We start from the raw sequence: 60,948 nt of genomic DNA on the forward strand, positions 1-60,948 counted from the left end.
CTTTTTTTTTTTTTTAGCAAGTGCTCTTAACCACTGAGCACTTTTTTTTTTCTTTTTTCTTTTTTTCGGAGCTGGGGACCGAACCCAGGACCTTGCGCTTCCTAGGCAAGCGCTCTACCACTGAGCTAAATCCCCAACCCCACTGAGCACTTTTTTAAAAAGAATTATTTATTTACTTTATGCCTATGAGTACACTGTAGCTGTCTTCAGACTCACCAGAAGAGGGCATTGGATCCCATTACAGATGGTTGTGAGCCACCATGTGGTTGCTGGGATTTGAACTCAGGACCTCTGGAAAGGAAGAATCTTTTAGGTATCTTGGATAGGCTCTCCAGTTTGCCATCACCTTCAGTTACTGAAGCCTCTCCTGGGAGCTCAGAGAGCACTGAGAACCCATGGTGTTAACTGTTTACCGACTTAAGGAGACAAATGCGCTTGACTCTCCCGACTCACCGGTTACCAGAGGCCATGAACCAAAACTTTTAGCCATTTGTGGAAAAATAAGGAAAACAATGGTTGCTCCTAGCATCTCTAGATAAATTGACAAAGGAAGAGAATGAGCTCTGTGATAAAATGAACTGACTTCTAGGATCGCAGAATACATGAAGGATAACAATGAACTCAGGAATAAAACTGACCAGCTCCAGATGCATGCAAACTAGAGGTTCTCAACCTGTGGGCCACGACCGCCTGTGGGATGGTTACATCTATGACATTTACATTACAATTCATCACAATAGCAAAGTAACAGATAGGAAATAATTTTATGGTTGGGGTCACTGCAACGTGAAGAACTATATTAAAGGGTCACAGCATTAGAAGGGTTGAACCCCTGCCATAAACAGTCTAATGTTTCCAAGTGTGCCCTGGAAGAGAATCGCCTCTCCAGCGGCCACAGAGCTCAAGTTGTGGAAAGTCAGCACAACCAAAATCCGAGGGCCTTCTACCTAAGTGAGATCTTAGGAGTCCAGTGGGGTGGGGGCATGCAGAGGAATTTCTTCTAAAGATATAGAACCTGGCCCTCCCACCACCAAGAAAGGATTACATTTAGTGGGTCCATCTGGACTCTGCTGACAACACATCCCTCACTTGGGTATGCTACTTCAGCCCATACACCAATGACTCAGAAAGCCACTAGTGTTGTGTGGGGCCGGGGCTCTTCAATCGGTCCAGGCTGCTGTGTAGGACACTCTAGCACTTGGGGTGTATGATCTAACAGACGTGATGGTACTTGAGGTGTGGGTGGTGGATAGGTGATGTGCTGGGAACATCAACAGTCCCCTACATGGGAATCACAGAAGAGACCTTTGAGATTGAAGAGCGAGGCCCTACCGTCATCTGCAGACAGTTATTCTCCTGTTGAAAGACAGACTTGAGTCTGCCATTGGACTTTAGTGGAAACTGAACCTTTCACAATGGGCCACGTAGTTACCATGTGACCTGACTGCCCATCATGAGCTGGGTTTAATCTGACCCACCAAGCCACAAAGTAGGAAATGGGTAGAAACGTCCATTACCAAATGGAAGTGGTATTTCTTCTTTTCTTTTTTCTTTTTTCTTTTTTTTGGAGCTGGGGACCGAACCCAGGGCCTTGCGCTTGCTAGGCAAGTGCTCTACCACTGAGCTAAATCCCCAACCCCGGAAGTGGTATTTCTATTGCGCCTAGGCAGGTCCTGAAGACGCGAGCAAGTTACACGATGAAGTCTACTCTGAAGGTACATGATGGCTTCTACTCTGTTCCAGTGTTGGCTGCTGCTGAGCGCATTCCTACAGCCTCACAGGGTGAGGAAGAGAAACCAGGGCCTGGTGGCCCTGCATGTTATGCTGAACGTGCACAGATGCAGCATTGTAACCCCTTTCTGGGACAGCCCTGGGAGACACTGGTGAAGAGCAACCTTCACAGTGGGCAGGACCTCGGGCAGCACACACGGTCACGCATTTTGTTTGGAAGGAGAAATGGCCAGATGTAAGATTGTTCACTGACTCACGGGCTGTAGACAGCGGATTGGCTGCATGGTCAGGGACTTGGAAAGAGCATAACTGGAAAATTGTTGGGAAAAACATCCGGGGAAGAAGTATGTGACTAGATCTCTCCATATGGGCAGAGAATGTGAAGATATATGCTCACCAAAAGGTGACTTCAGCTGAGGAGGAGGTCAGCAAACAAGTAGATAGGATGACCCATTCTGTGACAGTCAGCCTCTTTCCCCAGTCATTCCTGTCCTAAACAGAGTAGCCATGGTGGCACAGACGGGAGTTGTGCATGGGCTGACAACATGGACTTCCACTCACTAGGACCTACCTGGCTACAGCTGCTGCTGAGTGAATGCCAGGTCTGCCAACAGCAGAGACCAGCACTGAGCCCCAGATATGGCACTGTTTCCTAGGTGACCAGCAAGCCACCTGGTGACAAGTTGACTGAATTCGACTTCTGTGCAAATGACAATGTTTGGTCCTTGTCCCGATAGAAAGATGGAACCGCCTTTTGGAGGCACAGTTACAGAGGCAATTAGGAGGCAGCAGACTGAAGCATTGGGGCAGGGTTTTGAATCAGCATACGTACGATTCAATATACTACCATATGGTTTCTCCCATATCAAGGACCCATAGGTCCAGGATCACAGGGTGGAAAAGGGAATAGTTCCACTCACTGTTACCCCTAGTGGCCAGCAGGAAAAGTTTTGCTTCTTGTTCCTGCAATCTTAAATTCTGGAACCTAGAAGTTTTGTTTGCAGAATGGGGAGTGCTCTCAGGAGCCATAACATTGCATTGATCCGGAAGCTCAGACACCACCACCCCCCTCCGCCGCTTTGCCCTTCTTATGCCCTTAAGCCAAGAGGTTAAGAAAGGAATAACAGTGCTAGGAGAAGTGATAGATCCAGATTATCACGGGGAAATTGGATTGCTTCTCTGCAGTTCAGGTAAGAAAGTTTATGTCTGGAATGCAGGAGATCCTTTGGGGCAGTGGTTTTTAATCTGTGAGTCGTGAACTCTTTGGGGGTTAGATGACCCTTTCACAGTGGTCACCTAGGACGATCAGAAAACAGGTATTTACATTACAACTCATAACACTAACAAAAGTATAGTTATGAAGTAGCGGTGGAACTAATTTTGTGCTTGGGTCTTACCACGACATGAGCTGTGTTAAAGGCCTTGTCAGTAGGATGGTTGAGAAGCACTGCTTTGGGGCGTCTCTTAGTCCAATCATGTCCTGTGATTAAAGTCAATTGGAAAACTCCAAGAAACTAATTGAGGCAGAATGACCAACAGCACAGATCTCACCAGGAAGGAAGGTACAGGTCACTCCTCCAGGAAAAGAGCCAAGACCTGCTGAGTGGCTTACAGAGCGTGAAGGAGATTCAGAATGTGCAGTTGAGGGAGGCAGCCATAAAGATGAGCTAAGGTCACGTGAAGGACCTGGTTGTCCTGGAACTCACTCTGTACCCCAGGCTGGTCTTGAACTCAGAGATTCACCTGCCTCTGCCTCTTGAGTGCTGGGGTTAAAGGCGTCCACCACTATGCTCAGCTTTCAGGTTTTTGTTTTTTTAACTTTTTATTGGTTCTTTGTGAATTTCACATCATGCACCCCGATCCCAGTCATCCCCCCTCCCCTCACATTTTTCTTCCACCCTTGCAAAATCCCCTGCCACAGAGAAAAGAATCTCATCATGGACGCTGTAGTGTGTCCCACAGCGTACCCTTTTGTCCACACTTCTTTGCTTGCAAATGTTCACTACAACAGCTCGCTGGTCTGGTGAGGCCTTCTGCTACTCTATCCATAGTGGAATCTCACTGGGACTCCCCTCGGTTATTCCGTTGTTGTCCTGTGTCATGGAGAGCTTGTAGCTGAGGATCTGTGGGACTGACTCCTTCATGATGTTGAGGTGGGTCAATTCGAATTCCTGGACCTGAGAGGTATCTGAGCTGCTTAGCACCCAGCTTTTTAATTCTCACACCCTTGGGGGGGCTCACCAGCAACTCCCCACCTCCCCAAAACATTCCAAACCCCTCCCCACCACAACCAGGGCCAGCTCCACCCTGCCGCCCTGGCAAGATGCAGGGCCCACTCTCACGAGTGCTGCGGCAGGTGGGGGGCATGGCCAGTTCTCCCACTGCCATAGGTGGCGAGGGACGAGGGAGGGCATCTCTCCCTAGTCCTTGGCCCTGCATAGCAGACAAGAGGCAGGGCCACTTCTCCTGTGCTCACCCTGCCCTCAGGCCAGCTCTGCTGCAACCGCTATGTCCAAGTCTAGCTCCACTATGCTGCCCAGGCGAGGTGCAGGGCCTGCTCTCCCAATTGCTACGGAAGGTGAGAGACAGGGCCAGCTCTTCTGCTTTCATGATCCTAGGGCCAGCTCTCCCTCCTGCCATAGATGGCAAGGATCGAATGGGGAGGCGATGTCTCCTTCATCCACGCTGCCACACAGCAGACAAGTTCACTCTCAGGTCCCTGATGCCTACACCCCTGCCACCAGCATCAGCTCCACTGCGCTGCTCAGGAGAGGTGCAGGGCTTCTCTCTCAGTGCTACACGAGCTTTGGATTCTTTATCTTCTAATTAACATCAATTAAGAGAACATCAATGATAATTATATTTATGTTTGAGATAGTAAAAGAATGTCCCTCAGGAGACATTGCCACCCATTCTAAATCTATAATGCATTTGCAGTTACATCATGTTAGGCACAGTTATGACCTGCAACCCCTGTGCACCTCCCCTGCAACATTTCATTCGGAAATTAACCACGACATAAGGAGATATGATTGTGTATCACGTTGGCAAAGGGTGCACTTGTGATGGATAGTCTATTCTTGATTGTTAGCATGTCTCCATCTGGAATTAGCTAAAACCCCAAAACGGAGGGACACACCTGTGAGGGAGTCTTGCTTACTTTGAAGTAGGCAGATCCACTTCTAATCCAGGTCTGGAGCAGTGAAGACCCACCTCTCACCTGGGCTATATAAAACACATGGGACAAGGAAGCTTCACTCTTGCTGGCTTGCCCTTGCCTTGCTAGCAAAGCCATTCCTTCCCTGGCATCAGTGCCTACTTCTCTGGGATTCCGGTGCACAGCGAAGACCACTGAGACCTCCAGCCTCATGGACTGAGCAACTGCTGGATTCTTGGACCTTCCATTCAGAGGCACCATTGTTGGTTTAGCTGGACCATAGCCTGTCAGCCTGTAACTCATTCTAATGAACACACACACACACACACACACACACACACACACACACACACACACACAAAGAAAGCAAGAGAAGAGAGAGAGAGAGAGAGAGAGAGAGAGAGAGAGAGAGAGAGAGAGAGAGAGAGATTCTGTAAGTTCTGTTCTCTAGAGAATCCTGAGTAATTCACATAGGGTTAGCCCTGTGATTTCTGTTCTTTAGTTGTGTGCAGTCCTGTCTTGTTTTAGTTTGTAATTCTCTAATGTTTATTTCTCCCTGCCTATCATCGGTGGTGGGGTGACCGTCCCTTGTCCTGCTTTAAGTCAGGTCTCTTGCTTAGGTTGTGAGACATCTTGTATATTTTGATCAATGATCAGCTTCTGTCTTTGCAAACATTTTAGATTCGAGTTTCTCTTCTTGTTCCTTGCTGATCTCTCTAATGTGTTAGTTGACCTGTTTGCTCATTTTTTATTCAGTTTTAATTTTTTTCTTAGAAGTACCCGAGTTTGAGGTTAGGGTCTCATGAGAGTACTGCACGAGCTGTAACCACTGAGCTATACCTCTAGTTATTTTGTTTAGTATTTTGGCACCGATATTCATGAAATAAACTGATCTTTTAAAAGTTTTGGTGGCTCAATAAAGTAAATTAAAATTGTGTCCTTTCAATACTCTTAAAAAATCCTACCTAAAACGGGTGTGATTTCTCTCTCCAAGTGTTAGAAAGAATCTACGTCATCTTAGTGTAGACTACGTCCCTGTTTGCTGCAGACAAAAGTTTAAAGTAAAGAATCCATTCATTTAACACACAGAGCTGCTCAACATTTACCGCCCCCACCCCCAACTGTCTTTTTTTTTTTTTTTTTTTTTTTTTTTCTTTTTTTTTTTCCTTTGAGCTGGGGACCCGAACCCAGGGCCTTGCGCTTGCTAGGCAAGCGCTCTACCACTGAGCTAAATCCCCAACCCCCCCACCCGACTGTCTTTTAAGTATCCGGTCTCTTGTGTCAAATACATTTTAGTTAAGCAGCAAAGGATGGGCACATTGTCACTTCAACACCCGCTGTTCCATGTCTAGCCCTGGATTAGTACTTTGGATTTTTTTTTCCTCAACAATTTGTCCCAGGATCAGTTGCTTCCTTGGGAGTCACAGAGCGCAGCGTTTGCTCACGCCTTTCCATTCTTCAGAGACACCATTTCTGCGTTTCCCTGCACCACCACCATGATTCATGTGGTTTTAAATGTCCAAAGCACCATCACTTTGATATTCAGTCTATTCTAGAGTCTCTGTATCTTTTACTCGTAACTGGCATTCAGAAACCCAGATCTGGTTGCTAGGCACAGTCCTCACTATGGGATGTCCTTGCATCTAGTCTTCCAGGGAACGGAGCTAGGGAAAATGTTAAGTCATTAACCTAAACCAGCATCTGTAATTACATCTCCCCACGTGCTCACTCTGCAGACTTCTATCCCCTCTCTCCCCAGAAGCTCTGGTTCCAGCTGATCAGCCGGCTCCTTCACCAGCCTGTGCTTTCTGTTTAATATGGCGAGTTAAGGAGGGCAGCTAACTCCGCCTGCCTCAGGCTGGCCCCCGAGTGCTTTGCCTCCGTAACTGTCAATCATAGCCACTCTGAAGGCAGCTATAGTGCCCCATTCTTAGGATGCAGGATAGAAGAGACTGTCACCACACACCAGTCAGCACAAACAGGTCCAGGGAGCTCTGACACTGGGTCTAATTTTCTTCCTCCCAAGTGAGATGCTGCATAGGCTTGAGGCAAGTGTCTCACCACTGCAGCCTGACAGACAGCCACACTTCAGATCTATGTGCGACTCACGCAGGCCAGCAGAGAGAACACACTGGGATAGCCTTCTCCAGATGCAGCAACCCTCAGGGGCCATCTCAGCTCCTTCTATATACACCCTCACACAGAAACCCCCTCTCATCGCACAGACACATACTCACACATGTGAACACAGTCACGCAGGTACACAGCCACAGAGACACACATTTACACTAGATGCATGCATGTTAATACACTAGCACACAGTGGCACATATACTGTCCTACCACACACAACATTCGTGTATGCACATACACACAGTACAATCATGCTCATATTCTCCCTCTCTGTCTCTGTCTCTATCTCTGCCCCTCTCTCTCTCTCTCTCTCTCTCTCTCTCTCTCTCTCTCTCTCTCTCTCACACACACACACACACACACACACATGACTACACATGACTACAGTAAATCCACACCTGTGGGCACCCTGTTAATTTGCTGAACAACTAGACAGACTCCAAATACTGGATATCAGAGAACACTTGATCAAAGGACTGAATGAATGATACTAGGTATCAGAGGACACTTGATCAAAGGACTGAATGAATGATACCAGGTATCAGAGGACACTTGATCAGAGGACTGAATGAATGATACCAGGTATCAGAGGACACTTGATCAGAGGACTGAATGAATGATACCAGGTATCAGAGGACACTTGGTCAGAGGACTGAATGAATGATACTAGGTATCAGAGGACACTTGGTCAGAGGACTGAATGAATGATACTAGGTATCAGAGGACACTTGGTCGGAGGACTGAATGAATGATACTAGGTATCAGAGGACACTTGATCAGAGGACTGAATGAATGATACCAGGTATCAGAGGACACTTGGTCAGAGGACTGAATGAATGATACCAGGTATCAGAGGACACTTGGTCAGAGGACTGAATGAATGATACCAGGTATCAGAGGACACTTGGTCAGAGGACTGAATGAATGATACCAGGTATCAGAGGACACTTGGTCAGAGGACTGAATTAATGATACCAGGTATCAGAGGACACTTGGTCAGAGGACTGAATGAATGATACCAGGTATCAGAGGACACTTGGTCAGAGGACTGAATGAATGATACTAGGTATCAGAGGACACTTGGTCAGAGGACTGAATGAATGATACTAGGTATCAGAGGACACTTGATCGGAGGACTGAATGAATGATACCAGGTATCAGAGGACACTTGGTCAGAGGACTGAATGAATGATACCAGGTATCAGAGGACACTTGGTCAGAGGACTGAATGAATGATACCAGGTATCAGAGGACACTTGGTCAGAGGACTGAATGAATGATACCAGGTATCAGAGGACACTTGGTCAGAGGACTGAATGAATGATACTAGGTATCAGAGGACACTTGGTCAGAGGACTGAATGAATGATACTAGGTATCAGAGGACACTTGATCAAAGAACTGAATGAATGATACTAGGTATCAGAGGACACTTGATCAAAGAACTGAATGAATGAGTGCAGGAATGGAAAGTGCCAGGGCTGTCACCTGCTCTGGCAGTTCCCTCTGTGGATCAGGGACTGTGTCTTTGTACACACATCCCTTGAAGAAGCTACTTGTATGCTGTCTGCTGTGGCCCTGACAGAAATGATGCGCTCAAGGCGAGAGTGTGCAAACACCTGCTGCCCTCCTCTTGAGCTCCTAAGAGGCTCCCTCAGCTGCTGGGACTTTAGAGGTGAACTTGGCAATGCCCATGATGTCAAGGCCAGGACAGCACCAGGAATCCATGAGGCGAGCAGCTCTCTCCAGAGGGCTTCACAGTACTTAATATGGAGCAGAGTGGGGTGCTTATTTGCAGGGAGGCACAAACTCAGGGCCACGGCCAGCACCACACCGTCCTCCCACTCAGATGGTGAAAACAGAAAGAACCTGAGTACTGTCCTCAGACGCCCTCATAGCTCACCTTCAACAGAAGCCAGGCAGTGCATCTGCACGGGGTAGGCCTTGTCTCCAGACTGATGCTTTCAGAGCCTTGTGGTCATTATGAACCTACACATCCTATAACCAAGAACTGGAGATGTCAAGAGCCTCAGGCGCTACCAGCTCTGCTCACCAAGCTGGGCAGAGGTGGGAACATAGCCGTTGCTCTGGTGGCTAAGATATGCTCCCTTGAGGTGTTTAGAGCACGAAGAAGCCCCAAAAGGAGCCCTGGGCTATTGCCCAGGACAAGACCTCAATACAGCCCTTTCGTGGTCTCTGCAGGAGGGTCCTGCTTGCTTCCTCTAGCTCGTGGATACAGTCTAAGCCCTTCGAGGCACATGAGTGGCCAGGCTCTTCTCCTGAGGACCCCCAACCTCCTGAACCCCACCCCCGAGAAATCCTATATAAGCCCCGTCTTCTGCCAGTTCTCTGCTGCTTTTCACCCAAGCAGAGGCAGCTGGCCTCCCGAGTTTTCCCCTCCCAATAAATGTCTTGAGTGGGGTTTGCTGTGCGCTGTGACTTTGTGGTGTTCCCTGACTGCCAGGATACTTTCCCCTCACAGCTGGGACACACACCTTTGCCAGGCTACTCGGTTCACATGGGGCAGAGCAGAAGCTCAGTGTTGTGACTGAGCCCCAGCCTTCAGGCCTAGACCCCACATTCTGGGTACATCCTGCAGGATGCTCTCAACACTCCCATAGCACACGTCCTCAGAGCTACTGCGGGTTTGCGCTGGTGGGCACGGCGTAATGACTTTCAATATTACGTCATTTGTCCCAAGGACTGCAGGTCTGGACTGAGCAACCTTAAGCCCAGCCCACCTTTAAATTTCAGCAGCAGCCACGTGCACACACACAGGGCTTTGTCCAACCCAGGCTGGCCAGGAACTCAGAGACTCGCCTGCCTCCGCCTCCCAAGTGCTGGGATTAAAGGTGTGCATCACCACGCCCAGCTAAATCTCAGGATCTAGGTGACAAGGCTGTGCTGGGCAGGCTGTGGCTTCCCTACAGCAGGGAGTCAGCTTGGTGGCCTCTGCACACTATGTTGCAGACCCCAATCACTGCATTGGCTGGTACTTCTTGACCTCCTCTTAGGCCCTGCCCTCCCCTTGCTCTGTCTTGGCAGAAGCCTGGAGCTTGGTGATGAGAGACTCTCCCCACCCCCCACCAAGCACTATTTTTGGAGACCTGGGCTTTATCCAAGTTTGAACCTAAATGATTTGCATGAGAAAGACATTCACCTTTTCAATAACGAGCTCAGGCTGCAGCTTCAACTTCGTGCCCAGCACAATTGCCTGGCAACACACAGAGAGTGATTACACGTGCTCAGGAGGGGGCACAGTGCCACAGAGAGGCTCCTGTCCTCTGTGTCATTGCTGGTCACTGCAGACATAGTCAGGGGTCTTCTTATGTCCAGCAATGTAGCTGCTGGGCTGAGACACTGGGAATCTATGTTTCACAGCAGGAAGTTCACTACAGGTCTCTGAAGGGAGAACTCACCTGTTTATTCTCGCTCCCCAGAATTCTACACGGGGAGTGCAAGGGTCAGGCAGTTGGGGTACGAGACACACAGTGACCTATGCACAGCTGCCCCATCTCTCCCAGGAGCATCTACAGGTCTAGAAGATCAGCATAGTCAGTCCTGGGGACGTGCAGCAGAGGACAAAGTGCACACATGCCTCGGAGGTCTGAGGGCAACGTATCAACTTCCTGGGGCTACAGTTAGTTCCTCAGAGCTCTATCTAAAGAGACCTCACTGTCATCCAGCTCCAAGGAGTTGGGAAGTGGAAGGAGAGTCAGATCTGTCTCCAGGCTGTCATGGTTATTTGAAATGACCAAACCAACTTCTTTGTAGGTAATGGGCATTCACAGCCTGGGAATCATCTGATGGGGAGTGGGCGGAGCTGAGACCTTCCCACCGCCGGTCGGAGCACATGCTGGCCCTGAGTACCAGCACGTACCGTAGCCTGGGATACTATTAATATTTCCATATATCGCGCTCCCATCAGGAGCAAAAACAAGCAGCATGCACAGCAGCAGAGCCGTCCGGCACCCCACCCCCGCCCCCCAAGGCTCAGAGCCCAAAATAGCGGCCTGGGAAAGGCTTGGCGGCATCTAGCCCAAGGGGTTCGGGCTGGGCTTCCCCTGGGCTGACCCAATGCCTTCATAGCTGGCTCTTATCCAGGGGGCTTGGCCTCACCAGGCCCCATGGGGCACAGGGCGTGGGATGATCTCAGGGCAGGGGGAAGGTATGCACGGTTTGAAGGGGAATACAGGATCTGAGGATGGTTTTAGGATCTGCAGGGGGCAGAGGAGGCCGGGTGTGATCACCAGGACATACCTACAACTTCACACAAGGGTCTTCTGGGTCCCAGGTCCTCCGGAAGCTGCAGGATATCAGGGAAAGGAAGGATACCCAGCACCCCGTACACATGTCATGTTAGGACCATGCCCTCTCAGAGTCCCCTAAGGCCCCTCTCCTGGCCCTGACCTGCCTCCATCAGGGACAGGGGAGCCAAAAACTGGGCTATTCTCTTCTGATTGTGGCTTCAGACTCTCTGCCCAGTGACTTGGGGAGAAGGAAGGCTGGATGGGGTGGTAAGTGACAATGGGTGAAGGGTCTGGGACTTCCCACAACTTCAACTTTACTGTTGGTGTCCTACTGATGTTCCAGATGGTCTGTCTTCCCCAAGCCCAGCCCGACTGGGAGGCTTGTCCCAGGGTGGGCTCTGCTTCTTAGGCGTGGAGGCTCAAGCCTCATCTGTTAGGTAGGTTGTGACATGGGCTACCCAGGAGCATCCTGGGAGCTAGAGATGCTCCTTTATCCTTTCTATATGGGGTAATTTAGAGCAGAGCACAATCAGGCTAGTTTATATCTGCCAGGCAGGAGCTCCCCGTGCACTAGGCTGCCCTCTAGTGGCCAGGTGGCCTGGTGCGTGGCCAGCACTCCTAGGTTCAAAGCCGCATTGTCCATCCAGTGTGGATCTGCAGAGGCAGCAGGACGGTTGGCAGGAGGCTGGTTTGTTTGTTTTATTTTTATGGCCTACCTGGGCAGGACAAGGGAGAGCCTTCCCAGTCCTATTTAGCTACCGCCAACTGCCCTTGCTGGTTGAGGGGACGCAACAGAACCCAGAGCCGCCTCCTGCAGGAAGCCCACTGCTTTGGCCCAGCTTGAGCTCCAGGGTCCTTTGTGGCCTATTATATGGTTGGACCAGCCGAGGAATCTTTCCTGCTGAACCTTCTCTGAGGCCATGACAGAACGGTGCTTGGGTGACCTGGCAAGCCCAGGCTCGCAATGAAGAGTCCCTGCCTGTCCGGCACAAGGTAAAAGCTGACGAGGAGGCCTGGATGCTGGTTCCACAGGAGAGAGAGGTCAGGACCAGCTGATGGAGGTACTAGGACCCTTTGCTGACCCTCCAGTACCCAGGTGGGGCACTCCGAGCTGTATAACCAGCCAGCTGGGTCAGAGTAGCCCTGAGGGAACTGTTTCCCCTGCTCTCCCACTCCCCTGAGCGGCAGGAGGGCTGGGCAGGTGCCCAGGCTGGCTTAGGACCAGACTGCATGGCTGGCCTAGGACCTCAGTGCCAGCCCAGCCTCCCACCTCTGGGCCGGCCTGAAGCCAAACACTTTTTTTTTTTTTTTTTTTTTTGCAAAGCTATCTTTTTACCTTGATAAGCTGTTTTAAAAATGTAAATAAAATAACTCAGCAGACAAAAGCAGGCATTGATTCTGGCCAGCGCCAGCCGCTGCCCTCGACATGAAATATCGAGGCACATTGAGTCGTGAGTCCTTGCTAATCCGGGCAGACAGGCTTGAATGGGGCCCCTTTGGACGGGCGCGGTGGTGGGCACTGGAGCATGCACCGCCTGCTGGGCGGCCCTGCTCCTGGACAATGGCTTTTCTTCTCAGAAAGGGCCTGTGCGGGACAAGAGCCCCCTTTGTGTAGGATGTCTGCCTTGGAGAGCAAGAGAGGCACATTCAGCAGCCCCAGACACTCTTTGTAAAGCTTCAGTGTAACAGAAGACACCCGAAACACTAGCTTGCCTTCTGCCTCCCAGCACTCTTTCTAGGCACAGCAGCCATTCAGCCTTAAGAATGGCTGGGGGGTGAGGGGGGGCAACACCCAACTCCACATTGTCCCTGGGTGTGTGGCCATCTTGGTTCCTCAGTTCCCCTCAATAGTTTTGAGGGGCAGGTGTGACAGGAAATGAAGCTATGTGAGTTGTGGTACTGCTGACACATGGCCTCCTCTCAGGGCCAACCAAGGCCTGAGAGGTTTAGGTGGCTCCTGGTGAGGAGCAGCTGTGGGAGTGGAGGCCCCCAGGCACTGTCCTGTTGCTGAAGTGTGCTCCTCTTTGGTTCTCAGTGGCAACACAGTGAAAGTCATGATGCCTTTCACCGAGTGGTGGCCTCATTGAGTTCAGCAGGCATGCACGGCCATGTTCCACTTGAGGTATCTTTAACCATAAGCTGGGTCTGTATATCTTAGGCTGCATGATAAAAGCCTCTCCTTCTCCAAGGCCTCATACAGACCTGGGCCTCCTGACTGAGTCTGGGACTCTGAATATGGAACTTTAGGACTGGATGTTCCTCTTATAACCTTCTGGGCTTACACCCACGATGTCAATGCTAATAAAGTTAACTCAGAACTCACAATGCCAACAGCACACAAGTTCTCCAGAGACTCCGACCTAGGATGTCAGGGCAGCACGTGCTGGGCAGTCTCAGCCCTTCAAGTGTTTCTCTCTGGGGTGCCTGCTGACCTACTCAGCAAACAGACAGATTAATCAGCTGACAACAGGACAAAGGACAGGAGGGTGGCCTGCCAGCCTAGGTATGTTTGCCACATGCTACACATAGTCTTGTTGGAGCTCTTTGGCAAGATTGGACCGCTGTGAGGGGCTGGTCGGCATTCTCAGAAGGGCTCCTCTGGGCCTGTGATGAGCAGGCTTCTGGATAGTAACATTGGGGTGGGATCTATACCTTGATACTTTCCCCAGATGAAGTAGTATGGGGGCTTCTGAGCCAGTCCCTCAGGCTCCAATTCTGGAAGGCCCACAGTCCCATATAGCCCTATGCCGAACTACAAACAGCTTCCTTCTGGCTTTTGCCTGCCCTATTGAACACATGCACCGCGAGGCAGAAAAAGGGTCCCAGCCTCCTTTTCTGAAGGCTATCAGACGCATGGAGAGTCCTCTAGGTGGACTTTGCCCTCATGGCACAGATGGTGGGTCTGAGCTGGGAAGGAGCTCCGGTGTGTCCCGACTTGGGGAGCTCTCTGAGACGACCTTGACTGCACCGCCCACAAATGTGCAGGAATACGCAATACCCAGGTTCCAGTGAGGCACTGTCCAGAACCCATGAGGATGAGGAGAGGGGGGCTCAGAGCTTGGGGCAGGCCTGGGCTGAGGGCTCAGATCCTCTGGCCTGGGCCAGTAGGTAGAAGGCGGGAAGGTGAGTGGGCTGAGTACAGGCTACACAGCCCTCAGGATGCTGAGAGTCAAGCTCACAGGCAGAGCCTGGACAGGGTGGCGAGTGGATGACTGCTTAACCTGACGAGGAGCTCAGCACACTCGGAAATGTCCGGGGCGTGGCTCACTTCCCCTCCTGTGCTGCCTGAGTGTGGCTGTGTCTGCAGCTCATGGGCCACAGAGCCCTCTAGGGAGCCTCTGGCCACCAGTGCCGGCTGTTCTCAGTCATGTCCAACCATCTGGCCAGAGGGTCATCCAGTGCAGCCGACCCTGCCAGGCTTCCTCCTGGAGCTGAAGAGTCACAAAACCTCATTGTCCCCTCCTCGGAGGCCCCTCACTCCCTCCCCCAGTTGCACAGAGGTTTTAAAAATTAATCCATTCAGAAGGTAAGTGTTGCTATTCAGCCACCACCCATGACTTTTCATGCCCCTGAGATTCCATTCTGCTCTGCTGAGCCCCACCGTCCCGGGGCCTGGTCATTGTCCACACTAATTATCCCATAAAGATAGGAGCTTGGTCTAAGCCAGACAAAGGGCTGAACTTGTCTGAGGGGCAGTGATGGTAACAGACTCATAAATCACTGTGCGTCAGCCATACCTGGATCTGTAATACCAAGACCGATAATGGGAGAGTGAACAGAGGCACCAGAATCTGAGTGGACACCGCCTGTCATTGACCCAGCTCCCTACCTGTAGGTCTGGGAATTGAGAGTGATTAGGCCACTGGCTTCCATTTGTATAGAAGAACCAACCAGGGTTTAAAGCAGCTGCCAGCGTGACCCTATAGAGTAGGGCCTATGCAGCCAGTTGGTATTGTACAGACATCTTGGTTGTACACCCACTGCCCAGATTATTCTGAGCCATGACAGTTTCTGTTAGATCATTCCTCAGAATTGCAAGGTCTGTGGATGTAGACATAGTCACTGACAGTCACTGACACAGAACTGACCACGCCCTACTAGGAACCCAAGGCAGCTCCACAGGATATAAGGGTGTGTGTGTGTGTGTGTGTGTGTGTGTGTGTGTGTGTGTGTGTGTGTCTGAGTGCCTCAGAATGTGCTGGTCAGACCTAGGGAGGGGGTCAGTGCTTCTAAGGCGGGAGCAGCAGCTGCTTCTTCTGAGGTCTGAGACCAGCAGCAGTGCTGCAACTCTGTTCTGCCAGAGCCTGTGTGGCTTCGCTTTCTAGGGAGGTAGGAGTGACGGGCCAAGGTAAGCAACAGCTGCTTACTGCCTTCTTGCTCATTTCTTGCTCATGAGAAGGAAAAACCCAGAGAGTTTGCTCTGGGCTGGCCTGTCAGGTCATACATGTTCAGTGCTCTCTGCACACCTGACAAATGGAGGCTGAGTCTCCCAAAGCCCATGCCCAGGCACCGGGCACACATGGGGTAAAGTCTTCTCGTGCCGCAGCTACACTGGGGACAGTTCTCAGAGGACGGGTGATTTTTCTTACCCAATGCAGAGGCAAACTGTTCCTTCTGTGGCACCTTGGGCTTTTATCCATACACCATCTTAGAGGATGGCAGGACAGCCACTGGCATCCTGTACTACTCAGGGCTCTGGGCTGCAGAGAGCAAGGGGTCTCGATGTCCCTACTGTGGGGAGCTGTTGGGAAAGGTACTCAGGACACAGGGAGGGGAGACGCTGGAGGAAGACCACTCTAACACCCACAACAGAAACAGCTCAGCATGGTTCCAAGTCCGCTGTGAAGGGCACAGTGCTCCTCCTGCTCAGAGGGCTCCTTACTCTGCTCTCCTGGGGCACCACATCATCTCTGGTGGCTTCCCTGGGGCCCCACTGGCAGCCAAGCTAAGAACTTGCCCCTGAGACAATGATGGCGGGACAGGGCTCCAGGGTGGAGGTAGATACCAAAGAGACACCTTGAATGGTGCCCGGCTCTTGTGCCACTGCCCAGCTTCCCAGGGTCACTCACTGCCTTTCTCACGGTTCCCATCTCTGACCCCCTCTTAGGACTGGCAAAGCCTGGAGCTCTTGCCTGGAAAAGCATTTCTTCGTCTGGATTTCTGATGTCACCTACCTCCATGAAATGCCTCATGTGTCCACAAGCAGGAGCTGGATGCTCAGGGGCAAGAAGACCTGCTCCACCCATGTCCGGGAGATTGTCACCAGCACAGAAGCCACACACTAGCTACTCTGTGGAAGGTAGTCCTTAGTGCCCAAGGTGGGGACAGTAGTTTCAAAAGAAGTCCAAGGGTACCTGTAAGGCTTTAAAATCACCAAGATCTTGACAACAAAACAGACTTTAGGGACACCCATGCTCCAACATCCACAACTACCAACAGCTGCTGCATACCAAAAGAGAGAACCGACAAGATAATGTCAGCATGGACGAGACCCCAAGGCTGTGGGGGGGCATTGAGGGGCAGAACACAGGACAGGCATCTAGGGCCCTCCAGCGGATGTCCAAGAGGGCAGAAGGGAAGAGTGCCTGTCTATGCGGGTCCCTGGAATGAAGGGAAACCACACTGGGCATGGTATCCCATTTGTACACGGGAGCTTGGAAGTCATCACTAGTGCTAATTACAGAATCAAAGCACAAATGTTCCTTATTTACCCACTGACAAGGACTGCCTGGCCTGTGCCACCAATGGGAAAAACGCCAATTAGAAATCATACCAAGAAGCAAGCTGGTCATGGTGGTGGCACAGCCTTTAATCCCAGCACTCGGGAGGCAGAGGCAGGTGGATCTCTGAGTTTGAGATCAGCCTGGTCTACAGAATGAGTTCCAGGACAGCCAGGGCTTCACAGAGAAACCCTGTCATGAATCACCCCCACTCCTTTTAAAAAATACCAAGAAGCAAGCCACTAAAACTAGTATTCTGAGAATATGGAACAGTAGGATGTAGAGGGTTACTGCATAGAAAACAAACGCCTAAAATTTCTAAAGAAATAAAAGTGTCAAAACTAGGAGAACAGACAGGAATGGTGGCACACGCCTTTAATCCCAGCACTCGGGAGGCAAAGCAGGCAGATCTCTGAGCGTTTAAGGCCAGCCTGGTCTATAAATTCCGTGCCAACAAGGGCTATGTAGTGAGAACACGTCTCAAAAACAAACAAAAAAGCTAAAAATACTCAAAAAGAGACTGGCTTCAAAAGAACCAAAGGAACTTTTTAAAAAAATATTTATTTTATGTATATGAGTATGCTGTCGATGTCTTCAGACACACCAGAAGAGGGCATCAATCCCACTACAGATGGTTGTGAGTCACCATGCGGTTGCCTGGAATTGAACCAGGACCTCTGGGAGAGCAGTTAGTGCTCTTAACCGCTGAGCCATCTCTCCAGCCCTGAACCAAAGGAACTTAAAGATTGAAACTGTGTGTGTGTGTGTCTGTCTGTCTGTCTGCAGGCGTGTGTATGCATGTGAGTGCAGTTGTCTTGAGAGTCCATAAGGGGGAAGGTACTATGTCCCCTGGAACTGGAGTTAAATGCAGTTGTGAGCATGTGTGCCCAACATGGCTGCTGGGAGTTGAACTTGGGTCCTCTGGAAGAGGCACTGGAGATCTTAATCGTTGAGCCAGATCTCTGGCTCCTAAAGGGAACTTAAAACATGAAAAGTAATCACTCAAATTTAAAGAAAAAAGAAAGGAAGGAAAACAGATGGAAGGAAAGAAAGAGAAGGAAGGAGAAAGGAAGGAAGGAAGGAGGAAGGAAGGAAGGAAGGAAGGAAGGAAGGAAGGAGAAAGGAAGGAGGAAGGAAGGAAGGAAGAGAGAAAGAAGAAGGAAGGAGGGAGGAAGGAGAAGGAGAGGAAGGAAGGAAGGAGAAGGAAGGAAGGAGAAAAGGAAGGAAGGAAGGAAGGAAGGAAGGAAGGAGAAAGGAAGGAAGGAAGGAAGGAAGGAAGGAGAAAGAGAAGGAGAGTGAGAGAGAAGGAAACAAGGAAGGAAAGAAGGAGGAAGGAAGGAAGGAAGGAAGGAAGGAAGGAAGGAAGGAAGGAGAAAGAGAGAGAGAGTGAGAGAGAAAAACAAAAGAAAGAAAGAAAGAAAAAAAGGAAGGAAGGAAAGGAAGGAAGGAAGGAGAAAGGAAGGAAGAAGGAAGGAAGGAAGAAGGAAGGAAGGAAGAAGGAAGGAAGGAAGGAAAAGGAAGGAAGGAAGGAAGGAAGGAAGAAGGAAGGAAGGAAGGGAAGGAAGGAAAGAGAAAGGAAGGAAGGAAGGAGAAAGGAAGGAAGAAGGAAGGAAGGAAGAAGGAAGGAAGGAAGGAGAGGAAGAAGGAAGGAAGGAAGGAAGGAAAAGGAAGGAGAGGAAGGAAGGAAGGAAGGAGAAAGGAAGGAAGAAGGAAGGAAGGAAGAAGGAAGGAAGGAAGGGAGGAAGGGAAGGAGGGAGGGAGGGAGGGAGGGAGGGAGGGAGGGAGGAAGGGAGGAAGGGAGGAACACCACGGTGGCTCCATAACTCCAGGGCTACATGTGTGCCTGATGATTTAAACCGGGTGCTCAGACAAGTAATTGTTCATGAATGCTCAGAGGAGCTTAAAAGCGTCAAAAGGTGGAGACAGCCCAGAGAGCCAGGAGCCGATGACTGGGTTAGCAGGACATGGCTCGTCCACACCAGAGTGCTGTCTAGGGCTGAAGACTTAGTCTCTGCATGGGCCAGAGCTAAGGGCATGAGGCTCACTGACAGGAGACAGACATGGGTCTCTTGGATGCAGCAGTGTCTGGGTAACCTGTCCAGAACCGGGAAGTCTACGGAAAGAGGCAGATTTGTAGTTGTGGAGTCTGGGGCTGGGGGTGTCCTTAACGGAAATATTTTTTGGGGGGTGATGACATATTTTGAAACTAGAAAAAGCTATGGTTGCACAATATTGTTGCACAAAATTCTTCATGTTTAAAAACAATACTTTATATATCAAAAATACAAGGAAAACAGTTTTCCTGCAAAGATGAAATTATATATTTTTGAGACAAAATCTCATATGTCTCGGGCTGATCACAGACTCGCTATGGAAGTCACGTGACAGTCTCCAGTTCTACCCATTTTCCTGCAAGTAACAACATTTCTTCTGAAGGGTCTGAATGAGACTCCCCTGTATATGTGTGCCATGCGCTCTTCTGCATTCCCTTGCTGATGAGTGCCCTGCACGTTGGCTATGGTGAAGAAGCTGTGACAGCATGGGGAGGCAAGTGTCTGTAGTGTGCTGACTGCTTTTTTGGGTCTACCCCAAGGGTAGTAGAGCTGGACCACAGAGTCCCCTGCAGCATCCTTCCCTGCAGCAGGTCTCTGTGCTCTTCAGGGAACAGGAACTTCTAAACAAATGTGCTTCCTCGTCTCTGCTATTCTGCTCACAGGAGCAAACGGTTCCAATGCCCGGCCTGAAATTGCCCTTGCGCCATTGCGAGGCTCTGTCTCAAACTTGTCAGTGTGCGTTTGTGCGTGCGTGCACGTGCGTGTATCCACCTCTTTAGCACTTCTTAGCTCTCTCCTCCACATCCATTCCACTTTCTCCCCAGGTTTTAAAGGGACCGTCCCCGCTTCCTTTAAGGTCCATCATGTTGTCTATGATAAAGTACTCTGTCCTAAGGTGGTGGCTGATTTCTGAGTTCGAGGCCAGCCTGGTCTACAGAGTGAGTTCCAAGCCAGCTAGGGCTACACAGAGAGATTCTGTCTCAAAAAACAAAACAAAACAAAAATGAAAACCAAAACCAAACAAACAAAAAATGCTGGCCCTTCTAATTGCTCTAACTTGATTTCTATCGTGGCATTTAGTTAACCTTTCTATAAGCAGTGATAATGGCTTCTTTCTCCCTGCATCCTACCTGATTTGCTGATGTTCATCTTCTTCCTTGCTATTTTTATTTTATTTGTATTGGTGATTTGCTTGCACGTATGTCTCTGTGTGGGCCTCAGATCTGGAATTACAGACAGTTGCTACTGACAGTCGTGTGTGCCGCGTGGGTGCTGGGAATTGAGCAGAGGTCTTATGGAAAAGCAGTCGGGGTTGGGGATTTAGCTCAGTGGTAGAGCGCTTGCCTAGGAAGCGCAAGGCCCTGGGTTCGGTCCCCAGCTCCGAAAAAAAGAACCAAAAAAAAAAAAAGAAAGAAAGAAAGAAAGGAAGAAAGAAAGAAAGAAAAGCAGTCAGCGCTCTGAACCGCGGAGGAGGCTCTCCAGCCCTGCGGTTAATTTTCTTGGTGATGGTTATTCTGGCTTGGGGAGGTGGAATCTCAGTGCACTCCTGATAATACCTTTCCCATGGCTAAAGATGTTAACCATTTCATGTGGACTTTTAGCCATTTTATCTCTTCTTTTGAGAACTGTGTTCAATTAATTTGGTCATTTTGATTGGATTTTCGTTTAATTTTTTCCATTTCTTTGTAGAGTCTAAATATTAATTCTCATCAGGAGTTTAGTTGTCAAAGGTTTTTTCTATCCTTCGTTACTCTTCTTCATTTTTACTTTTACCTTTAGTCATGTGTACATGTGCATGTGTGTGTATGACTATGTGTGTTTGTGTGAGTGTATGTGATTGTGTGTGAGTTTGTGTGAGTGTGTCTGTGTACGAGTAAGTATGTGAGTATATGTTTATTGGTATGTGTATGGGTGTGTGGGTGTTTGAGAGCATGCAGGTAAAAACCTGTGGAGACCAGAAAAGGACATTCAGTTCTTTGAATCTGCAGTCATAGGTGGTTGTGAGCCTCCTGACATGGGTGCTGGGACTTGAACCCTGGTCCTTGCATGAACTCTGTAACTGATGAGGCGTCTCTCCCTCCCCTTTTGTCTTCTTCTTATTTCCTATGTGGTGAGGGGGCTTTTTAATCTCTTTCAGTCCTACTTACCAACTCTTGCTATTATTCCCTGAGCAGCTGGAGACCTTTGCAAAAAGTCTTTGCCATGCTGATACCTTGAATGCTTTCTGCTAATTGGTTCAGGTCTTACACTAAATAACCTTGTTTTGAATAAAAAATCCAACGGGAGCTGCCTCCCCCAGCCCTTGGAACAGCTGAAGTAGTCCTCCCCCCAAGTCCTGTGTCCACAGACCTTCCTGGCCACTTCATTTTGCACCAGCACACCAGTGGTGGCCTGAACCTCACCCGCCAGAGTGTGGTCCATATATTCTAGAACAGTTCAGCTTCTGGCCTTGTCCTGGCCATCTTAGTGCCGTGTTACAAGTTCCTTGCACTCCTGCTCCCCTTGCTCCTGGACCACTAGTAGTCATCCACCCTCAAATGCCTGCCCTCACTCCATGCCTGTCATTCAGCAGGGACACCATTGATCCTGGACACTCCCCACCCAGTCCATGCAGCTAAACAGCTGGCCAGACCTGTGTGGCCTAAGTCCTCTTGCATATGCCTGGGTCCTGAGGTTGGGGGTGTCAGACATCCCCAGGGGCCTGCTAAGACCAAGACCTTCCTGCCTGCATCAGCCAACAAGCCCGGCCCGAGTGTTCTTAGATAACGGCACATCCGGGTCTCCCAGTGAAGTGGGTTACAGCAACAGCCAGACAACGGAACTCCAGTGTCACCTGCTGCCCCAGCCCCGAGACGCAGAATGTCTAACCAAACCCGTGTTTCCAACAAGTTTCATTTCTTTTGCCCAGCTTCACCCTAAACTCTACTTCCTTTTCCTCTTGATCTATCAGAATGTACTATGCCCTAACACTGTCCCTAACGCTGACCCTGACCGGAACCCCAAACCAATCCTCCACTCACTTCCGCAAGCATTCAGAATATCCTGACCTTCACCCCAGTGCTCCCCATCTCAGAAAAGCCATGGGGTTCCCCATCCCTGTTGGTTTCTCCTTTCCTTGTATGGTAATGTCTCCTAGGAATTCTCCAAAACTCCAGTTTCCAATCTCTCTTTCAAAGGCAGAGTTAAGGCTGCACCATATTATCCACAAAGCTCCTAGTTTTGAAATCAGTAGATTACATACTATGCCCATGAAAACAGCAATATGCACACCTGGTCTGTATGTACACATTTGAATGTATGCATGCGTGTGCACCTATGTGTGCTTGTGGGCATGTGTGCATCCTTGTACTCAGGAACATTGTTATGCGTGTCTTGCACTCTGATTCTGGGCACAGAGAAAAAGGCACAGACAGACTCGCAAGTGGATCCGTACTGAGATTTGCACCCTGACCCACACCCTACAGGGCTGTCAATGGGAACGTACCCTGGAGTGCTGAAAAGGTTAAAGGACCAACAACATGAAGAATTCCTACAAATCAGAAAGAATGGATGAGGGGGTGGGCAAGAATGAGGCTCACCTCAGGAGGGCATGGTGACCACGCACCCGAAACTGTGGGGAGAGACTGATGGGTCAAGGACTGGTAAATGCAGGAGTGCCACTGCCAAACAGGCCCACTACGCAGGGCCTCGTCACCGGCATAGACTTAGCATGTGTGAATGTGTGCCCAGCGTCCAGGCCTCGGTGATCAGTGAGGGCTTACGGTGACTCAGAACCTGTATCTGCAGTGGCTCCGGAATGCTAAAACAGAACCTGTGGGCCGGCAGGAAGCACTTCCCAGCTCCCCGTGCTTCTTCACCACACAGATGATCCAGAGTTTGCTGTAGATGGTGTGTAAAGGTACCTGGGCTGCTGGATGGGCAGTGGCCCAGATAGGAGCTGGTAGGGTGAATGGAACATGTTGTGTGGACATACAGCCATCCACTGAGTTGGATTTGGGGCTTTTTTCTTTCTTTCTTTCTCTCTTTCTTTCTTTCTTTTCTTTCTTTTGTTTTGTTTTGTTTTGTTTTGTTTTGTTTCAATGTTGTGTACTTGATAAAACAGGTAGGGGGCTGGAGAGATGGCTCACTGGTTAAAAGCACTGACTGCTCTTCCAGAGGCCCTGAGTTCAATTTCCAGCAACCACACGGTGACTCACAACCATCTGTAATGGGATCCGATGCCCTCTTCTGGTCTGACTGAAGACAGCTACAGTGTACTCATATAAATAAAATAAATCTTTTTAAAAGATAAAAATAAAACAGTCGGGTTTGTTTTTGTTTGTCTGTTCTTTATTTGTAGTTAATTTATTTTAAATGTAATTAAATTTTTTTTCTTTGCTTATGGGTGTTTTACCTGTATGTCTGTGTTACCTGATGTCTGCAATGACCAGAAGAGGGCGTCAAGTCCCCTGGAACTAGGGTTGCAGACAGTTTTTGAGCCACCGTGTGGGTGCTAAGAATCAAAAGCAGGTACCGAGGAAGAATAGCACGTGTTCTTGACAGCTGAGCCATCTCTCTAGCCAGCACCACTTACTTTTTACGTACAAGTCTTACATGCATCAAGCTTTACTCTGCTCTTGGCTCTAGTGGTTCTCTTGCCTCAGCCTCTCCAGTGCCGGGCTCACTGTCTTGAGGCGGTGTTCTTGTTCTTTTTCATTTTTTCTTTTGAGACAGGATTTGTGTATGTAGATCAAGCTGGCCTTGAACTCACAGAGATCCACCTGCCTCTACCTCCTGAGTGCTGGAATTCAACGAGTCCACCACTATTCTGGTCTTGAGGCAGTTTTCAAAGCAGCCTCAGGTCTGCAAGGTGAAACAGTTCTGTGAACGGAGGGCATGGAGGCAGCAGGTCAGCATCTGTACCAGTGCCCTGCAGGCAAGCAGCTGGAGGGACACAGTCTTAACCACAGTGTTTGCCTCTGTTGAAAACTAGGAGCTAGGGCTGGAGAGATGGCTCAGCGGTTAAGGCCACCAGCTCCCCTTCCAGAAGACCTGGGTTCAATCTGCAGCATTGACACAGGGGCTCACAGGCAGCTGCACTCCCAGTCCCAGGGCTTCTAACGGCCCCATCTTCAAGCTTCCTTGTGTAGTGCAAGAATGTGGAGCACACACACACACACACACACACACACACACACACACACACACGGCAAAACACCCACACCCATTAAATAAATTAGGAGAAAAAAAAACACCTCAAAACCTCCCAGGAGCTGGCAGTATTTAAGACTCCTTGCCAGCACTTGGTGAGCAGAAATAGAGTTCTTACAAGTTTGAGGTCAGTATGGGTTGTGTGCCCAGTCAAAGCTGTAGAATGGCACCCATTTTAAATGCACAGAGAGTAACCAAGGATCAGGAGATTCAGCCCAACCTTTCTGGTGGTGGACCTGAAGCTGACCACACAGGCCCCGGGGTTAATGTCTGATTTTTGTTCCCGACCCGTTTTCACTTACTTTGGTGTCTGTCAGCTCTGACTGCCCAGCAGCCCCACCCCCCTAAAAAAAAAAAATCAGGTTTCCAGAGTTTCCTTTTTTCCTTAGTGTTTTGTTTTTGAGATATGGTTTCTCTATGTAGCCCTGGATGTGCTGGAACTCACAGTGTAGACCATGTTGGTGGCAAACTCACAGAGCTCTGCCTGCCTCTGCCTCCCCAGTGCTGGGTTAAGCACGGCTGTCCAGCTTTCTAAGGGGCCTTGCTGCTTCCCTACGTCCCTGCCAACCATGGCTAGCCCAGCAAGGGTTCGAGGGACCTTTGGAAAACCCCATGAAACCAAACAGAACAGGCTTTGCCCGCTAACTCCCCAGTGGACTTGGCACCAAAGCACATTCATCCGTTAGCTCCTTTCTGTCACTTGACCCTCTGGGCTCTAGCCTGAAGGCATTCCCCCCTGCTGTGACCTCCCAGCCTGTCACTAGATGCTTCCGTCCCAGAGTTCCCCATGGGCCTGTCCTGTCCTGTTCTTTCCAGTGCTGAGGCCCAGTGGGTGACAAGCACCCCATGGTACCCTCCCTTGCACACACTGTGGCCAGTCATGTGACAGTGGAGAGAGACCCTAGATGCCTGAGTCTGTGTGGGCTGTGGGTCATGCCTGAGGGCGGGTGTGGGTCTCTGTGGACACGGCCAGGCCCAGGGCTATGCTGACGCACATTGCAAACAATTGCTGCGTCCTGTTCTTGTGACATAAGAACAACAGGATGCAGAGAGGCGCTCGCCTGAATGAATGAGATAAGCAAGTTCTGTGGCATTCTGCAGAGCCACGAGAGGGTAGGCTGCAGGGAGCAGCAATGGCATGGCCACTGGCAGGGCTACTATGTCAGGGCTGTGGGGCTGAGAGGCCAGGTGAATACTGGTGACTCCTGAGGCCTTCCGCTTCACCCTTCCTCTAGCCTGCCTCTCACTTCATCCACACTCCCTCATGGGCTCTGGCCACGTCCCTCTCTACACCAGGCCTGGACTAGGCCATTCCCAAGTCCACAGCTGTTGCTATAAGGACATCCTGGGCCTGCTGGCAGGAGGCCTTGCTGGCAGGTCTGGGACAGCAAGACAGATGGCCTCTGGCCAGAGCCTGAACCTTGACCCCAGGCCCTGCTTCCCAGGAACACAGGGAGGGGGAGGGGAAGCTACAACCTAGGGAGGCAGACTTACTAAGGCTCAGAACAGACAAATCATGGATTCTTCAGAAGTCGAGGGGTCCTGGGAACTTAGGGACACTTAGACCACTGATGTCTCCCTAGATGTCCTCATACTTACGCTAACATGGCTCTGAGATTTGCACGAGAGGCTCTGAGATGACCAATGGAGGGATGGGGCTGAGGCACAGGGACGTTGGGTGGCACCATGTGGATGCCACTTTATCTATTCAGCTATGAGCTGACTCGGCCTCCTACACTTTAAGTACTTCACAAACCCAGCTAGGACCCATGCTGAAAAGTCATTCCCCAAGGTCGACTCCAGTATCACCACTTAGAGGGTAAGTGGTGGACACCCTGTCTCGGAGGGCTGGGCACTGATTGGTTATGCTCTGGGGCAGAGTATGGCTATGCTACCCTGGACACCTGACTGCCTCAGAGCAGCCTATGGTCTCCACAGAGCCACCCAGAGCTGCGCTCACCTCTTGTCAGACTCCGTGCTCACTGGGTCTGAACTAACTGCAACCGGCACAGCGGTTTGCTGGCCACACTGCCTCACAGCAGAACCTAACCCAGTGTTTCCCTCGGGGACGTTTGATGGTCACTGAGCCACCCATGCACAGAGCTGATGAGAGTCTGCAGAAAGTCCCTCGAAGGACAGTGCCATACGGCCCCTGGAGACCCACACATCCCTACAATGCCTGGAACTGCCATCCCCTCAGAGAGCTACACTCTGGTGTCGCTTTCCAGCCTCTCTGGACTCTGGATATACAGCCCTTCTATCAAGGCTCAGACAGGTGGCAGGGAAGCTCGTGAAGAGACCAGCAAGCAGCATATGACTACCCACCCTGGTGTCTCCAAGGGTGGCCTGATCTGAGAGCAGAACCCAGCATGGCGTCTAGTGGCAGGAAGCCATTCTCAGTTCTCAACATCCTGTTCATAATAACATTCACTGAGCACTGCCAGTCACTGTCTGACACTACACACTGCACACCCAAACCACCAGACACACTGCACACCCAAACCACCAGGCACTGTCACACACTACACACTGTACACCACCAGGCACCATCACACACACACACACACACACACACACACACACACACACACACCGCACACCACAGGCACCAGGCACCACACACACACACACACACACACACACACACACTGCACACCCAAACCACCAGGCACTGTCACACACACACACTGCACACCACCAGGCACCATCACACACACACACACACACACACACACACACACACACACACTGCACACCACCAGGCACCATCACACACACACACACACACACACACACACACTGCACACCACCAGTCACTGTCTGATACCACACACTGCACACACCAGGCACCACATACACACACACACTGCACACCACCAGTCACCATCACACACACACACACACACACACACACACACTGCACACCAACCAGTCACCATCTCACACACACACACACACACACACACACACACACTGCACACCACCAGTCACTGTCTGATACTACACACTGCACACACCAGGCACCGTCATACACATACACACTGCACACCACCAGGCACCGTCATACACACACACTGCACACCACCAGGCACAGTCATATGCTGCTCACTGTATACTGGCTGGCCATGATCACATCCCATTCATTACATACCTGTTGGCTACAGTCACACTCCGCTCACTGTGTACGCGCTGGTCATAATTACGTCACTTATTGTACTGACCATGACCACTTACTGCTCATTGCATATTCACTGGCCACGGTCACACACAGTTTGCTATAAAACTACTGGCCCTGATCACATAACACTCACTGGGCGACTACTGGTGGAAGTCGTAACACTTGTTACATAGCCGCTGCCTGTCCTGTCCTTGGAACCAAGAGCCTGAAACAGCCCATCTGTGCCTGAGCCTGCTGCTGCTAGCAGTCCATCTACAACGGTGCCCATCCACACAGTCAGGGAAGGAAGGAAAGGGAGGCTGGAAGGCCAGGGAAGAGACAACATCTCAGAAGACGGCAATAGAAAACCCATAACTGTCCCTATGGGGATAGGTTCAGCAGAGCAGAAGGGGGGAACCAAAATTCAGGACCAGGGCTGGGAAGATACACAAACATAAAGACCCTAGTTCCACCCCTGGTACCTAAGGAAGAAGCTAAATGTGATAAATCAAGCCCATAATCCTCACTGGTGGGGTGGAAGGAAGATTCCTTCTTCTTGCTGCCCAGCCTAGCCAAACTGCTAAACCCCAGGTTTAAAAAGGCCCTGTCTCAAAAAGTAAGGGAGAAGCCAAGTGTGGTGCACACCTTTAATCCCAGCGTTTGAGAGGCAGAGAGATCTCTGAGTTCAAGGCCAGCCTGGTCTACATAGCTGAGTCCCAGGACAGCAGAGCTACACAGTGAGACCCGTCTTAAACAAAACAAAAGCAAAGTCAGAAAGACAACTGAGGAAGACATTTAGCATCCAATTCTGGCCTTGATAAAACACACACACACACACACACACACACACAGAGAGAGAGAGAGAGAGAGAGAGAGAGAGAGAGAGAGAGAGAGAGAGAGATGCACACACACATGTGCCTACCTGTGCATGTGTGTGCACATATACCCCTCAGGTCTATTCGTAGTCTGGGAAAAGAAGGGAGAAATCCATCGGCAGAAGGCAGCAAGAATGGTGCGATGTATTAGAGCTACACATAGCACCTAAGGACCTGAGAAAAATGGGATCTTTCTTCCAGGGTCCCTTTCATAGCTGTACTCAGAACACGCGTGTCTCCCCTTACCAGACAGGGCTGAAGACCCCAGGAAGGCTGGTCCAGCCTTTGAAGCCTTGTCTGTCTGAGGAACTTCTCACACACGGTGCCCGTGTCCCCAGGTGAGGAAGGCAGGGGGGAACCAGGTGCTCACTCTGACTTTTCTAGCACCTGCAGCATCCCACGGAGCCTATGACAGTCACGACAGTGACATGAAAGGGATCAGATCCTGCCCAGTCGAGGAACACCTAGGGCACTTACAATCAGGCTTCATAACACCCTAGGCAAGGCATTGGGCACCTGGAGAACATCAGAGCACCTAAGACAAACAGTAACGGTAACACAACAGGAGGATCTCTGTGAACCCAGATGGTTCTGATGCTTCACTGGGAAAGGGAGCTGGGAAGACAGAGCAAAGAAACAGTTTTAGTGTCACCATCCACAACTCTGGGAACAGCCTGTTAAGGGCACAGCAGAGACGAGGAGAGACTGAGACACAGCTGGGGTTGGCCAAGGAAGGAGGCATCTCACTCATTGGCTATCTTCGGGATATGTGAGTGGTCTGGGGAAGAGTTGAGCTTAGCCCGACCTCATATTGCACCACAGAAAGAATTCCATGTGGGGCTGACTCACATATCACTCAGTGCCGGGTGGTTTTACTTAAACTAATTTGCTTGATATTCACAAAACAATGGAGCAATACATTTTCACTATTGTTCAAAACCAAATTGGGGGCGGGGGTGTCAGGTAACTTGCCCTTGGCATGCAGCAAGGACAAGCCCTCTCTGCCAACAGAAGGCTCTATGATTTGTTCTTACGGCTTTAGGAAGCCAGCTTGAACCTCTCTCCTATGGCCTCAGGGACAGAAAAACTCCTTGAGCTGCCAACTAGGCCTGGGCAGGAGCACTGGGGTACACTTGACCCTCATATCGGGCAGCCAGAGGGGAAACCCCAACACTGACTTAAAGGTAGCTGACTGCAGGGGAACTCAGGTATGGGGATGAGACAGCACAGAGTTCAGCAAGAGGCACTGTGGAGGGAGAACATGAAGTGCTGTCCCTGATACTGTCTGCTGGGGGCCAGCCTAGCTGGAGGTCTCTTAGTGAGCTAGACACATGGGTGGATCAGGTGGACTAAGTTCATATCCTGTACAGGGCCGTGGCCTGGAATCCTTGTCAACTTCAGAATGGGCAAGCATGCCAGGCGAGTCTGTTACTACCATTTGTAGGCCCTGGCTAGACACCCACGTGACGCAGACGGTGAGGTGGCAGGCCCACGGACTGGGGGTGTCATGAAAGGAAAAGATCAAGTGGCTGCCAGAACAAAAGGGGCATTCTGGGACCCCGTATTCAGCATGCAGGATGACAGCAGAGGACAGCTCCTGGCCTGACCAGACCATGCCCAGACCAGAAACACAGCTCTGTCACAGGTTTCTGGGGCCCTTCAGGACCTAGGTCATCCTCAAGAGAGAACAGGCCACCGGGCATTGCAGGAAGGGCCTTGGTGTCGATGGCAAGATGGGAGCAAGGGGACAAACCCGTTTTAGATTCCCATACTCAGACTTGGCCAGGCCCTTGCTTCTCAGGCATGTCTCCAAGGCCCTTCTTGTCCCTTTTGGCAGGATGGATACAATGCTTTTATGTTATGTCAGAGCCATACAGACAAGGACTCTCTGCAGAGAGCTGAGGGCATGCTGTCCCCTCAGTGTGGCTAGTCCTGTTCCGATTCGCCTTGCATGGCCCTAAGGTAGAAGAGTGAGGAGAAGGGAGGAACCCCAGAACTGGCAAAGGTTTCAGTTGGAAGACAAATCTATCACAAAGTCAAGGTCCAAACAGCCTTGAGCATGGGATCGCACATGTCCCAGCTGGGATGGCACCTACTCACGTACTTCTCTTTTTAAAACTGAAGTGGAGACACTTTAGGAAGAAGGGGGAAGCCTGAACCCATCTGGTAACGTGGCTCACCCAGCCCTCAACTGCTGAGCCCTCTAGGACTCCCAAGACTTCGCTCACAGAAATACAGTAACTGTCTTTTTGTCATTTTGACCTCCGACTGTGAGGTGGCATGATTCTTGGCTTAGGGGGAACTGAAAGCCTAGCCTGTTTTTGTCAAACTTCAGGGACGGTGTAAGAATGCCAGGGAATACCTAAGAAACCTGTGGGCTCCTTGAATCTGCTAGAGGTGGTCATTGTCTCCCCTGACCCCAGACAGGCTTCAATCCCTTGCCTGGGATGCCCAGGGCGGCAGCAGCACAGTGAGAACAGCAGCTTTTACGTCCCATCTAGAAGAAGCTGAACCTTGTTGCAGATACCAGCCCTGACTGGACCTGCCTTTCGCCCCCTCACATGGTCTCCACAAGAGCCATCTGCTTTGTGACTCAAGGCAGCCTTTCCTGAGGCTCAAGATGACCCCAGCCCTGGCTGTGCCTCCCAGGCTCATAGAAGCAGCCTAGGCTATGATCCCTGGGCGAGGTCCTCAGGTCCTGCAGGGTCCCAGGGAAGAACCCTTATTACCTATGTGTAGAGACAAGTCATTACCCTACCGACCCACACACACCTCTACTAAACACACTGAACTGGGCTGGAGAGATGGCTCAGCGGTTAAGAGCACCCGACTGCTCTTCCAGAGGTCATGAGTTCAATTCCCAGCAACCACATGGTGGCTCACAACCATCTGTAAAGAGATCTGATGCCTCTTCTGGTGTATCTGAAGACAGCTACAGTGTACTTATATATAATAAATAAATAAATCTTTAAAAAAAAAAAACACACTGAACTGCACTCAGACACCTTCAGGCACAGACTCACCCGTAGAGGAGCGTGTGTCAACAAGGGGAGAGCCATGGGCACTGTAGCAGCAGAGCTTTTAGCAGCAGACTCTCCAGCGGCAGTGAGCATTCCAGGAGTGGGCTCTGTGGCAGCGGCAGTGAGCATTCCAGGAGTGGGCTCTGTGGCAGTGGGGTCTCCGGGCTCCATCTTGGCAGGGTCAAGGCTCAAGGTTGGAGGACCTAGGAGTAGAGGACAATAAGGTCCTTGGCTCCACACAGGCCAAGGAGTCTGCTTGCCACGCTGGGAGGTGGCAGAGGGCTCTGGAACTTTGCAGCACCCAAATAAGCAGGGACCTAACTAGGTCATGAGCACAGGTGCTCAGGGTAGTGACAAGGTCCTGTTTCTTCTGGGAACAGTGTCCCGAGCCTAGGAGACAGGGGCTGAGAAAGTGGTTACTGAGGTTGGCTAGCAACCATTCTGACCCGCAACCTCCAGCATCTGTAGCAAGGTTGCTCCCCAGGGAAGAAGCCCCTGCATCAGAAGCCACTACTGTCCAAAGCTGGCACCCTGGACTGCTGGCTTCACCTTTGAGTCTGAATCCTGGTTTTCCTTAGGATCTAGAGACACACGAAGGGCCCACTCTAAACCCAGGCTGGCACAGTCATGGCATTGAGTGCAGGATTGCTGTCAATGATTTAACTTTCCCATTGGTTCCACACGGCTATAAAAAGGGTGCTCTCTCAGAATGCAGCTTCCGTCTGCCTCTCACCAAGTTGACTGGTGTTCCGGATCCTGACTAAGGCACGGGACAGGGAGCTGCTTTTCCTAGTCCCCATGTGAGGCAAGCACCCTTACCCTGAAGACTTTTTTAACAGCCATACCCTTAGACACTTTGGCGCCTGGAAACATGGTCCAAGACCCTCATGGTGGTCTGAGACTGGAGTCAGTGCTGAACCCACAGATCTAACTCCTGTCCATCTTAGCACCTGTGCCGCTTGGCTGGGACCTTGGCGGTGTGAAGACAGCAGAAGCAGCACAGATTTCTTTCACAGCTTCACCGGAAGGGAGTTCTTGGTGTTGCTCTTGATTATCTGAGCATGAAGACTTATTTATTGAAATCCTCTGTTGCTGCTTAAAGGAAGCACTTTATGCTTCTCTAGCATTTTGGAAAGGTCAGCTTATCATCCTCGTACTTTGAGGCCACAATTGCATAAAATAAAGGCTATCTGGATGCAAACTGTGGTCAGAATGAAAACCCACCACAGGCTGGTGAGAGCCAAGAGCAGATAACGTGCACAGTGAGAACGCGCTGGACAGAAGGGCGGCCTTACCCCAGTGGAACCCAATGGAGATGGCACCTCTTCAGCTAACTCGGAATGGTATGCAAAGGAAAGGCTGAGAACTATTAATTCGAAGGACTTTTCCTTTCACATGCTTTGCCCAAGGGCACCGCTGAAACTGCAGGAAGGAGAGCCTGAGATAAGGGTGCTGGATTTACACTCCTGCTCCTAAACCATGCACTCACGGGGCTATTTCTTGGGTTCCCAACTTCCGTGTTACAATTACTTTCTGTACCAGGAGAGAAGTTACGTGCCGTTGTGTCGTTGGCTGACTTGAAGTCACAGCCTGGAAGGGGTCTCTAAGGGCTGCTGCCACCCAACACTCATCATGACTCAGTCCGTCTGGTGCATGGCTCTCAGCTGAGCTGCCAATGCACAGGGTTTCTCTACAGCTCACCTTGGCCAGGGTGGCCCTTCCTCGACTTAATGTGGGACATTGTAATTTACGCCAGAAGTTCCTGGAGAAGAAGCAGTGCAGGACCGTGCTTCCCGACTCTCTGGGAGGTCACAAATGCTGTCTTCCCTTGTGAGTTATATCCGACCTAAATCCGTGAGCAGAAGCCAAGAGCAGCGCATCTGAGGGCAGTGGCCATAGGAAGGGCCACTGGGAGCCCTAGTGGGTTTAAGTCCTCCAAGTCTCCCAGGAGCTACTATGTATGCAGGACAGCCTAGAATCCAGCTCAGACAAGAGGGAAGGTTCTTGACTAACAACAGAACGGCCTTGCCTTTGACCACACTGAGAACGCAGCCTGCTCATGAAGCTGCTCCGTCCACAGCTAAGTCCCCCACAGATTCTCAGAAGGCTTTTACAGAGAATGGTCTCCACAGAATGAAGGTAAGGGAGGAAAACGTCAAGCCCGGAGAGGCCACGGATGTTCAATACACCCCTAGACCAGAGAGCCAGTTAGAAAGGTAAGCCAGTGTCCTTCACAGGACAACAGTGGAATCCATGGTCTAGAAGGTTTAATTAAAAATGATCAGTTTGTCCAGATGTGGTGGTGCACACCTTTAATCCCAGCACTGGGGAGGCAGAGGCAGGCAGAGCTCTGTGAACTCAATGGCAGCTTGGTCTACAAAGTGCGTTCCAGGTCAACTAGGGTTACACAGTAAGGCCTTGTCTCAAACAAAACACAGAAAAGCAAGAGGGGCAGGAGGAAGGGGAGGAGGAAGAGGAGGAAGAGGAGGAGGAAGTTGTTTCTGTCAGTTGGACATTGTTTAATTGTTTTAATCACAGGGCAAGAGCAGGAGGGGTAGGGGCAGCAGCAGGGGCAGGCAGATCTCTGTGAGTTTGAGACCAGCCTGATCGACAGTGTAAGTTCCAGGATAGACAGATCTGAACAGGAAAATCCTATGTTGAAAAACAAAATCGAACAAAATGTATCACCTCAAAATAAATAGATCTAAAAAGAAGGAGAAAAATATGTCATGTAACCAGGACATAACAGGCAAGATAGATCACAGAATAAAGCTCTGACATGACAGAGCTGTACGAGTACAGCTGTATCCCTGTTTAAAGAGGAACAGAAAAAACATGGTCGAGACGTCAAAGGCAAACATGGTCTCAGTGCACGAAGAGGGAGTAATGGAAATTGTATAAAATTCTATAGAAACCAAATGGGAATTCTAAAAATAAAAAAAATTAAAAAAAAAAAAGGCATTTCAGGGCCCAGGGAGGGAGCTCAGTGCACAGTGCCTGCCGTACGGGGAGGACAGGGGTTTAGGTTCTTAGATTTTAAGGTGGGTGTGACGTCATGCATCTGCAACAACGGGCTAAAGGGACCAAGGCAGGAAGAACCAGAACCAGCTGGCCAACAAGCCTAGCCAATCAGTGGCTCCAGGTTCAGTGAGAGAGCCTGTCTCAAACAATAATCTGGAGGGCCAGTGAGATGCCCAGCTTACAAGTAAGGACTCTCACTGACAAATCTGACCTTATGAGCTTGGTCCCCAAGATCCATATGGTGGGCAGAAAGAGCTGACTGGGCATGGCATTACTTCTTATCCAGAAATCAGTGACCTAAAACTCAATGTCCCGATGTGGGAGGACCAGCCTGGACTGGACAGCCATCTCTGTGGCCAAAACAGAGACATGGAGAAACCTTGTGGCACATAAGCAGACAAGAGTCATACTCCAGAATAAATAATATACTAATACAGGTTGTTTCTCTCTCTCTCTCTCTCTCTCTCTCTCTCTCTCTCTCTCTCTCTCTCTCACACACACACACACACACACACACACACACACACACACTAAAAAGTAGAGAGAGAACACTCCAGGAAAGACACCCAAAGTTGAGGTCTGGCCTGCAAATGCATACACAAATATGTACACATACACCTACATGCATCCATGTGCACACATCCACATCCACCCCTACACACGAGCACACACACACATATCCACCCCTACCCTACATACAAACACATACACAGACATCCACCCCTTCACACACACATACACACAAACACACACACCCCTATACACACAAGTACACATACATCCACCACTACATACAATCACACACACACCACACCACCCCCTCACACACATTCCCACAAATTTTGAAAAATGCATTATCCCTGAAAAGTTCAGCACCCTTTAACATGAAGTTGGAGTTGCCCAGAGTCCGTGGATCTGGGTATAGTCGCGCAGACCTAAGGTGTCAGGGTGAGAGTGCAGGAAGACGGGTGCCATGTCTTCACAGTCAGACTGAACGTCTCTCATCTTTGGTACTTGGATGGCACCACATCTCTCCTGACCAGTAATACAGCTGCACACCTCTGTCCTACTCCAGCCTGGACAGCTACTGCCTTAGTCTGCTGTCACCCAGGACACCTATCCCCATCAGACACCCAAATTCACTCCTTCTTTCACTGGCATCAGACATCCCCTGACTGTCAGGTCATGGTCTTTGTTACCTCTTGGTTCTAAAGTATAGAGAAGGAGAAACACTCAGGAGCACCTTATCTGTTTATGCCAACTTTCCCTTAGTCCCAGATTAGAAGGCATTTCCATCTACAGGCGGCATCAAGGATCCCCTTGTGGGGTCATGGCCACGGTCCCACAGTCCCACGGAAGCACGGATCTATTATCACGCTCAGCCCTGACCACTCTACCTGCATTTCAGTTCAGCAGAGCTGGCATCTAGATGGTCAGCACCCCAGGTGGAAGGCATGTTCCCCGCTTCTTTTCTAGCAATGGTCGTCGAGCACACCTCTCCAAGATCCTGCCCCTAACAGCCAGCCAGCCAGGTCCTGGATTCATATCACCCCCCTCTGAAGCTTGTAGGGCCTCCAGACACAATGTGTAGGTGCTCACAAGGAAAGCTGACGGAGAGCATCCGGGGCTGCTGGGCAAACATATGAGGCAGGTCTTCCTCATATTTAGTGAGGAGTGGCCAGGGAAACCCTCTGTTGCTAGCAGACATGGTTTCCAGACTCCTGACAGGATACTGTTTATGACTTGTGATGGAAGAGATAGAAGCCTCGGCAGAAAGAAAGGGGGACACAGCTCCCCCTCCATAAAATAGTATGTGCTTGACTTCACCATGCTATTGGTTACTCCTGGACCATTCCCAAAAGCAGTTTTCTTTGACCCGCTATGAAGCAGTTACGACTCCAGCAGAAGTGGGGCTCTGTAACTTGTCCTCCACCTCACCTATCAGAGCCCTGGGTTCCCTCGCAGGGACCTGTTGCTCACAGACAAATCTCCATGCCCACATGTGGATGCTAGGCAGAATAAAGCAAGCTTGGCGTTAGAGCACACGCACCTATGCTTCCGGCTCTCAGAAGGCCAAGGTCGGAGGAATTTGAGATTAGCCTCCCTCGCATTCCCCTGCAAAAAGCTCTTGCAAGAATAAAGTGAAGAGGGCTGGAGAGATGGCTCAGCGGTTAGGAGCCCCGACTGCTCTTCCAGAGGTCCTGAGTTCAATTCCCAGCAACCACATGGTGGCTCACAACCATGATAATGGGATCTGATGCCCTCTTCTGGTGTGTCTGAAGACAGCTACAGTGTACTTATATATAAATAAATAAATCTTAAAAAAAAAAAAAAAAGAATAAAGTGAAGAGCCCAGGGCCAAGTTATCAGGAGCAGAGCGTTAGAGCGGGCTGTTAAGACGGCAGCCAGTGGAAGATATTTTGATGCTCCTCCTACTCAGGCTCCCTAGCTGTCCCCACTGACCCTTCCCAAACTGCAGGCTCCATTCTGGCACCAAAGCCATTGCCTAAGGTGATTGATGAATATTGATAAACAAGTGAAGAAACAACTTAACTAATCCAGGCAGGAAGGGAGTAACCAGGGTGACAGCTCATGCCTGCTGCGTGACCCTTCCTGCTGCTTCCCTGCACTGATACACTCTCCTCAGCCCCCATTCCCTCAGCTATGCACAATGAAGACATTCCACAAACAACAGAGGGAGCTAGGCTGTGGCTCAGTGCATAAAGTGATTTCCCCATTTGATGTGTTCAGGGGGACTGGTGTGTTCCTATACAGCCAGACACACTAGCGTGTCTCTATACAGCCAGACATGCTAGTGTGTTCCCGTGCAGTCAGACCCGCTGGTGTGTCCCTGTACAGCCAGACTGTTCCTATGAATGGAAAGAAGATAGAGACAAGAGAGTCCCAAAAGCTTGTGGGCCAGATAGCCTGGTGTCTGCAGTAGCAATCCAGGTGACAGGTGATGATTAACGGGTGTTCTCTGGCCTCCACATGTGTTCTCTATTCTTACACATGAATGTGCACATTGAAAACTTATGCACACACATAAAAGATTAAAAAAAAAAAAGCACAGAGCTCCAGACTTTTCTTGCAATCAGGGGTAGTACCAGGGGCTATGTAAAGGGGACCTAATCAGGTATGGTTAGACTTAAAGAGATGGTCAAGGCCATCCCCTAAACTTCCCTCAGGGGTCCCTCAGTTGGGCATATGGGGAGTGGGAGATAGCCTCTTGTCTCTCAAGGGCTGGGGGACTCTAGAATTAGCCTAAAAACCTTGCTGCTAGTTCCCATGCCAATAGCACACACAGTCTTTCTATGCTAAGGCCGTAGACAGCCACTAGAAGCTGGTCTCTGGGCCCCTCTGCTGGCCAAGCCCAGTGTCTCCTCCCAGTCGCTCTCCATCAGCAGGGCAGTACTGTTCTTAGACCAGTTGGCTGAAAGTTACTGTGTCCCCACAGCACCTTCCTGCCTGCACGCCCCGGAATCTCTGCACCAGGCAGGTCCTGCCCTCAGCTGCCACTGTGATAACATACATACCACAGAGCATGGGAACAACCCAGGGCCCAGTTCATCCATTTGTCCTAACGGGAGCAGAATCTGGCCTCACTGGGTCCACTGAGAACAGCGTCCTGCCCAGTCCCTCTGCTGCTTCTCTTTTCCACTCTCAGCTGATCTGGGGCTGGCTTTGTCTGGAAGAGGCATCAGGCTTGAGGGATCACTGGTGGGTCAAGGTGAGTTCCTCCTGTCCTCTTTCCAGGTTGGGCATGGGGAATGACCCTGGGGTGAGGTATGGGAGACCCCTGGCTCAGAGGCTACAGCACTGGCTTTGAGTAGGTTCCCAGGTCCCTCTGTATTCTGACTTGCAGGTTTGGACTTGGATCTGGTCCCAGGTAGGTTTCAAGGTAGGTCTCCAGGTCCCTCAGCCCCTAGCTGAGGGTTGCCTGTGGCTCTCTGGACTCGCCACACAGCCTGGGAGAAAAGGAAGGTATGCATAGTAGGACAGAGCTGGTACCCGACTCCAGAGACACCAGGGCAGCCACGACAAAGGAGGTATTGAGGAGACTGGCTGGCATGGGGCCTCCTCTGGGAACAGCATTACTTACTCACAAGCCCTCACCCTGTTTCTGTCCACATCTCAGAAACTTCCAACAGCTTTTCCACGTAACTCACATACAATAAAGCTCACCTTCTGCACAATTCCACTGAAGGACATTTTCATTATCTGCCAGAGACCACCCCATACCTCCACCTCTCCTCTCCATGAATTCGCTTGCTGTGGATATTTGCTACAAACAGGGTCATAGAATATCTGTGTTTTTATGAGTGGCATTGTCTCCTCGAAGCACAGCCAAGCTGTGTCAGAACCTCATGCCTTTTTATAACTGAATAAAAAATGACTGCCTGGAGGGAGCTTGAATTTATCAGTTATCGGGCATCTGCACGGGTTCTCCCTTTTGCTATTATAAACAGCATCACTCTGAACGCTTGTATTTATGTTTTGCTTGCCTCCTTTTTGATTTTTATTTATTTATTTGAAACAGTGCCTTCTATTGAGTTGTGGCGAGCCTGTGATTCTTTATCCTTCTGCATCAACCCATGCTGAGAAAATGTCCTGCTCCTCTGCTGGTTTTGTGTGGACACATTTCTCTTCACCTGAGGAACTACTCCACTACCTTTCACTGTGATGGGGCTATCATCTTGGGCTTCTGTTTGCAATACACGGGTCCTACTTCCCGACAGCCTCACCCACACTTGTGGGGGGCACTGTGCTCCTGGGACAGCGTTGACTCATGTACACAAAGGAGACTCCTCAGACACACTTCCATTGCTCGCCCCAACTCCCCTCTAGATCCTGAGAGGCCAGAGGAGGAAGGGTAAATGATCCTATGCCCTGTTCACCTTCTTGAGTCACCTGTCCTAAAAAGAAACTGAGACTTGGCTCTCAGACATGGGCTTTTCAAGCTGGTATAGCAGTTCCCTTGGACCCTTCAGCAAACATGGAGACAAGAGTCTGTATATCACCCAACGTCCGTAATCCACTCTCCTTTAAGATTCATCAGTGAACTTGAAATCATCCCCAGAGGATGCCCCGCCACTCAGATGCCAGTCACACAATAGACCTACACAGAGCCAAAAACACATGTCTGTCCAACTGGCATCCCTCTGGGCCGGACACCATGACTGGAACGTGATCGGGCTCCTGTCTGCTTAAACATAAGCTACCTGGTCATTATGATGGTCCATGGGACAACTGTATGGAGAGCACATCATACATGCTCAGGGGAAAATCACTGGGACTGACGTTTGGGGTTCATTGGAAAACAGGAGGAAATCCTTAGAGAACTTGGGACCATGTTGTATACCATGCAACAGAAAAAATGGGGTGTCTTAGTTAATTTTCTGTAGCTACGCAGACTCCATGACCAAAGCAACTTAGAGAAGAAAAAAAATACCTGGGGCTTATGGTTCTAAGGATGAGTCCACATCCATCAGGGCAGGAGCATGGTGGCAGGTAGGCAGACTGTGGCACTACAGACCTCTGGTAGAGCAGTCAGTGCTCTTAACTGCTAAGCCATCTCTCCAGCCCTGAGAGCATACATCTTGATCCACAAGCATGAGACAGAGAGCAAGAGAGCTAACTGGGAATGGTGTGGGCTTTTTGAAACCTCAAAGCCCAATCCCCATGGCATACCCACTCCAATGAGGCCACACCTCCTAATCCTTCCCAAACAGTTCCACCAACTGGGATCCAAGCATCCAAATATATGTGAATATGGGGTCATTTTCATTCAAACCACTATATGGGCTATGGAACATTCTAGAAAGAATCCTGACCTATGGAAAGGAAAATGGGCAGATGGGGCTAGGAAGGCAGGGATAGAGTTTAGGCTGGGCTTCCAGGAAGGGGCAGTGAGAAAGCAAGAGGGAGAGGAGCCAAATAAAGGGAGAGTGCCCAGCCTGCATGGAGACAACTCGGGATCTGGGTATTGAAGTAGAATGGCTGCACTAGGACTTAAAGAAGGCAGGTTAGCAACACTCATGCACTCCAGGCAGCAGTTTAAGGAAACTCAGCTCACAGAGAAATGCCAAGGGAGACAGAGCCGCCGCCCCCCCCGCCCCCCCGCCGCCCCCCCCTCCCCGCTCAGGGTGACAAACCAACAGTTTGCTGACACCATGAGAGCTCATTCAGCTCTCATAAAAAGCCTGGGTAGGACACACATGAAGGCATGGAAACTTAGCTGGCCAGAGTCGCACAGGAAAGACAATCAACTGTGACGCTGAGCACAGGAGATCAACAACACGGCAGGGAAGGGTGATGGGCCGGCGATACGGCTGAGCCTAGCTGCTTGGATTGGGTGTTGTGGTGCTTAATTTCAACAGTTGGTCTGGTCAAGCCATGGTGCTCCAAGTGTCCGGGAGAAAAGTTCAGTAGAGATTAACGTTTGTATCAGCATCTTTGGGTAAGGCATATGACTCCCATACTGTGGGGGACCCCATCCAAGCAGGATTATGAAAGTGGACATCAACTTCCTGGTGTCGTGCAGAGTCTATATTGGGCCGCCCCACCCATCTATACAAGATGCAATCCTGTCCAAGGGCTAGTTTTTCTGCATAGCTGTGATCCATCTGGAGAGCAGCATAGAAGACTAAGTCCCAGTGGCTACACTCGCAAGGGAGAGGAGCAGCCAGGCCAGCGCCCACTAGTGGAGAAAGCCCTCGTGGGCTTCACCACCATGGACTCCAAAGCCTCAACCCGGCTTCGGAGGGCTCTGGCTAGTCACATGGCATCCAGTTCTGCTTAGCTTGTAGCTACGGAGTCTCCAAGCCCACCCGGTCACTTTCGAAGAGGCGGGGCCGGAGGTCGAGCTCTACCGGCCCTTGAGCTGTTTCTCCATCAGGCTGCCCAGCTAGCCTGACGGACGCAGACCTCTGGAGCAGGGAGCTCGGCTGTGCACTGTCCACACTGGTCCCGGAACCTTGGCCTGGCTGCTGCAGCACTTCCGCCCGGTTTTCCCCTAAACACTCTGCTAATTGGCGTAAAAGACTCCGAGGGGCCCAGCCACGGCCCAATTAAGTTCTGAGCTTGCTGGGAAAAAGATGGAGTGGGTTTGGCTTGAGTAAGGTGTGTGGCCAACCGGGAAGGAGGCAAGAACTAGGAGGCGGGGCAGGTGGAGAGGGCGTGTCCATATGGAGATGACCGTGGCCTCATTGGCGCTGAGCTGCCTGGGGATGAAGGGGCGTGGCTATGTAATCGAAGACCGCTTCTCAGGCTAAGTGGTTCAAGGCGGGGCGTGAGAGAGGGGCCTCGGCCTTAGACCATCTACTCAGTATCAAGGACAGATTGTCACAACTCCAGTTGGCTTGCTACCAGCTGCTTCTCGTTGTTGTCCTGGTCCCCTTGCCCCCTGGCCTTGCCCCTGGCCCACGGTCCCCCAGTTTCTGTGGGGCACACTCCTCCTGTCCCGCGCGCTTCAGCTAGAATCGCTAACTTCCTTCGCCGCAAAGCAGGCGTCCTCACTCCATGAGCTCTCTAGGGGATCAGATACGGGACTGGCACCGGGGCGTACTGGCCGTGGCACGTGAAGACTGGGACTCTGCACTGTGCTTCTTTTCAGATGTCCGGGAGCCGCTGGCTAAGATGTACTTCAACATGGGCTGCGTGCACCTGATGTCAGGGGATCCCGAGGCTGCGCTGCAGGTAAGCGCCCCAGGACTGGAAAACAGATCCCGCTCCCCAATCCTTAGCGGAGGCCTATAGCGGAATGTAAATGAAGATGTGACTGCGGACGTGACACCCTATCTTCCAATGGGCACCCATGAAAAACACGCTCTTCTGCACCTCACAGTCCACCTAGAAATGGGAGGAATCCTTGCCCTTTACCCTGCCGTTCTCCTAGAGGTTGTTCCACTAATGTTCTTTCTGTCTTACTGACTGCCTGAGGCAGGTTGGAGCTTTGTGGTTAGGAGACCCCTCTCTTGGTTGAGACCAGAATGGGACACAGGGTATCTTCGGTCGCCATAGCCACATAAGCTAAATGTGGCAGTTCTGTACCAAGTCTGGCATGCCCAGGCTCAGGTGCTCAGGACTGAGGGAAGGGCATACTCAAAGGCTGGCAGTGGCTGGGTCAGAGCAGGCAGGGGCTCTGCTCTTTCTTGGAAGGTGAGTGTGGGACGGAAGGTGTGTGTTGGGGGTGGGAGGACAGATTTTAGCAGATGCGTGTGATAGGTCGGTGTCACACAGTCTGTCTTCCGGCCTCTGAGCACTCGCATGTGTCCCACCTGCTTCTCAAAGCAGACCTACTCAGGGGAGCACACTGTAGAGGGGGCAGCACTGTCTTCCCACTTCACGGTCATCAAAGTTCTAGCCATTCCTGGGTGTGTGATAGAAACCCTCAGCACCCTGACCACAGTGCACACCTACGTGAACACCACACAGGTGAGAAGCAAAGACACCGGAGCACAAGGGGGAGAGTAGGAAGACAGCTGCGTGGCGATAGTCTCTGTATCATTTCTTTCTTAGAGTTTTAATTAATTAATCAATTAATTACGTGTGTGTGTGTGTGTGTGTGCGTGCGTGCGTGTGTAAATCAGGAGAAAACTTGTCTGTTTTCTCTTTCCCCCGTGTGGGATCTAGTGATCAAACTGAGGTCGTTAGGCATGATGGCAAGTGTCCTTCTACTGAGCCACCTTGCCAACTCTCTTCCATTACCTCTTACATATTCATCTGTCCTTACTGTTTCTTCATTAAAAGGGGTTTGTTTGAGGCGCGCATGGTGATGCCTGCCTTTAATCCCAGCACTCTGGAGACAGAAGCAGGCAGATCTCTGAGTCTGAAGCCAACAGAGTTGAGGCCAGCCTAGGCTACAAAGTGAATTCCAGGGCTACACAGAGAAATTGTCTTAAAAGCCAAACGGAACAACAAAAGGTTCTTATCCAGGAAAGGGAATGTAATGATCGGTTGCCAGGTGGTGACGGTGAGTCACACGCTCACCTCCTCACAAGACAGGAGTTTGAAACGCTCTACCACAAGAAGAACGGGCACTGCCTTGAGTCAATAAAACGTCTGTGTGTACAGCATAGGCACACCGACTGGACCCGGAAACGTAAGAAGTCGGTGGAATAACCGCAATAAGGAAATCCAAGTGTGCAGGTCTGAGAAGGCTGCACTTGGGCCTGTCGGCGTGAAGCTTGAGGTGCTGGGTGGATCTACTACGAGCAGCCATGGCGTTTCCAGGCTGACTGTGGCATGGAAAAGCTTCAAAGTCAGCCCCAGCTCCCAGCCAGCCCTCCACCTGGCCAGGCATGGCAGGAGGAAAGTGCAGCAGTTCTTGTGCACAGAGGCTTCTAGGCTCTGACTGTAGTACACACCTAGTGTGCACTCTGTGTGACCTGCCAAGAGAGATCTTAAAACAGTTATTAATGTGTTTTGTGGGGGGGGGATTCTCCCATTACAGATGGTTGTGAGATGAGCTCCCTGGGAATTGAACTCAGGACCTCTGGAAGAGCAGCCCTCTTTAGCCCCTGCAAAGAGATTTTGGAAAGCCCCACATTTACACAGTCCTGTCTCTCAGAGATGACTGTTACTGACGTTTTGGGGCGTTTTCTTCTAGCTCTGTGCTCCTGGTGGACAGATTGGGTTTCTCTGCCTTGGAGGTGTGCCCCGAGCCTGTTGTGAGGTGCTTGGGGCAGCTGAGAAATCCATGCAAGAACACAGGCTCCAGGCTCTAACTGTGCAGCGGCCCTTATCCATTGATATGTTTCCCTGTGTGTTTGTGGCTTTGAGTCCCTAGGTTACTTGGGTTTGGTGTCCACACACATTTTTGTCCCTAGGCATTTGACCAAGCAGTGACCAAGGACACCTGCATGGCTGTTGGCTTCCTCCAGCGGGGAGTGGCCAATTTCCGGCTGCAGAGGTGAGAACACGGCAGTATTCCCCGTTCCTTAATAAACGGTTCTTTGTCTCTGCAAACCCAGGCTTGCTCCTACTTCCTCCTGTCTGTCCTCTGGATCCCCTCCAGCCTGGGTGAGGATGCTCTGGTTAGCGCCCCCACCCCCCATGTTTCCTGTCCCTATAAAGATTTACAGTGTTTTCTCAGCATTCCGGTTCTCTCCTTATGTCTCTAGTAGTAAGATCACTGCATTTAGAGTCAATGTGCCAATGTGAAAACCAGGGCTTATCCCAAGATGTGCCTGGCCACCCAGCTCTCTAAGAGGAGGAACGGAGGAGATAATCAGGGCTGCAGGCTCCAGTGCCCAGGAGTGGTGACTGGGGGGAGTGGAATATCTAGTGAGGGACAAGGATTTCAACCACAGATGGAAGTTCAGAGATTAATGAAGGCCTCATAAGGTTAGGGCCTGAGAGGCAGAAAAGGACTGCACAGAACAGTTGGAAGGGTTTGGGGCTGTAGGCATGGTCCCCTGTCAGGCACAGCGATCAGGTGTTCAGGTGGCTAAGCAGAGTTAGACAGTAAACTTCCATTAAGCACGCTCGCCTGGGCTTGAGTACCCACGGCGGTGAGTAAACCGTTCTCCCAGAGCTAACGCGGAGGCTTAGCAACTCCCTTGTAGCTATTGAGAGAGCCCTGATGCCCACAGGCTCCAGGAGGCTGTGTCCGACTTCCAGCTGGCCCTGGCACAGCTGAGGGGCAATGCTGCCATTGACTACACACAACTGGGTCTGGACTTCAAACTGCAAGCCTGGGAGGTGAGTGGGCACTGACTCGCGTGAAGGTTGGACGCCAAGCAGTATTGCGGGGGCTTAGAGGTGCGGTCAGTGGCCCCGCGGTTCATGGATGTTCTAAGGTTCTGCCATGGCCCTACATTGCAATAGGGGGCTATAACGCAGTCTGAGGTCCTGGCTTGTCCTAGGTCTTGTCTTGTGGAGTCTGCCAGGGCTGGTCTCCTTGATGTTGGTGTCGCTGTCATGGTGGGCCACGTAGAAGGAGGCGTTTTGTCCAGCCAAAGACTTTTGGAGCCCTGAATCCCCTCGCTCTTTGATTGCCCAAGGAGGCTGGAGGCAGTGGAGGCAGTGGAGGCAGTGGAGGCAGTGGAGGCAGTGGAGGCAGTGGAGGGAGTGGAGGCAGTGGAGGGAGTGGAGGGAGTGGAGGCGGTGGAGGCGGTGGAGGCAGTGGAGGCAGTGGAGGGAGTGGAGGCAGTGGAGGCAGTGGAGGCAGTGGAGGCAGTGGAGGCAGTGGAGGCAGTGGAGGGGGAGGGAGGGAGGGAGGCAGTGGATGCAGTGGAGGGGAGGGAGGGAGTAGAGGCAGGGATGCAGTGGAGGGGGTGGGAGGCAGTGGAGGGGAGGGAGGCAGTGGAGGGGAGGGAGGCAGTGGAGGCAGTGGAGGCAGTGGAGGCAGTGGAGGGAGTGGAGGCAGTGGAGGCAGTGGATGCAGTGGAGGGAGTGGAGGGAGTAGAGGCAGTGGAGGCAGTGGAGGGGGTGGAGGCAGTGGAGGGAGTGGAGGCAGTGGAGGCAGTGGAGGCAGTGGAGGGAGTGGAGGGAGTGGAGGGAGTGGAGGGAGTGGAGGGAGTGGAGGGAGTGGAGGGAGTGGAGGGAGTGGAGGCAGTGGAGGAGTGGAGGCAGTGGAGGCAGTGGAGGCAGTGGAGGCAGTGGACTCCTCACACTGTGGAGCCAGGCAGCATGGGCTCATGTTGGATAAAAACAGGACGCACTTGAAGACCATGACAAGGTGACAGACAGTTTGGGGGAAGGGGGTTGGCTCAGTATGAACAGCTGGGCCGGAGGAAACAGCAGGAACACAGCCTTAGGAAGAGTAGGTGTGTTTCTCCCCTTGTAGCAAAATTTTAAGTTTGGTATGTGCTTTCCTCTCTGGGTGAAGGGACAGTGGCGTCACAGCATTGTGTCAGTTTATCTGCCTGTCACAGAGGGTGTACGACAGCCTTAACTCTGTCCTCTTTGCCCACGAGAATGCTCTGTTCCATTGCACGTGGGTTGTGAGTGTCCTTGCATTGACAATGGGAAGGAATCTGTAGACATACAGTACTGACTCAGAGGTGGAGGGAGCAGTTAATGGTGGTGGCAGGGTACAGAATTGGGAGGGTGTCAGCTAAGGGAGACTTTGTGAGCCACCGTGGGAGAGTTAGGAACCTAACCCAAGTCTTCAGAAGAGCAACAAGTACTCTCTTTTTTTTTTTTTTTTCTTTTTTTTCCGGAGCTGGGGACCGAACTCAGGGCCTTGTGCTTGCTAGGCAAGTGCTCTACCACTGAGCTAAATCCCCAACCCGCAACAAGTACTCTCAACCACTGAGCCATCTCTCTAGCTTCCCCCTCAACCCCCTCCCCGTGGGAGACACTTTAAAAGGTAAAGGGAGAGGTACTTCTGCTGCTTCAAGCAGAAAAGTCCAAAGCAAAACATGGTCCCCCCAGGACTAAACAGATCCAGGGCATGAGAATTTGTCATCTGAAACCTGAGCTGGTCGGGCAGCGGGTGGCCTGGTAGCATCAGCTGAACATACAGAAGAACCTTCAGCTACTGTAACTGGGGAGCTGGTGTGAGGCACCTGGGGGTCGGCCCCCCGTCATGTCTGTCTGTTGTCCTAGGTCCTATATAACGTGGCATCAGTGCAGTGCCAGGCAGGGCTCTGGACCAAGGCTGCCAATACTCTAGTAGAAGCAATCTCCAAATGGCCAGAGGGAGCCCAAGACACCCTGGAGGCTGCCATGGACAAAGTGCAGGTGAGAGCAGGTTGGTTTGAAGGTAGGTTCTATAGCTCACTCTTTCAAGACTATAAAACATGGCAAGAGGTAGCCTGGGGGCCTCGCACTTCCTGTACCATCACATGTGATGGGAGCCCAGGCAGCCCCTGCTGCGTCAAGGCTCAGGGCTCTTGCAACTGTGGCTAACCTGGTTTACATGTTCCAGAAACGGGTACCACTGCAGCTGCGGCAAGTGCCCAAGGGGGAGGTCTTCCAGCCTCCTCGGCGATACCTGAAACATCTGGAGCCCATGGATTTCCTCGGCAAGGCTAAGGTAAAACACCAGGGTGTTTTCCAGCTCAGGGGCCCAGCTGCCAGAACGTAGCTGTATCCTGCTCATGGTGTGCTGGCGCCGGCACTGGACATCTCGTGTGTCTACAAGGACAGTTGAGTGTAATCTAGGCCACTTGAAAGTCAGAAGGTAGAAAGTGGACACAAGGCTCCTAGGGTTGGGGAGGGGACTCACACACGAGGCTGCAGACTGGAGGCGGAACTTATCAGAAGTCAGTTCAAGGAGGGTTCAGGCCTTTTGATGGGAATCCCTGGTTGGTCCCTCCTTACCCCATACTCTTCTCCCAGAGCTTGCCAGTGTCTGCCTCTTCTTCACATGTGTCTGTTTCCATACCTTTGCATAAATAGCAAGGTCCCAGAGTGGGTGGCCAGCCTAGGCTACATCAGCCCCCTAAACCACAGGCCTCCAAATATAAGACTCAAGAAAACAGGCACTAGCAGTATCACCAAGAATGGCCATTTGGCTTTGCAGTGATGACCCCTGGGCTGGCCACACACCTATGGTCACTTGCGCTGGACCTGCCAACACTATGTGACCGTGAGCAGATGCCTGAGGTACACACTGCTTGTGAGTGTGCCCAGAAGCAAACTCAGTACAGGTGGAGAGGGGAGCGTGTTTGTCCACTCATCAGCGTCCATGAGCACAGCAGGAGACGGTTACAAGAAACGAAAAATATGGAGAACAAGCTATACTAAATTAAGTTGATATTATTAGCACAACTTTCTCTTGGTCATACGTTTGGGTTATTTTGTTTTGTTTTAGCTGTAGTTTTAGCAGGCTTGGGCTAGGGTGTATGTAGCCCACACCCTGCAAAGTAAAGCCAGAGAGGTGCTGGGAACTGGGGACCTGGAGGAGCAGACGAGTGGGGCCCTAATCCAGCTGTCTTCTTGTGCCCACTAGGTGGTGGCTTCTGTCATTCCTGATGACCACAACTCAGACGTCCAGCCTCAGCAGGTAGATGTGTAGGCATCAAGCAGACCCAGGCCTAACTTTGCTTGGTTTTGCAGAAACAAGGTTTAGGTGGAATGGGCCAAGGGCTTGAGCCCCATGGTGGAAAGCTTTGAGAATCAGGGTACTCTCCTCCTGTGGCCCGAAACCTAAACCTTCCAAGAGCTGGCACCCATCACCTTCCTACTCTCCTCGAGACACATCTCTGGGCAGGCAGGGATGGCTGGTCACTCTCCTGTATTCACTGCTATTGGCCAAAGACTAAGCCTGAGCTGAGAGAGCAAGCAGACTCCTTAGAACCAGGCCATGGCTATGGCAAGAGTCAGCCATACCAGGCATGGGGCTGGTAGGGCCCCTCACTGGCACACATTCAAACCTACCACAGGGACCAGAGGGTGGCTGTTAACAGGAAATCGGCGCCTCTGTTGGACATGCGGTGATCAAATCACTTGATAGCCTGGGGAAAGACAGGTCAGAAGGACCAAACAATGCCTTCCTTCCTGGCCATTGGAAACCTTCAGAGCCCTTGTGAAGAGGAGTTAGGCAGGAACCCTTGCTTCGCTACAGCAGCCCCATGTGCCAGTGGTGAGCACTTTGAAGAGGTTTGATAGGGGCTTATTACAAGTCACGGGACAGTCAGTTCCAGTTGATCCAGTCTTTAGTTCATGCCAATCCAACAGTGCAATGTCCTTTTTTTTTTTTTTTTTTGGGGCTGGGAACCGAACCCAGGGCCTTTTGTTTGCTAGGCAAGCCCTCTACCGCTGGGCTAAATCCCCAACCCCCAGTGCAATGTCCTTATGAGCAATTATACCCTCACAGCTATGCTCAAAATCCCCAGGGACTTCTGCATCTGCCAGCTCCTGTCCTGGGCTGTAAGCTTCATAAGAGTCACACGGTACATTTCCATAGTGTTTCTTTAAGACTAGTTCACAAGCCACATTCATGAGTGTCCCACAGAGGGTTAAGGTCCCCACCTCCTCTCTAACTCAGGGCATCCTAGGCTGGGCACCTCCTAAGACTCTATCCTGAGCCTCTCAGGATCAATGGAGAAGCCAGCATTGAGATTGGGGGATTGATAGAAGACCCAGGAAGTTGCTGACTCACCTGGGCAGAAAAAGATGCTGGGCAACCTGTGGACTCTAGACCTGCGGAGACTCAGCCCTGTCCCAAGGTGTGCCTATGGTCTGGGCCTCCCATGAATTTCCAGAGAAGTTTGGCTAATGACTTCTTGCTGACTGCTGGCCAAACTCCCAGACTATATCTTTAAACACTGACTGTGCTAGGTCAGAGCTCAGAGAGTTTCTCTCTTAAGTCCAGATCCACCATCTCAAGACCCCTGTACTCTAGGTCCCAGCCTCAGGCAACACACACACACACACACACACACACACACACACACACACACACACACACGTTTATACAAATCCAACAAAGGTAAAACTCCACCAGGGAATGTCTAGGAAACACCACCAAACCACAAACAATGGAAAGGCGTCCTTTAACAAGGGCACTCACCAGTACTAGAGAGTAACCAGGTTACCAACTCAAGTGTGGGCTGAGGACTCCAGAGGAGGGAACAGAGAAGAAGGCTATGCACATTTATTCTACTCGATTCATGGTACAGATCTATGTAGACAGAATACAAGAGGCCATGCTTGGAGCCCTCCCGAGTGTAAAGGCTGAAGTGTGAGTTACAAACTTCTGAGGAAAAGGTTAACTCTATTGAAACTTGGCAAAGTGTCTTACCTGGTCTATACTTTACCCTTATCCACAACAGGCTTGTGTAGCTTCTTCATATACAGAGTAGGCTCTCAACATCCTGTTAAACATGCTTTTAAGTGGAAGGGTGTAGCCCCTATGGTACCTGAAGGAATCTTGGCAATCTAAACAGTAAAAACCCTGGCAGGTGTTCAAATTGTGCGTAAATGACTTTTGAACAATGTGTACACAAATAGTTTTGTTTAGTGTAATATGTAACAAAACCAACTAAACAAAATGTGTCATGATGGCTGCAGGTGGCATGAGTGAGGACCCACACTTGTACAGTCCCTCTAACTGCTGTCAATCTTTGCAGAGGTCCCAGGTGGAGCAAGCCGGCCTCCAGTCGTCCTCATCCGTGTGTAAGAGGGTCCTGAGCACAAGGGGTAGGGAGCTCTTCTTCAGGAGAGCTGGCTCACTTGTCCCTTAAGGGAAGTTTAGGGCAGGGGCCAGCTACTTGCCAGCCCTTCCTCTACTTCAAAGTGTCTCCTTTATGAAAAGGTGGTCACATGAGCCCTGGCCTATGGGACAGTTTGCTGGCATCTGGAGGGCCTGTCCCAGGCCCCTCTGAAGATTCCTCTAGTGCTGAGGTAAGAGCTGTCCTGCTCTCCAGTCTCTCCTCATCAGCCACTTAAATCAAGGAAGGCCATTCCTCAGATTCTCCTTGACCTTTCAGCCCAGTCTCTACTCTGATTCCTTGAGTCCAAAAACAAACCTGCCTTCAAAGGCTAAGCAGTCCTGTTTCTGTCCTCAGGGAACAGCTACAAAGGACCCTGAATCCTTGGTGACTGTCACTGTGCAGTGCCACTTTACTGTGCCCCTGAAGGTCCCGAGAGGAACTGGCCTGTCCAGTTTTCGGACACTACTGTCTCAAGCTCTCCTTCAGCAGACCCAGAAGGGGCAGTTCAGGTAAGTCAGAAAGCTGTGCATGGGGACTCTAAGCTACAGAAGGAAAGGATAGGTCTGAGCTACGAGGAAGCGAGGGTTCTTCTGAACTGGAGAGAAGGCTTTTTATTATTGTTTTGCTCTGAAGCGGTCACTTTTCAGACTCAGGATGGGACGAAAGCTAAGCCTCCTTAGCTCTATGTTAAGAATCTGGACAGCCTGGAAGTAAATAAAGGCCAGCCGGGAATGGTGGAGAGCCCCAGAAGTTAATGTCCTTTAGGGACAGACCAGGCACTAGGTACTCACCCTGCACACTGGAGCTCACCCTCAGGACCCTCTGTGCAGCTACAAAGCCCGAGGAGAGGACAGAGGCTGGATCCCCATCTCCACGGAGGACTCACTGCAGAGTGTATGGAGGAATGTGGCCGTGAGCCCAAGAGGCTTGCAGCTCCAGTGCCGGGTGAGCCAAGGGGAGAGACTGGGAGCCAAGGGGAGAGACTGGTGCCTGCGGTGGGCAGCCCAGGCAGTTGGAAGGGAAGCCCCTCACGTGCACTGCCCCTGCAGCCCACTCTTCTATTACAGGGGGCCTGGGGCCGGCCAGTCCTCTACCAAGTGGTAGCTCAGTACGACTATCGTGCCCAAAGGCCGGAGGACTTGGACTTCCGCCAAGGGGACATGGTGGATGTTCTGTGTGAAGGTAGAAGGCTGCCCTTTCTCCACACTGCTGGCTTGCTCAGGCCTGGTGGGGGCTCTGCTCTCTAGGGCTCAGTCTTTTCTGTAGGCAGACACGGTACCCAACATGTCTCCACAGTGGACGAAGCATGGCTGGAGGGACACCGAGATGGCCGTGTTGGTATTTTCCCCAAGTGCTTTGTAGTCCCAGCTGCCACCTGCGTGGAAGCCCTGCCTGTACCTGAACCCCAGCCAGGAGAACAGCACTAGCAATAAATACCGTGACAAAACCAGCTTTAATTTAAACAAACAAACAAAACTATCCCCCTCGTCCTGATTTGATCTATGTTCTGGGATTGATGATAAGGGCTCTGTGAGGAAGCTGGGCTGGCCTCAGGCCTGGACTCTGACTCTCTGGTCTAGTCTGATATAGTGGGGAAGCAAGGAGTCTCTGCTGGGCTGGACACAGCCTTCTGAGGTAGTCCTATTCCCACAGCTGCCTCTCGTGTTTCTATCCCTGGGGCAACTAACAGTCCCCATGGCCAGTGCCGCCCTGAGGGCACAGAGGAGTCAGCACTGTCAGCAAGTGGCTCTCCTGGCCTGCTGAGCAGACTGGAGCCCTCAAGTGTCAGGGGCTCATGAGGGCAGGCGTCTAGGATGTGCTCAGAAGGTCCTGTGGTGACAACACAAACAGCCGTGTTGTCACCATCGACTGTTTCTGCTTTAGACATCGCCATCAGCTTTGTTTCTACCTAGTCCTGGGTCCAGAAGAGCTGGACTGCAGCTGCCCCAAGAATGGCCACGAGGGTCAGCACTGCAAACACTACTCCAGCTATCCAGATGCTGTAGCTCTGAGCCCGCCACTGGGTCAGCGCCTCAGCTGGGATCATGCCCGTCAGGTTCAGCATGAAGCCCAGTGTCCAGCCAATGTCCGTGCCGCCTGCCTGTGAGACACATGGCTCTTCAGGGATGCTGGGTGGCTGTCCTGGGCCCTATCCCATCCTTACCCTGATCCAGACATGCAAGGCTCTTAGGGCAGTCACCTGCTTCTGGAACTGGATGTTGGGCCAGGTCTCCTCACTGAATTTGTAGCCCTCCAGCAGCAACACAAGGATGTATAGGCCTGAGGCACAGTAGTCCCGTAGCCAGCGCTCCTGCCCAGGGTAGCTGTCTTCCACCTTGGGTTCCAGAAGTCGATGAGTGAGTGAGGTTCCATGACCTTGTGGCACCTCCCCCAACCCCCCTGCTATGGTGGGACCTCCATCCATCCATCCATCCATCCATCCATCCACCCATCCATCCATCCATCCACCCATCCATCCATCCATCCATCCATCCACCCACCATCCACCATCCACCCATCCATCCATCCATCTATCCATCCATCCATCCACCCATCCATCCATCCACCCATCCATCCATACCCATCCACCGATCCATCCACCCATCCATCCACCCATCCATCCATCCATCCATCCATCCACCCACCTATCCATCCAACCACCTATCCTCCCATCCATCCATCCATCCACCCATCCATCCACCATCCATCCATCCATCCATCCATCCATCCATCCATCCATCCATCCATCCATCCACCCATCCATCCATCCACCCATCCATCCACCCAACCATCCATCCACCCAACCATCCATCCATCCATCCATCCATCCATCCATCCATCCACCCATCCATCCATCCACCCATCCATCCATCCATCCACCCATCCATCCATCCATCCATCCACCCATCCATCCACCCATCCATCCATCCACCCATCCATCCACCCATCCATCCATCCATCCACCCATCCATCCATCCATCCACCCACCCATCCATCCATCCATCCAGTCTCCAGATAGCAGTATTTCAGAAAGCTCTTCTGCAAATCCCTGTGGAGACCACCCTCCAGCTAGGAGGGGGCTGGAGCATTCGACCTCATAACAACCAGAGGCTGATATCATCAGTGCCCTGGATCTTTTTCTACACAGAAGCAGGCAATGTTCCCTGTGACTGTGCTCTCTTCCCCAACCCAGCTACCTGAAGGGGACTTTATCACAAATCTCTGTCCTCCAGGAAAACCCCACAAACCCCCAGAGGCTCCGCTTGCCCATGGAGGCAGGGCTAGGTACCCAGGGTCACCCACCAGTCTCCAGGGTTTCTGACAGAACTTCCAGATAGTGTCATTGACGATGTTCAGTGGCTGCCTGGAGGTGAGGTTCAGGAACTCGAAGGTGTAGTAAAAGTTGGAAAATGCCTGGGGGGGGGGGGGGGGGGAGGAGAGAAGGCTGTGCAAGCCTGAAGGAGGCCTGCAATACAACACTTTAGTCAGGTGTCCCGCAGGTGCTGGAGGACCTAAGAGCCAGCCAGGGCACCTCCTGTTCAACCTGTCCTTAGGGCCCCTGGCTCCAGAAAGAAGCTAGAATGTGAGAAACCATGCTTACATAGAACTGGCCATGCACGGGAGGCTGGTAGACTCCATTGAAAGCACAATCCTCTTGGCCCTTACAGCTGGAGAAGTTGAAAAGACCCCGGAGGGCTGCCACACAGTTCCCAGGGTTGCCTATCCCTTCAACCGTGAGGTTCTGGGTGTAGTTCAGGGAATCTGGAGTGTGGACGCAGGGTGAATCATACAAGGAAGCCAGTGACAGTGTGGCCTGGTAGCCACTGTGGTAGCATGGGTGTCTGACCCGGGCTACCTGGCTGCTCTGCAGAGAGAAGAACGGCATTAGCGCTAAGCTCTGGTCCACCCCTCTGCTCTACCCCACACCATCCTACCTCTCTAGGCTTTTAAATACCAGCCTGACCTGTACCAGTTCAGCCAGGAGCCTTCTTAGGATCTGGTCCCGCCCAAAGCAGAGGTAGCTGTGAGTGTAGATACTGTAATTGGCTCCGTACAGGTGGAAGGTAACCTGGGTGCTCTGGTCCAGGATGGGGCCCTGAGGCACAAAGCTGATCTGCGTGGAGGCCCCGCCAAGGTCCAGAGCACCAACTAGCGTCCCATCTTCAGGCAGGATCCATTGTCCAGACGAATACTGACCACAGAGGAAGTGCTTAGCTCGCCCAGCAGCCACACTGGCCCCAGCTGCTGGCCAGCCGCCCCCAGGCCTGTTGGACCGACCCCTCACCCTTAGGCTACCCCTGCACCTTCAGGAGCATTCCCAGGACATAGTTGACAGTGATCCAACCAAAGGCACCTTCATCCTGCCCAGCCAGGATCCTGGCTCCCCAAAAATCCACCGGAGCCCTGCTCAGTGTCTGGGAGACTGCAGCTAGGATGTCTTGAGCCTGAGAGCTGTTCTTCTGGCTGGGCAGAAAGGATCACGGCTGGAGGAAAGCCTCACCCCCATGTCCACTGCACTTAGTTCAACCCAGGGTGCCCAAGCCTGGCCTTCGGGAGTGACCCTAACAGTTGCAGCCTGACTGTGTCACCTGAGCAGCCTCATTCCTGCTGTGGCCCCCAGGAATGTGGGCGTCACTGGATGCTGGGTCTGTGGGATCAGTGCCAGCGCCTCCTGCAGGCAGCTCTTCAGGCTCTCCCCAGCCTGTGTCGGGTCAGAGGTATAGGAAGAGATTCCGGGTCCTGAAACACAGCGCCCTAAGTAAAGGCTCTAAATCTAAAGGTTCAGATGGATGGCAGCCACCAGAGATGTCGGAAACCTGTGAATGGGACCTTTGTTGGGAGAAGAATGTTCCCAAGTTAAATTAAGGGGTTTTGAATGGGACACGATGGTGCTTGTCTATAACCACAGCATGCGGGAGGTTGAGGCAGGGGAGTGAGGATTTAAGGTTAACCTGGGATACACAGCAAGACTGTGACTGAAACAACGAAGGAGACCAATAGGTGAAGCTAGTTTGGTTGCATAGCGGACTCCAAGTCCAGTGACGACAATTCTTACAGGGAAAGATGGGAAAACCTGAGTTTCTCCCACTCCGGGGCTTCTGAAGAGTGTGGCTCTGCCACCTTTGGGCTCAGGTTTTAGTCTCTAGAATTGAGAGGAACCCCAGGAAGTACACCCAGGGCTTAGCACCTGGCAGCCCCTGTCCTCAGTGCTGTGTAGACCTAGTGGGAAGCTCCAAGATGCCAGAGAGGGACCTGGTTGGAGGGCAGACCTGGGACCAGATGAGGGAACGTTAGCCCCAGGCCCTGGAAGAGTGCAGGGTCTGAGATCCGTGCGTGGATTCTCCTCAGAGCCAGACCAACTGTGCGACCCTGTGTCCCATTCAACACTCTAAGCCCTTTTCTTTCAGGTTGATGTGCTTTCCTGAGGACTAGAAATGTAGCTCCCACCTGTCACCCGTGGTGTCTCACACTGGGCTTCCTGTTATCTATCACCTGGGAGTCCAAGCCAGGCAGCAGTGACCTGCCCTAGGGCTGTCCACTGACCTTCTACCTGGCAAGTCAGGGCCTGGCTGACCACTCCTGTGTCCTTCTCCTTGTTTGCTGGCCACTGGTACACAAACAGGGATGTGTGGGAGGAGCCGGCGTCAAACAGGATCCCAAACTAGGGACAACACGGGCAGAAAGATATTGAGGCCAACATACATTCTGGTCACCCAGCGCAACATCCTCGTTAGTTCCCTGAGCCAAACCTTGGTGTCTGCAGGCAGGAGAACATTGGTTGCTTTCACCAGGATGAGGATGAGCATGGTGAGGCCAGAAGCTGCTGCAACTCCCAACAGGACCATGAAGACCCGTTCCTTCCAGGAAAGTCTCATGGTGGGAGGGGCTGAGCTGCAAGGGTCAGGTGGGCAGCAGTGGACTCTCAGACCCCACCTGCTGTCCCAAGCCCCGCCTTATAGAGGAAGGGTCTTAAATGTCCCAACCTTCCTCAGATGATGTCAAATCTGCCACAGTAAAAAACTGGCCACCAACAGTTTGCTGAGTCCAACTGGGCAAGCCCAATATTCTTACAGAGGTTGGGGGCCAATACAGGGGGTACTGACTGAGGACACAGCCCCGTGGAGCCAGGACAGCCATCTCTAGTGCCACTATCAAGAGCTAATGGAATCCCTCCCCTTAGGTAGGCCCCGCCCTCCCTCTCCCTCTGGGACCTTGCTTTCTTGACTCCCCAGGAAGAGTCCCAGCTCTGGACTGAACTCAGAACTTCAAACCAGGGTCTCCCAGCGCAGGTCTCTCTGGGAGCCTTAGGACCATGCCACGTGAAGTTCAGAGGCCAGGCGTGGGTTCCTCCAGAGGCCAGTTAGCTCTATTTTTAACAAAGACATTTGTTTCTTCTTGAAATTCTAAACCTGGATTTCTCTAATGGAGATCTGATAGATTTTAGCTGACCCCAGATGAACCTGGGCAGCTGACTGACCACGGAATGCTACTCTCCACGATGCTCAAGATGTCTATACCTTGATCTTTTTTTGGAGCCCAGCAGGGGTTCTATGTCCTGACCTACTCCAGCCTCCAAGCTTCTGGTTAGCTCTGCTTTGGAGCAAGCCTCACAATGGATGTTGTTGCCTATTGAACTAGGCAAAGCCATGGTGTTCCCTGAACCTCCAAGCACTTTGAAATTCTGTGACTTGGAATCTCATGGCATATCCCCCAAGAGTGGAGACACTCCCAGTGTTCAAGAATGACGGGGGTTAGGACTCCCGGGAGCAGGCTAAGTGGGGCAAGAGCTAATCTGAAGGAAGGGGAACTGAGGAAAGTGGGCAAACGCCCGCCCCGAGCCTGAGCAGTAACTGGAGCCAGCACCCTAGAGCACAGGGACAAGTGGCTCCCAGATAGGAACCAAGAGAACACAGACCCCACCTCGGGACCGCAGCACCTGAGACTGAGCAGTTGTATAAAAAGGGACAAGGCAGGCTCCCCTCACCCAGGACAAACAGTTCCCTCCCCCCCAGGACAGGCAGTCCCCTACCAGAGCCAGCCCACAGACCAGGACAGCCCATGGGGTCCTCACCTGCGCTGGATGCCAGCTTTCAAGGGTAGCTGGAGGAAGTTCTGCTTCTGCCCTCCACACCCTGTCTCCACACCCTGTCTCCACCCACTTGAACCTGGGGCAGTGGGGGGCGGAGCGGGCTGCTCTCCAGCTGCCGCTTGGGCCAAACACCTACTAATTTCACTCTGCCTCACCGATCCGATCCTGGGGTTACATTTTGCTTCTGGAGGGAGGAAGAGTGGCGTCCCCTGTTCTCAGGATGGACTTTAGAACTGACCTGGGAATGACAGAGAAGACAGGACTGGAGTCACCCTCCCTGTTACTGTGGACCTTGTCCTCTGTTCTCCTCACTTGGGCCAGGCCAGACATGGTCAGGGAACAGTTGCCTGAGGCTACGAACGGGTGCTGCAGAGCTGATGTAGGTGGGCCAAGGGAAGCCACTCTCCTTCAGACCTGCTGGGTTCTTAAAACATAAGTTACTGGGTAAAACTCGGCTGACTATAGGTAGAATTGTTTACCTAGCATGCAAGAAGTCCTGTGTTCAAGCCCTGGTACCACATGGAACCAGATGTGGGGCGTGGAGCTGGAGAAATAATAGTTCAGTGGGTGAAGAACTTGCTGCATGAGCGAGCGTGAGGACCTGGGTTCAAAGGCACTGACAGGAAAGCTAAGGTACGGTGGCACATGTCTGTAATCCCAGAATTGTGCACAGGGTTGGGGCAGAAGCAGGTGAATCTCAAGATCTTACTGACTAACCAGTCCCACTGAACTTCAGGTTCATGAAAGCCTCAGTCTCAATTAGATGATAGTAGATAAAGGGGTAGATAGTAGATAGGCAGATGGTAGATGATTATATATAGGTATAGCCATGGTAGATATATGATAGATACATAGATGATTTAGAGATAGAGGTGATAGATAGTAAACAGATAATAGACAGACAGGCAGACGGACAGACAGAGATGGTGTCCTTGGTAGGGCTTCTATTACTGTGAAAAAACATCATAAGCAAAACGAGCTTGGGGAGGAAAGGGCTTGTTTTGCTTACACTTCAAGGTAACAGCTCATCACTGAGGGAAGCAGGGCAGGAACTCCAGCCGGACAGGAGCTTGGAGGCAGAGGCTGTGGAGGGTGCTGCTTACCGCCTTGCTCTTCCCTGTCTGGCCTGCCTTCTTATACAACCCAGGATCACCAGCCCAGGGGTGACACCATCCACAGTGAGCTGGCCCTCCCACATCCATCATTAATCCAGAAAATGTTCTACGGGTTTGCCTAGAGGCCAATCTGGTGGGGACATTTTCTCAGTTGAGGTTCTCTCTCCCAAAATGACTCTGGTTTGTGTCAAATTGACATAAAAACTAGCCAGCACAATGAACTCTGCTTTAGAGCAACCCTCACAATGGATGGTGCTGCCTTCTGTTTTTTTTTTTTTTTTTTTTTTTTTTTTTTTTAAATTTTTTGATATTAATTTCTTTTATTTATATGAGTACATTGTAGCTGTCTTCAGACACACCAGAAGAGGGCATCAGCTCTCATTACAGATGGTTATGAGCCACCATGTGGTTGCTGGGATTTGAACTAAGGACCTCTGGAAGAGCAGTCAGTGCTCTCAACCACTGAGCCACCTCTCCAGCCCCCATGGTGCTGCCTTCTGAACTAGTCAAAGCCAGGGTGTTCCCTAGGCCTTCAAGCACTTTCAAATTCTGTGACTTTGTATCCCATAGCATACCCCACAAGAATGAAGACACTCCCAGTGTTTCATGAATGACTCAAAAAGCACAGGGGTAAGTGGGTCACAGGTTGGAACCAAGAAAACCCAGATCCCACCTCAGGAATGTAGCACCTGACAAACCTGAGACACAAATGCATCACTGTTAAAGCATACTTTCTAGTTCATCCCAATATCTCATAATGCTAATAACATCACAGTAAAAAGTATTTCAATGTTTAAAAGTCGCATGGCCTTTAAAAATTCAAACACTTCAAAGTTCAGCCTCTTTAGAATATATATATAAAAGTTTCTCTAAAATTCCAAAGTCTTGTAACTGTGAATTGCTGTAAAATAAAAAACGAGTAGATACTTTCTTATTCCAAGACAGAACCAGTGCAATTACAGTAAAATTAAACCCAAACCCAAAATTTAAAAAGTTTGGTGCTTGATGTTTAGGACCCACACTAAGGCTCTGCAGGACCCGGCAGTGGGCACCACTGTTCATGCCCGCCACCTGCAGCACACACGGCTTGGCTCAGATGAGCTCCCCTGTGTGGCCTCTGCTGTCCTCGGCGGTCATCCACGGTCCTGGCACCCTATAAACACCAGGGGCTCTGCAACTGGGCTGCATCTTTTCCAGTAACCTCTCCTAGGCTCTCCTCAGGGGTTCTGACCCTGTCACACAGTCATGATCCTCGACTTCTCTCCACGAACCCTCCAGTCCTCGGGTTTATGCGACCTAGGATACACCTTCACCAATGGCCTCCCCTGCCATCTCTTTGGAACTTTAGCCCTGCCACTCAGTGCCAAGTGTCACCTGCTCTCCGTGATCCCTTCTTGCCTTCAAAACCAGCACCACCTATAGGACTCTTACAAAATCAATTTTTTGTTTTGTTGGGGTCCAGGAATGGCCTCACAAGCAGCATGAAGGCTAATGTCAGTCAGACAGGAATAGTTCACTGGGCATGATCGATCAGGGCCACAATCCAGATTCTGGAACTGAACAGTGACCCTGAGTTAAGGTCCTTTTTAAAGGACTTTATAAGCAGGACTTATGAACAGGGTTTTAAAACCTGAGATCTACAAACATTTGTGTCAAATTATTCAGCCAATCATGACTTAGGGATAAGGGATTTCCTTAGGAAAAGTCTTTGTTGTATGCTTGTCCTGCTCCCATTGGTTGGGGTATTCACTGTGGCTGGCGACCTGCATTGTCTAGTGTTCATGTCCTAACTTGTCAACCAGGGTGTCAGTTACTCGAGTCCATGTCTCTTTCTGCTGGGTCACTTCCCAGGGAGGTCTTGGGAGCTTAAACTTTACCATTGGCTCAAAGCAGACGTCTTGTTCCAAGTAGTTTCTTATATTGGTGCAGGTGTCTTTTATGCTGGGGTCCATCCCAGGGGCAGTGTGTAAATGCAAATACCATAAAACTATACACACAGACACAGGAAGTGCTGCCGGGTGGTTGGTTCAGATCCAAGCTTACTGTGGCTAATTATGCAAAGCAGTTCTACTGACTTCTATTGTGATCCCAAGGCTACAGAATATAACAGAATATATAATCAACTTGGGTGTGAGAAAGATTCCTAGTAACAGCAGAACCAACGTATGAGAAAGTTTCCTTATAATATTAGTAACAACAAAATGACAGGCTAGCCAGGTAACAGTTACCTAGGCCTTAACACTCCATCTAGGCCTTAATTTTTACCTAGGCCTTAACACTGTATTTATTTATATTAAAATAATTATTTGCTTATTATATATAATAATA

The 60,948-nt window shown here is 51.1% G+C and overlaps 2 protein-coding genes across 4 annotated transcripts; one reads left to right on the top strand and one right to left on the bottom strand.

The window, feature by feature from the left end:
- Positions 1-41,508: 41,508 nt before the first annotated feature.
- On the top strand, positions 41,509-51,860 carry Noxa1 (NADPH oxidase activator 1). Its single transcript, XM_032903138.1, has 12 exons — positions 41,509-42,004; positions 44,137-44,219; positions 44,902-45,010; positions 46,862-46,996; positions 47,184-47,291; positions 48,210-48,263; positions 50,332-50,401; positions 50,517-50,605; positions 50,770-50,924; positions 51,246-51,360; positions 51,483-51,597; positions 51,712-51,860. The coding sequence occupies exons 1-12, from the start codon at positions 41,828-41,830 to the stop codon at positions 51,840-51,842; spliced, it is 1,341 nt and encodes a 446-aa protein (XP_032759029.1). The 5' UTR covers positions 41,509-41,827; the 3' UTR covers positions 51,843-51,860.
- Positions 51,012-57,904, bottom strand: Entpd8 (ectonucleoside triphosphate diphosphohydrolase 8). Of its 3 annotated transcripts, none has more exons than XM_032903137.1 (10): positions 57,488-57,904; positions 56,166-56,307; positions 55,960-56,077; positions 55,005-55,170; positions 54,720-54,879; positions 54,380-54,607; positions 54,017-54,280; positions 53,719-53,829; positions 52,616-52,750; positions 51,012-51,725 (listed from the first exon to the last, which is right to left on the bottom strand). In XM_032903137.1, the coding sequence occupies exons 2-10, from the start codon at positions 56,289-56,291 to the stop codon at positions 51,666-51,668; spliced, it is 1,368 nt and encodes a 455-aa protein (XP_032759028.1). In that variant the 5' UTR covers positions 56,292-56,307; positions 57,488-57,904; the 3' UTR covers positions 51,012-51,665. The 3 variants fall into 3 exon arrangements, with proteins under 3 accessions (XP_032759028.1, XP_032759027.1, XP_032759026.1); XM_032903136.1 differs by lacking the exon at positions 51,012-51,725 and adding an exon at positions 51,850-52,516 and having other exon boundaries at positions 53,719-53,799; positions 57,488-57,901; XM_032903135.1 differs by lacking the exon at positions 51,012-51,725 and adding an exon at positions 51,850-52,516 and having other exon boundaries at positions 57,488-57,894.
- Positions 57,905-60,948: the final 3,044 nt, after the last annotated feature.

Source organism: Rattus rattus, chromosome 5 (assembly GCF_011064425.1).
Source record: "Rattus rattus isolate New Zealand chromosome 5, Rrattus_CSIRO_v1, whole genome shotgun sequence".
Taxonomy (NCBI): Eukaryota; Metazoa; Chordata; class Mammalia; order Rodentia; family Muridae; genus Rattus; species Rattus rattus.

Bases quoted from the DNA above. Each gene is read 5' to 3' on its own strand.
- Entpd8 (XM_032903135.1), bottom strand. From the start codon at position 56,291: ATGAGACTTTCCTGGAAGGAACGGGTCTTCATGGTCCTGTTGGGAGTT. The intron at 56,078-56,165 runs GTTTGGCTCAGG...TGTTGTCCCTAG, and splicing joins TCCTGCCTGCAGACACCAAG to TTTGGGATCCTGTTTGACGC. The intron at 54,281-54,379 runs GTCAGGCTGGTA...TTCTCTCTGCAG, and splicing joins TCCTGGCTGAACTGGTACAG to AGCAGCCAGGTAGCCCGGGT.
- Noxa1 (XM_032903138.1), top strand. From the start codon at position 41,828: ATGAGCTCTCTAGGGGATCAGATACGGGACTGGCACCGGGGCGTACTG. The intron at 48,264-50,331 runs GTAGATGTGTAG...CAATCTTTGCAG, and splicing joins CAGACGTCCAGCCTCAGCAG to AGGTCCCAGGTGGAGCAAGC. The intron at 50,402-50,516 runs GTAGGGAGCTCT...CTTTATGAAAAG, and splicing joins GAGGGTCCTGAGCACAAGGG to GTGGTCACATGAGCCCTGGC.